Consider the following 72,089-nt stretch of genomic DNA (forward strand, 5'->3'; position numbering starts at 1 on the left):
TATGTATGCTTATACACAAACATGTATACACACAAATGGAGATAGACGTGTGTGTATACATACATATATATCTATGTGGGGGGACAGAGAGATTATTTATATATATATATATGTGTACTTTAAAAAGTTCATGGAGTCTACCCACTTAGCTCAATTGGGAGAGCGTGGTGCTGGTAACACCAAGATCAAAGGTTCAGATCCCTGTACTGGCCAGCTGCAAAAAAAAATCCCAAAAAACAAAAAACGAAGTTCATGGAAAGATCTGTATTATCTTTTAATTCTATTTTTCCATAAACTTTTTGAAGTACCTTCGGACACCCTTGCATATATATTATGTATGTAACATATAAAACTTTCTGCTAGTGATAAGTGCTATAAAGAAAAATAAAGCCTGTTAAAGAGGTAGTGACATCGAGATGGTGTTTCTCCAAATAAGAGGGTCAGGAAGGATCTCCCAGGTGACGTGAGCAACCCTACATGGAGCAATGCAGTAATAACGCAATCCAGGTAGAGGGAACAGCAAGTGCACAGGCTGAGATGGGAATGTCCTGTGTGCTAAGGACAGCAGTAAGGCCAGGATTGCTTGCGAGCAGGGCCTGAGGGGGTGCCTGGGTAGCAAGTGGGCCTGAGGAGCAAGCAGGAGGAAGATGGAGAAGGACTATGTGGGCCAAAGAGAGGGGTCTGGCTAATATCTCAGGTGGAGTGGAAGCCTAGAGTGTTCTGTGCCATGGCATGACCCATACTGATGATTTCAAAGGAAATCTCTGTTGTGTGGAGACTGGATTGAGGTGGTGGGTCTCCATGCCTTAGGTTCTCCTTTGGATCCTCAAGGAGGGATATGATGGTATAAAGTCCTTCCAGGAGGCAGGCAGATGCTGCAACTCCAAGTTGAAAGCTGGGAAAAGGTGAGTGCGCCATGCCCGCTATGCCTCAGAACACTAGGCTGTCAATGGTCCACTGATGCTGCAGGCTGAGGGGATCCAGCATGCCTGGAGGGCTCTGGGCTCAGGTCAGGCAGCAGTGAGGAGAGTGGGCCCTCAGGCTTCACCAACCTCCATCAGGCCCGGCACACTGTGATGTGCCTGTCTTCTCTGAGTCCCTCCACCTGTGAACAAGGAGCTCCTTGCTTGAAGAGCCTGCCCAATCCATGAGCCCTGAGTAGGTGGCCGGGAGTGGGTATTTACCACGGGACAGCTGGAGCAGGGTGGGAGGGGAAGATTAGTGAGGGCCTGGATGTCTAACTTCTTCCTGCACTGGCATAAGCACCAGCCCAGTTCAGTATGCCAGATCCTTCCCTCTAGGGTCTGGGTGACACACCTCTCTCAGCACAGAGCTTGGAGCTCAACAGACCCTTTGTTGTTGCAGTGCTATGTCCAAATGCTCCTCCATCCACACCCAAACACAACACGCTGTGAGCTCCCCAAAGCCGCTTTACTTTTGAACCCTATCCTAACTCCACAGGGAGGGGAGTGCTCATTGAAAGGGTGCCCACCATGTACTTTGCATGAAAAATCTTTAGTCCTGCTAAACATCCTATGAAGTGGATGTTTACTACTTTGCAGATGAAAGATGAAGTCAGAAAGGTGATCTGCCTCAAGGTCAACGAGCCAGTAAATAGCACAGTGTTCTTTTAACTCTGCTAGGCATAGGTTAAGCACTTGCTGATTGAGTCAAAAATCCAAAGCATCTATTGTCTACTCTCCCCTTATTACCATTAATAATGCAATGGTGCATTATTAATGTAATGCCATCTACAACAAATTTAAAGATATCTACAACAACTGTCACCACTTAACACGCACTAGGCCAACTGTAATAAAAAAGACAGACAACATGGCCAAAATGTGGAAAAGTTGGAACCTTCATGCACAGCTGGTGGTAATGGTGCTGACTCTTTGGAGAACAGTTTGGCAGTTCCTCAAAAAATGAAACAGTGACCATATGATCCAGCAATTCTGCTACTTGGTATATACAAAAGGAAATTAAAAACTTAGGTCCAGGGGCCGGCCTGTGGCTCACTCGGGAGAGTGTGGTGCTGATAACACCAAGGCCCCGGGTTCGGATCCCATATAGGGATGGCCGGTTCGCTCACTGGCTGAGCGTGGTGCTGACAACACCAAGTCAAGGGTTAAGATCCCCTTACCGGTCACAAAAAAAGACAAAAAGGAAAAAAAAAAAAAAACAAAAAAAACTTAGGTCCAGGGGCCGGCCCGTGGCTCCCTCGGGAGAGTGTGGGGCTGATAACACCAAGGCCCCGGGTTCGGATCCCATATAGGGATGGCCGGTTCGCTCACTGGCTGAGCGTGGTGCTGACAACACCAAGTCAAGGGTTAAGATCCCCTTACCGGTCATCTTTAAAAAAAAAAAAAAAACAAAAAAAACTTAGGTCCATAGAAAAATTTGTCATACAAACGTTCATAGCAGCATTACTCATAATAGCCAAAAAGTGGAAACAATCCAAATGTCCGTCAACTGATGGATAAACAAAACATGCCACATCCGTACAGTAGAATACTATTAAGCAATAAAAAGGAACGAAATACAGGCTCCAACATGGATGACCCTTGCAAACATTACACCAAGTGAAAGAATCTAGCCATGAAGTCCATATATTGTATGATTCCATTTATAAGAAATGTCCAGAATAGACAAATCCAGAAAGAAAGTAGATCAGTCAGGGGCTACGAGCATGTCGGGGTGGGGTGGGGTTGCTGGGAAATGACTGCTAATGGGTATGGATTTCTTTTTGAGATGATTAAAAATGTTGTAGAATTGGATAATGGTAATGGTGGTACAACTCTTTAAATAGACTTAAAACGACTAAACTGTAAACTTCAAAGGGATAAACCTGTTAATAAAAAGCCAAACTTGTGAGTTGTTCTTCTTCAAGCTCTAGGATATTATCCAGGCTAAGGATGAAGTACCCTTTGTAAGGAGCTTCATCCCCAGCAAACACTGGACACTAAACCCTGGGCCTGGAATGTAGCCTGTTCACTCTTAGATTAGGCAGGAAGCTTGTCTTATCTTTTCCTCTAACTCACACATTCCAAAGTCCTGACTCCATCCTTGCAGGGATTTTATTTTTCCTGGGTTCACCAGGTCTCCTGGGGAAAGTCCCTGTATGGTGAGCTCTATGTCAAACATCACCCTTACCTGAATGGTAAGCCTCTGCAGGATTGCACGGTGCCAGGAGGGTCAGTGCTCAGCGTTCTGCAGACTCCAGTAAAATCCTGAACCTGTCTCTTCAGGGAAAGGAAACCTGCAGAACCATTTATTGAGAGCCTACCATGTGCCGAGCTCAGTATTAGGTTCTTATGTAGCCTTCAACTGCTCTGAAGGCATCTGAACCATGTCCACCTCACAGGAGGAAGTGGATGCTAAGCCAGGCTGTCACCTGTTGCAGCTGGCGAGAGGCAGAAAGAAGTCCTGTTCTTCCCAGTCCAAGCACTCACCCAGCAGTCTTGATTTCTCTGAGCTTTATTTTTGTCATCAGTAGAGGAGCACACATCACAACTATCACACAGCATGGTGGGGGTGTCAGAAGTGCCTGACTTTTAATAAATTCTAATCTTCATGGGATGTGGTTTTTGCTGGCCCAGGCAGAAAGGAAGACAGGCTTTGTGCTCTATTGCCCATTCCCAACCCAACCACTATGGCCTGGCCCGATAGCCCCCATTTGCTCTCAGACATGGATGCCACCACCTCAGCCCACTCAGCTGCTCTGACCTTCTCTTGATAGAGCCTGCCTCCCCAGAACTTGACCCTTACCTTTGCTGCTGTGGTACGGGGACCCGTCTGTTCTCTACACTGAAAGTCCTTCAGGGGTAGACCTTGTAGAACTGCAGGGCTGCGGTGGAGAGGGGCTTCAAGGTGTGTGGAGGAGGGGCCACAATGTTTGCTTAGGCCTTGGGCCCCTTGCAAGAGATCAGGCTTAGTCTGGATCCAGGACTCCCCACGTACTAGCTGCACCATATCAGACAGGTTCCTTCATTTCTAAGTGCTGGTTTTGGGGTGAGGAATGGGAAGACCAGTGGAAGGCCAGAAGGAAGTTTCCCGAAACACAGAAACACCAAGGAAGCCGAGCACCCTCTTTTCCCCTGTCACCCACCAACCGGGACCGGGGAGCTGTGACCTCTCAAACAGGTGGCAACAAAACCACAAAACACTTGTTTTCAAATCACATATGGCTTTTTTGATCCCATCAAACAACTTTATTCACACAAACGTCCCTTAATTTACAAAGCCTCAGTCATTCATACACATTAGGGGGATCCACAGTGTTCAAGGAACTTAAATATAATGTATCATACCAACCCAAGTAAACCAAGTACAAAAAATATTCATATAAAGTTGTTCACACGTAGGTCCTAGATTACCAGCTTCTGTGCAAAAAAAGAAAATAAAGGAAAATAGATTTATTAACTAGTATTTGAAACTAACTTTGTGCCTGGCTTAAAACCTCCCTCACACCCGTCTGTCCCACATGAGTGTTAACAAGTTATTGAAATATACTCCCCTGCTCTGATGGAAAGAAGCCCCAGAAGCACAAAAGATTTCTTTCATATGTCCCTAAATAAACTCCCTTTCTCTGTGGTTTCTCTTGGAAAAGAACATGGGGACCTCCCTTTTAATAGTCCCTGCAATCTTAGGGGGCCCTTGGGCACCCAACGGCAGTGGATTCATCTCTTGGTGATGTTTGTGGATGCTAACGTGGCCAATCCTATGTCACACCTATTGGTTGCCCCTGGGGGCACCACTCCAGATAGGAGCCCCCTGTTCTTGAAGCCTAGGTAAGGCAGGTCAGAGACGGACTCACGCTATCCTAAGGGCTGTGCTACAACCTGGTATGGGAGGATGGCAGAGCAAAATTCTCTGGGCTTCAGCCTCCAAAACCCAGTGGCCTGAAGAGCTGAATGACGTAAGCTTGGCTGCTGTGAAGTTGCCAGGTACAGGAGACTCCCAGCAGTCATCTGTCTGGGGGCTGCCACATCTCTGGGCTTCAGCCTCCAAAACCCAGTGGCCTGAAGAGCTGAATGACGTAAGCTCGGCTGCTGTGAAGTTGCCAGGTACAGGAGACTCCCAGCAGTCATCTGTCTGGGGGCTGCCACACAGGTCTGGGAAGTAGAACGAATCAAAGGGAAGGATAATCCAAGAGGCCCACCTAGAGTAAGAGTCACAGTGCCCCCAGATGTGAGAGGAGGAGGGGCAGGTGAGCAGGGTCGACGGTGGGAGGCCACTGGTGGGCAGGGCTGGAAGGGGCAATGTGGAGCAAGGCAAGGGCAGAGGGTTAGGGTCCCTTCCTTAGGGGGTAGCAGCCTGGCTCCTGCTTTCCCAAGTTTCCGAAAGATACCCCAAGGCTAAAATCCAGACATCCATGGTACTAAGATCTGTCTTCTATAAAGGTAAACAGCCAACAGCATAAAAGGAAGATTCCCACAATGTCAGCTCTTTTCCTTTTCTTAGAAAAAGATTCAAGCAAAAATAATCTTATTGCTCCAAATACTGGTTTTCTAGGATACGAGACAGCTGATATGTCAAGGAGCTGAGGATCTTGGAGAAAGGGAATGATCGAGGTGGGGAACATCCAGGGCAGAAGGCTGTGGGGAAGGTGGCGAGCAGTCTCAGCACCACAGGGCCGGGGAGCAGGACAGCGAAGGGCGCTTGCCCCTGCCCTAGGCAGCTCTGTCTTCATTCGCTCTGGGGCTACCACTGGCAGTGCCATAAAGGGGAGCAGCCCCTGTCCAGAATCACATGTCTACCCAGTGTCATTTTTCTAGCTGTAAACAGGGTATTTCTTAAGTAAACATTGAATACTCTCCCTCAGAAGGGAAGCCATGGGGCGAACCCTGACTGGGTGGGTGGGAGGAAAGAGTTCCCGTTCTTCTGTCCCACAGCCTCTGGGATGAGATGAGGCTGAGGCCTGCAGCCTTAGTCCCCGGTGCCCAGGAGTAGGGCAGATAGAGCCAGTCTCGAGTAAACCGATGGTTGCATCCTCCTGGCTAGAGGTAAGAGGTGGAACCTGCAGGGAGCGAGAAGCAGAGTGTGTACCTGTCTAAAGCAGCTTTTCTGTCCTGGGCAAAGCTGGTAGTGATGTCTCGGTGGTGGGGGAGAGACGTGGCCCTCAGGTGGGGGACATGGGGACAAGAGGGAGGATCCTTTCCCCATGGCTATCTGCAGCAGGAGACAGAGTGCAGGTGACAGACACATAGGGAGAAAGAAGCCACACACTTGCAGCTGAGCCAGGAGGTCTGGTCGGGGAGGATCAGGAGTAAGGCACTACGATCTGTCCTGCTGATTCCTCTTGCCGATAGGGAGACGGAGCTTGGGCCCATAGGGCTGAGGCCAAGCTCCTCCCTGCAACATGCTATCCTTTTTGCAGATCTGAGGAGAGGACGACTCACTGCTGTTTCAAGGTTTGGAAACTCCTAGAACTTGGACAGGTCTAGGGGAGGATCAGGAGTAAGGCACTACGATCTGTCCTGCTGATTCCTCTTGCCGACAGGGAGACGGAGCTCGGGCCCATAGGGCTGAGGCCAAGCTCCTCCCTGCAACATGCTATCCTTTTTGCAGATCCGAGGAGAGGACGACTCACTGCTGTTTCAAGGTTTGGAAACTCCTAGAACTTGGACAGGTCTAACAAACTTGGTGGCGCTGAGATGACGCACCACAGAGTGGCTGGTAGGCCCAAGCCTAGGGTGGGAGGCAGGAGGAGGGAAGCAACAAGGGGAAGCTGATTCCCGAGGGGAAGCGGTAGAGAGGCCTGCGGAGACCTCAGGCACTAGCCCAACCGTGGCAGTGCTGGTGTTTACTTAGGGATGACTCCCCCAAGCAGGACGGATGCCTGAGGTGGACACAGCAGATGCAGTGGGGCAGCAGAGGGAGGAATAGGTACTCGGGGCTAAAGAGCCGGCCCTCTCTTGAACTAGGGAAAGAGGTCCTGCCACCAAGCAAGAATGGGCTGGGAGTCTGGGAGAAGGGGTGTGTGGAAGCTAGCTACCCCTAGCAGGCTGCCCACTGTGCCCTACAGCACACACTCAGATACCAAGAAAACAAAGGAAGCACTATGTCTCCGAGGCCTTATGTAGCCAGGGCTGAGACCTGCAGAAGGCAGGAAAGAGAGAGGCAAAAGGAAGTCACTTGCTAGGCTGAGCTCTCAGCAGGGATTGGAGCAGCGGCTGCGGTAGGTCAGGAAGAGCTGGGGGGTGTGAGCCTGGGGACTGTTTTCTCATGTCCTCACGTACAGAGACAGCTTCCCCCAAAGGCAGGCAGGGTGGTGGGGCAGAAAGAATGTCATTGCAGTTAGGGGATGCTGCTGTTCCCACCCTTTTGGTGGTAGCTCAGCATACTCGAGGTTGTCTGAGGAGCTGGAAACAAGGGACAGGCAATCACAGGAAACTTCAGCCCAGGACGGGAAGGGCCTGGTTACCACCTGCAGCCCTGCGGATCCTGCTAATAGCAGCCAGCTGTCTGCCCATGAGGGGGAAGCAATCTTGGTGTTGAGAGAAGGCTGAAGAATGTGAGGAAACACATTGCCAAGCTGGGCTTGATGTTTTGCTGGTCTCTCCCAAGCTCCCAGGGCCAAAGGATTGTTGCTTTTGGGGGAAAGACCCCATTGGTCACATACCAACTGAAATGTCCTCTAACTGTCTCCCCTATCAATCCTATGCTGGTTTAGGTAAAAACAAAAAAAAACAAACAAAATAATTCCTTTCCCTTTCCCCACAGACCCTATCCTATTTGGCCATAATGGGGTAAAAAGCCTTTGGAGTAGACAAAGTCATGTCCAGATAGAGGGACAAGACAGGAACGTTACTTCCCTTCTCCTTTTGGGGGGAGGGACAGTCCGGGGGGAGGGAGGCCTCTCTTAGGGAGGCTGCAAGAACGTTGTCAGCGAGCGAGCGTCAGAATGGCTACACAGACGTCACTGGTGGGGCTGGAGGGACACGGCTGGGGGAGCTTTAAGGCGGCAAGCGCAAGAATGGCACCTGATGGCACAGGGTCTACCCAGTCCCACTGGACACCACCCTGCTCCAGGCAGGTCCATTCTTTTCCCATCAGACACATTTACTCTGAGGGGGGGGGCACCTAACGGTAAGTTCCTAGGGATAAGGGAGACGGCGCTTAACAGCACGTGTCACTGTACATGACACCATGGACCCCGGCACACAGGGCACACCCTTCACTGCGAGAAGACGACACTGGCGGCCAGTTCAGGACACACTGTTGTTGTGGCAACGGTCACAACAGGATCTCAGGGCCTTAGGCAGCCTGTGACAACCTGGACACTTGCGATCACATCTGGGACGACGATGATCCAGGAGGCAGCAGGTAGGGGATGCTGACTTCATAGCAGTGACAGATGCCCGTGGAAGATCCAGCTGTGTCCCAGGCAGAGGTCTGGCACAAAAGTTTTTTCCTAACACAAAGGTAGGGTTGTAGAACTGGGGTGGGGTGGCCGCTCAACCACAGCAAATGGGAGATGGTCACCCTCTACCCCTCCCTCCGAGCTCCCAGTTATAAAGGGCAGAGAAAGAAACTGATTCCAACCACTGTCTAAGTCCTGGTGTGTCTGGGGGCTCCCAAAAGCTTAAAGAGAACAGAACCCACAGCTTAGACCTTTTTTGAGTCCTCCTGGCCAAACCCTGGTCTTCCTCTTTAACGTGGTTCTTCACCTCTGATCATTTCCGAGGCCCAAGGGCTAGCAGGGACCAGCCCAGCAAAGAGTCCGGCATTTCTTGCATCTGGAAGGGAGGTGGCCCAGAGGTCTCCTTATGTCTTCATACCTCATTCCAGAAGAAACCGCAAAAATCCCTATGGGGAGGCAAGCCTTCTCTGGGGGAAGTGAGGTGCTATATGCAGAACTGAGACAAGTAAAAGAAAGAAAACGGAGGGAAAGAAAAGGACAAAAACAAAACAGCTCCCTAGCCCCTTATAAAATTTAAAAGTGAAACTTATACATATGCTTTGTCCACACTGAATTTCTTTAAATTGGTGCCTGTCCATAGCATAGCTTCCTGCTCTTCTGAAGTGTCAATGGTTTAAATTAAAAAAGAAAAAGAGAAGAAGAAGAAAAAAAAAATTAAGCAAAACTAAAAGAGAGGGGAAACCCAAACAAAAGCTTCACATTGCCGGAGATCCAGCTGTCGGGAAATCGCCAACTGGCCAAGCCACCACCTGTACCCTCTGCCATCCTCTGCATGAGACACGATGAGACTGTAGGTCCCGAGGGATCGACCTGGAAGACAGAAGGCAGGCGAGGAGTGGACACAAGGTCAGTGCACTTGGAGTGCCAACACCAACCCAGATGAACTCTGAAGCTGTGTGTGTGCTGGGAGTTGGAGGCAGAGTTTTCTAAATACTTTATATGGAGTAAACCTAGCTCCACTACAACTGACCTGCTGTGGAAACACATTATTTTTCAAATAAGGAACTGAGATGCGGGCTAAGTAACTTACCCAAGGTCACAAGGACTAAAGGGCAGACCCTGGCTGGGAACCCAAGCACTGGCTCCAGCTATACCAATCTGATCATGAATCCCACACCTCATTCCCATTCCAGCTTCCCTGCACTACTCAGAGAAAGACACCACAGGTCCCAGCCTGGATGACCTTGCCAGCCTTGGTTCCACACATACTGTCCTCGCTACCCTCTGTGACTGACTGTGTTGTAATAAACTTCACAGCAGCCCTCTCAAGGTTTAGTTATCCCATTTTAGAGATGAAAAAGTAAGGCTCAGGCCTCTGAGAACCTGAACTAGGCTGGCTGCCAAGGTCTTCAGTGGGGCCAGAGTCCCACCCAAGGGGCAGTATTGGACTCAACCAATGCTTGGCCCCACTCTGCCTGCTGCAGAAGGAGAGTTCTGGAGCCAGACCTGTGCCTGCATAAACAGGCTCTGCCACTTGTCTGGGCTGAATTTAAGTCCTCTATTCCTCGGTCTTGTCACTTGTACCTATGAAGATTAAATGAACTAATACATATAACAAAACTGAGAAGAATGCCTGACCCTACTACCTACTAGGACAGTTATCCCTCAGTGTCTGTAGGGGACTGGTTCCAGGACCCCCTGTGGGTATCAAAATCCACAGATGCTCAAGTTCCTTATATAAAATGGAGTAGTATTTGCATATAACCTATGCGTATCCTCCTGCACACTTTAAATCGTTTCTAAATTAGTTATAATACCTAATACAATTTAATTGCTGTATAAAGCTGTTATACTGTATTTTTTTATTTGTATTATTTTTTATTGCCCTTTTAAAAAATATGTTCTATCCATGGTTAGTGGAACTCACAGATGCAGAGGGCTGACTGCATAAGCTATTACCTGGGAACTGCCTTGGGGTCAGGCCTCAGCAGCCTGCCCTTTAGGGGCTTATGCTAGTGGAGGCCTAGAGTACAAGAGCCTGCAGAGTGACTAGTCTTGGGCCAACCCCCACTCTGAGTCACCCAATCAGAGCTAAGTATAGCCCTGTCCTGGGGGGGCGGTAGGGAAAAAGGGTCTCCCGGGCAGCAGTGCTCCATCTCCACTGCACATGGGATCATCACGGAGTTTTTAAAGTTTCTGGTCTCACCACCACCAACTGAATCAGACAAGTCTTTCACTGTGTGCTAGAATCCTCTCCCCGCCTTCCTGCAGCTGTTCACTTGCTCTGGAAGGGCAGACCCAGACTGCTCTCTGCAGCCTGCAGGGTGCGTCCACCCCGCCCCCCAGCCCGGCACCTTCTCTACCACAACTTGCTGCCTGTGCATTCTGGCAACACAGCTGTTCACTTGCTCTGGAAGGGCAGACCCAGACTGCTCTCTGCAGCCTGCAGGGTGCGTCCCCCCCGCCCCCCAGCCCGGCACCTTCTCTACCACAACTTGCTGCCTGTGCATTCTGGCAACACTGGCCAGTCATCTCCTGGAGAGACACCTGGCTGGTCCTCACAAGGGGCAGTGGGGCAGGGCAATATTGGACAATTTGATTCCCGTCAGTCTCAGTTTCTTCCTTTGAGAGCTGGGGTCTCTTTTCTGAGGGCTGAGGGGAACAATGACTGCTGGCTCACAGCAGGCACTGACATACTCAATGACCCAATCCCTTCCCTCCAACTGTCCTCAACTAGAGGCTATGGATGGGTTAGATCTAGACAGGCCGTGTTCCTCAGCATTCCATCATCAAAACTGCTTCTACCTGGGGGAGGTGCCATGGACTGGCCACTTCTCCACACTGCTGGAAAAGGAGGGTAAAAAACCTTTCTGGAAAGCAGGCTAGAAATGTGTTTTCAGAGCTTTAGATGTGCTTAGACCTGTAGCCCCTATAATTCCACTCCTGGAAGTGTAGCTTAATAATCCTAAACATAATCCTAAACATGAAAAGGACTTCATAAATAAAGACATTCAAAGTATTATTTAAACTATGAGGCAATTACAAATCCAAAAATAAGGGATAATTAGGCAAATGATCCATCAACTCAATGAGATATTACAGAGGAAATGAGATAGCTGTATGGCATCGTGAGTGTTATGGCAGAAGCACTTTACTGGGGTAAGTGGGAAAGAGTAGACACAAAGTTGTATGCATGTGGTATGAGAACTGTGTAAAAAGAAAAACAAACAAAAAACCTGCCTCCCAAAGGAAAATCTGGCAAGAAATACAGCAAAACATTGTTGCACTCTCTGTGAATGGATTTTCCTCTTCCCCCATTTCTGATCTTTGATAGTGAACACACACCACATTGTCATACTTTACTTTTAATAGGTAAAATAGGGTACTTCAATGAACAAGAAAAGCTGGCAGCTCCAACAGAAAGATCCAGATGTGGGCTCCATCTGGGCCCTTCCACACACAGTGGACAATGGGGAATTTTCCACATCTGTCAAATGAGAGGTTAAGACTCTGTGATTCCCTGCTCCACTGTACAGTGAGGGGAGACCCAGTGTCTGTGTCTGGAGGAAAGTGGGGTGGCTGATAAAGGCCCTGGAAAAGAATGTGATCTGGAAGAAAATATGGGATCTCTCAGACTCAACCTTCCACACTGCTGCTTCTGTTCTCCTGCTTGTTAATTCCCCTCAACAAAAACCCATCTGTGGGTCTTATGATTTGGGAAAATAAAATCATAAACATATCCCCTGGTGATTCAGCAGCCCTCTCAAACTCTGGCTTTATTTAGCATGCTTATTGCTTTCTCCTTGTGCTTTCAGTAGATGAAGTAGATCAATCAGAAGACAGGGGGACCCTCACCATCCAAGACATTAAGACCTGGTGAAATATGACAAGAAAAGCCCAGGAAACTGTATGGTCACGTGTATCTCCTACGACAGTTATTGGGACCAGTTATGATCTTTCAACATTCCTTCTTTCCCTCCCTCCCCAGGCAGGACTGAAGCTGAGGATGACCATCCACAGGAAAGTAGCAAATGGCAGCTGAAAAGCAGTGCGGGCAAGGAGACAGACACAGAAGCCAAAGGTCCCTTTTTACATAATAAACTAGTGGAACAGGGTTTGACTGCAGAAGTTCAAATCAGCAGCACAGCACTTGCAAGAGCTCCTGAGACACCAGCTTGTAATGACCGCTGTAATCACCAGGTTCCCTGCCAGGAAATGAAGCTGACATTTCCCATAGGCTCCCCCACTCTCCCTCCAGCTTTGGCCCTCTTGGTAGGACACCACAGGACAGCCCACAGGTCTGAGCCTGGTCCTCCCTGTGGGCAGGGAGAAGGAAACCACTTTTACTATGGAGAGGACCATGGCTTTGGGTTCCTGTCCCAGCTCCCATCAGAGAAAGTGCACCTTCCCCATGGAGCCAAAGGCACAGCAAGCTCACTGGGAAATAGTGGAGGCCTTTTCCACAGCTGTGAACGGGAATGGCTTGGACCACACGGTTCCATATTAAAGCAGCAGATCCTCCCCGGCACTTGTCAGCACAACGAATGGTGTAAGCCCCCGCCGCTGTGGGCCCTTGGGGAGGCCTCAGACATGTCACATCTCAGCTCCCTGACTGCCCAGATACCACCTTTGCCCAAGGCTTGCCTCATGCCTCTCAGTGGAGCCCCTACCTCTGAGCACAGAGCCCTTAGAGGACAAAGCCATGCCCCTAAGCTTCGTGGAAAATGGTGACGTGATAAGCCTGGAATTGAAACCTGCAGTGTATTTCCACGATTATTGTGAGAATGAATTTGGCCAGTTTTAACAAGAGATCAGGCCCAGAGAGATGGAGCAACTTGTCCCATGTTGCAGAGCTGCTGAACAGTAGAACCAGCACTTAATCCAAACTGTTCCAGCTTCACTGCTCAAAGCCTTCCCACGATGACAGTCTTCATTTAGTGTTTTCAAAGCCGGCTTGGCCAGTGGTTCTAATAGCTCCCTTCTGACACAGTCTTGGGGGCGGAAGGTGTCAGTGATCTGGAAGGTTGTTTGGCAAACCTTAGTTCAAGAGCTGAAATAAGTAAGTTCCCTCCTCAGCATATTCCACCTTCTTATTTCTCTATAATTACCACAACAGCCATCACTTATCGAGCATTTAACATGTGCCAGGCATGTTCTAAGCATTTTAGAGGTAACAGCCTAGCAAGATAACTTTCAGTCCTCCTACACTGCTTTCCAATCACTGTGTCCCAAAAGGGACCACATGTTTTACACTTCCACGGCCTCGTTTCAACTCAGCAACCCTCTGAGGAGGAGTTATTGCCCCCCAGCCTTAGAGATGAGGAAGCTGAAGCTCAGAGGGAAGGGCTGTGCCACTAGCAAATAGTAGAGAATAGGGGTTTAAGCCCAGGTCAGTCTCACCTCAAACCCCCTGCTTTTTAACACATAACTCTGTAATATGAAATCCTTCCTAGAAAGACAAGAGCTTAAATGGAGTTTAAAATCCACTTAACCCCCTCATTTATAAATAGATTCTCTCTTATGGAGGGCTTGGTTTAGGTGCCTCTGCACAGGTCTGGTGTCCAGGACACAAAGAGGGACGTGGTGCCAACCAGATAGTGACCAGCCTTCCAGCAAGTTCCTCTGACGGCCAACCAGTTCTTTGGTTGACCCAAAGAGACTGGGGAAACAAATCCCTTCCATTACTGCATTAGCAGCTTAGGCAACAGGAGCTGAGGCAAGCAGACAACAGGAGGATGGGACTGGGGACAGAACAAGCTCCTGTATGCATCTCTGTCCCCTATTCCTCGGCCTGCACGCACTCGAACTCAATCTTACTTAAATTCTCCCACAGTCCTGTGTGGTGGTATTATCACTACCACGTAACTAATGAATCCTTTAATATGCTACATGCCATGCGAGACTTAATATGAAATACCTCCTTGTTCAGACAAAGATCCATGTAGGAATTGTCCCCATTTTATGAATAGGCAAGCTGAGGCTCAGGTTACTAATTTTTGGCATATTATGCTGTAGAGCAAGCAGGTATCTCAGGTGCACAGAGGCAAAGTAACATGGCAGGGTTGCAGAGGGCAGTCCTCTCCTTCTTCTAAGCAGGATTAGCTTCCAAATGAGTCATTCTTCACTTGTTTATACACCAAAGCATCTGGCTTCTCATACTCAGACATCAACATGCCAGCCCTGGGGGCTTCAGGGGCCCCAGCCCTACTGTCCATTCTGATCAGTCAGAAGGACGAGGCCAGGGAGCAAGCTTTCTGATGCATCATTCCTCTAAGCCCGAGCTCACACCCATGGTGTTTAAAATAGGGCAAAACCAGGAACGACTGTGCTGCGAGCAGCCCACCGCACAGTGCATGGTGCCCTGATGTCAGGGACGAGTGTGTGAGGTAGTGATGACAAATGGGATAACGCTGTTTCAGTCTTCAGGTCCACTGAAGGCTCAGGATATTAGGGAGAAGGGGAACAAGAGGCCAGGGCTGATACAAGCATACACACAGGAGCTTCATGGCAGCCCACAGAGATCTGCAAGACCACAGGTCCATGCTTTATTGTCTTTGAGCCCTGACCAGGAGACCAAACAAGGTAGCTCATCCACAGAATAGACAGATATCTAGGAGCAGGTCCCAAATGTGGGAGAAGTATTACTCAAAGAGTATATTTTACAGAATGGCAGATTTGGTGTTCTGTTAAGGGCATGGGCTTTTCTGGAGTAGGAAGACCCAAAATTTATCTCCCAGCTCTACCAGTTATAGTTCTGACCTTTACCAAGCCAAGGCCTCCAGAGCTTCAGTTTTCTCAGCAGAAAAATGAGGAAATGTCTACTTTGCTGGGTATGAAGACCAGTGATAGTATATGTAACGGGTACAATGAAGCACACAGCAGGTACTTAATAAGTTATGATGGCAGCTTTAAATCACATCCAAAAAACACAAAACAAAGCCCACAAAAACCTCACAGTAGTCATTTGCTCAAGCTAAAATTCCAGACAGACAACCTGGCCTCAAGTCAATCTTCTCTTGAGGTGATAGCCTCCTTTCTGCTTTGGGCCTCAGCTCCTGCTGATCTGGTTACCACCCCTCTGCCCCACCCCCTAGCTGTCAATCAGATGGCACCCATCCTTTGAAGCCCCTTCCTCATACCTCCTCCCAGGAAGCATTCCCAGAGGACCCATTGGAGGAACACTTCATGGCTCTCTGTGAACAGATATCGTATGACCTCAGATGCCCACTGACCATGCTGTGTGCTCCCATCTTACAACCCCCTTAGACTACAGGCTTCCTCAAGCACAGGGACAGTCTCGCACTTCTCTTAAGCCTCTCAGATTACCAAGGAGTGCTGCGTTTTTAGAAGGAGCTCAAATACCAAGCGATAGATAGAAACAGAGTTAATACATGGCAATAGAAAAATTTATGAACTTCACAGAATCATTCATTCAACATGACGGGGTTTTAACATAAAAATAGGGTTATAAAACCCTCTGCCTTTGGTTGAGTTCCCGCTTCACTAGAAACAGAGTTAATACATGGCAATAGAAAAATTTATGAACTTCACAGAATCATTCATTCAACATGATGGGGTTTTAACATAAAAATAGGGTTATAAAACCCTCTGCCTTTGGTTGAGTTCCCGCTTCACTGCCAACCACTCTGCACATGTTCCCACTGAACACTCGGGCAAGCCAGGTGCAGAGAGGGATGCTCAACCTCACCTCAGAAAGCTGGGCCACGTCTCCAAGCTCCAACAGCTGGTAAGGGACAGAGCTGGGATTGTGTCCAACTGTGAAGCCTGTGCTATTTTTCTACCAAGCAACACTGTGCTGCTCCCCTCTCACACCTTCAAAGCCGGGTGGGAGAAACGAGGCACACGGGGACTACAGATTTTCCTGGCACTACACAGCTTATCAGCTGGTTATAGAACCAGGAGGCTCCTGTCCCCATTCTGGCTCTCTCCACTGCTCCTTCCCTCATAGGCTTTTCAACAGAAAGCCCTCCCTTCAAATGGGAAGGAAGAAGACAGCTGACTCAAACATGTTCTGTTTAAGGGGAACGGGCCCTTGAATTCCAGGTGTGGCTAGTTGGACCTGGCTTGGCTTCAGAGTATGACCATAGAGTCTTAAATTAGTCACAGTAAGAGGTTAATGAGAAGAGCAGAGTTAGGACTAGAAGCCTTGGGTTTGGCCTAAAACACGGTGGACTTCTCCAGACCTTAACGACGTTCTATGGTTTCCCCTCCCAGGCCCAACCAACTGTAAAATGGCAAAAATACCCTACAACTCTTGTTAGCTAACAAGTAGCTCAAGAAGTGGTCGTGCGGTTCTGGTTGGGGGGCTACGAGGTATGGTGGGGGACTCCCATACTCCACATTTGGGATACACGGATTGCTGACAGAGGTGGCTGGGGACAAGGCAGTCCTATGAGACACTCAGCACCAGCCTCTGCATGGCCAGGGGTCTACCCTTTGTCCAAGAGTCCCTCCATACCCCACCATCTTCTGCATCCCGTTCATCTACTTATGTGTGTCCACAGGAAGCCAGCCCCGTGGATTCTCTGAAAGGCAGATTGTCACCCGGGCTATAATGCACAAACGCAATCTCAGGCACGTACCCCCAGGTGGCAATCTATTAAGAGACATTAAACACACAGGACAATGATAAAGGATCTCGCCTGGTGGTGAGAGTACAGGGAGGAAACCAGGCTTCTGGTTCCATCTAGCTCTCTCCCTACTCCTCTCTGGAGACTTGATTTCTTCACAGGCCAAATAAAGAATGAGTCCAGCACAAGGGTTCTTAACCTGAAATCCTCTAACCCCAAGGACACACAGGCTCTGCAAACACCCAAAGTCCAGAAGTATCAGAATGTAAGTAGTGTTCATATTTCTGGTAGAACATCCCACCATCTAGATTCTGAGAAGGGCCCATGACACAAAGAATACTGAGAGCTAGAAAGACCTGTGTCGGCTCCCTCTCTGTTAAGGCAAAAACTCTAACTAGAAAGCAGCACAGGATGCTAAGCAAGGTAAGAGCCCATGTGGCAGAGGCTGAGGGGTATCAGATCAGTGAGTGGTTGGGGGGGCAGTCAACAGCTCAATGTACCAGAGTCCTTCCCAGCAGTGGGATAGTGGTCCCTCTCCCTGAAGGTTTCAAGCATAACTTGAGATCCTCTTAAACTGGATGAATGCCACTGACAGAAGCAATCTTGATCCACAGCTCACTAACTACAAGGATGACACACACACTCCTGCAGCAACAACTAGCCGGCCCAGTGTACAGCAGGGCGTGACTTACTGAGAGAGAGGACATGGGCAGAGCTTACAGCCAAAGTGATGTGTTGCTGCAAAGAGCTCAGCTTCACCTCAAGTATGCCAGAAAGTTTGGTCAGGGCAGTGAACTGTTCTCTACAAACTGTAGCAAGTGGTTACTGTGGAAGCTGCTAGACATGGGGTTTGGTCATATAACAGCAGTGATCATGGCGTCACCACTGCTGACTTGCTTAATGTTGTTTTAAGTCTTTTCATTCCTTGGAGTGTGCTGCCAAAAATGCTAGCATTAAAGTTTGCCAATGTGCAAAAAGAATCACTGAGCAAGACCAAAGATTGCTGAGATCTGGAGGTCTCCACAGTGACCAGCAGAAGACAGGGCTACACACTGAGTCATGCAGTTTGGGTCTAAGAACCCAGAGCCATTTAAAACCAGACTTTCTGGCCTTGGGAGATCAAGAGGCCGCTAGGGCACCGGGGTTGCTGGTTTTCCCTAAACATCTTAGCTGGTAAACAGATACTGCGTAGAACTCAGGACCAACTGAGGGTAACTTTTTGTTTCTAGAAACAGCCCTGATAATTGGAAGTTAGCTATGTGGTTGCCCTAATTCCCTTCCCCACCTTATTAAATGTGGGGTTGAAATTAAAGCTGCCAACTGCCTCAGTTGGTCCCCAAAGAGAGAGGTTCAGCTGTGGCTGCTGTGATTAGCAGAGAAAGGGCTCAAGGGAAAGGCTGGGATTCTCTAAGTTATCCTTAAGGGCCCTTTGCCAGGAGGAAGACATCTAAGACACTGTTACTAGCTAAAGGGGAGAGGTCACTCTTCCATATGGAGGCAGAACAATTTGTGGTTATAAAAGGAAAGACCCAAACCAGATTATACCCACAGAATGGTCCATATGGACTTTTGGTTACACCAATCAGTCCAAAGCTCAGTATGACAAGGGGAACTCATTGGGGGCACCTGCTGAGGGGTTTGGAGATGTCTCAGGGGGAAGAAGGGTGCCACAAATTGTTAGTGAGCAAAGAGTGAAAATGCATGATCAGCCTACGAGGATTTGGCAAAAACAAAACAGGATGAAGGCGATACAAGAGCCACCATTTACCGAACTCTTACCGTATGCTAGAAGTTGCACTGAATACAGTCCACGGTGAGCATCACCTTTGGCATTTAACAGATGAGGAAATGGGGGCCCAGAGAAGGTAGATGACTTGCCCGAAGCCACCCAGCTGGTAAGTGGCAGAGCTGTGGTTTAAACCTAAGTTTACCAGTCTATCAGCTTCAAGAGCAAGTCCTGTCATGTCCTGATACCAGTGCAGAAGCACAGGTGCCTAATTGTCCAATTCGGTTGTTGCTGTTTCTTCCTTGACATGCTCAGGAAGGCGCCTGCACCATTCTCACGCTTTCTGGAGATGTGTACTGTCTCCCTGGGGGGCTGAGAGTTCTTGCCTCCTTGTTGCTGACTCGCCTTCCGAAAATAGCTTTGTACACCACCACCCATTCTCCCACCCAGCCCCACCTTCTTGCAGGATGAAGTTCATCCTACTTAGGCTGACATTCAAGGCTCTTGGCAACTTAGTGCTATCTGGCTCTCCAGCTCTAGCCTCTGCATGAACCAACCCAGTGATATGCTCTTCCCACTAATTCCCAGGGTTCTTTCTGCCTTTGCTCATGCCATGTCCCCTGGTTAGGATACCCTCTCTTGTTCTCCTCTCTTCAAGGTCCATCTTAAGTCACAGTCCTTCATGTTGCCCTCACTTCTTCAACAAAAGCCAGCACTCCTCCTCTGAGCCCCTGGTGGCACTGAGACAGTGCTGTGTCACTATGGACTTGCTCAGATGACCTCTCTTCTGTAACTCAGTGGTGAAGAGCAAGGGCATTGGAGCTCTGGGCCTTGCGCAGGCACTTGTTAGCCATGTGGCCAATGGCAAATCACTGCCTCTCTCTGGAGTGGGAGTTGGGAGGAGATGGAAGCAATACCCAGGACACAGGTGAGGATTTAATAAGATAAAGACTGGGGAGTATTAAGTCTGGCAAACATAACATGCTCAGCAAGTTCAGGTGAGACAGAAAGAGAGACCACCTCCCCCACCTCCTCCTATTATGCCTTGCGATAAGACTCCAGATTGCACCAATTTGTTCCTATCCAGAAACATATAGTGAATGCAGGATTACCAGCAAGCTTTAAAGCTCTCAGTAAGCATTTGCTGAATGAATGCAAAAAAAGACCTAGTGACTCCTGGGTCCCAGGGGACGGGATCTGGTGAATAGGCAGAGGGATCCAGCCTCTACCTTATATATCATTCACACCAAGGTGTGAAAGGACAGCTGAAGGAGCCATTCTGAAACCCTCTCCCCATTAGCTGGACATGAAGTAGAAGCTGCAGGCCTCCTGGTGTTTGTACTTAGAAACTTAAAGGCTATTGTGACCAGAGACCTCCCCTGCTCAACCCCTCATCCCCTGTACTCCTTTCTTTAACCCCAAATAGATAGTATTTCCAATTTACAAAATCAATTTTATAGCCAGCAAACATGGTGCTGATGTTATATAACTACTCAAAAAGAGAGTGAGAGACCAGTGCTAGAAAGCTGCTCTGTGGCAGAATCACCAGGCTGCCCATGTGACAGGACTCTGCACAGGCTTTCAGCTCTAAAAAGCATGACAATACAAAACAAAACGTTACGTTTGAGGCACAATTATAGCAGAGTTCATATGCAGATGAAGACACGGAAGAGCCAGACACATCAGTCACCTAATGAGAAGTTGATTTCAAAGGGAAGAACAAGACACGGCTCGACTCAGCCATCAAATAAAGGTGTCAACACAGCCCTGGGTCTAAGAGGAGGCCATTCTGTGCCTGGGAAGGTGTCCTTTGTTCAGCACTGAATTTGAGATTCTACAGCCCTCCAAAAAGACCCTGATAATCACACACAACTTACCACAAATACCCACATAGATGAGAGAGGGTGGTTTTACATCTGTACATCCAAGATCACTTAGGTATCTTCCCACCCCCCCAGAACCTCTCCTCCTGCAACGTTCACTATCTCCTACATGGCTCTGCCTCTACCACCCAGTTACTCAAGTCACAGATAATGGAGTCATCTTTGAGTCACCCCTACCTCACCCTCCCTAATTCAGTCCATCTGAGAGCCCTTTAGGTATCTCTGAATGCACCTTGAATTCCCTCACCTTTTACCATCTCCAGTGGAGAAGACACTATCTCCCCTAACCTGGATAACTACAGCTTCTCAACTGGGCTCCCTCCAATTCTACTGGCCTCTCCAATCCTGCTGCCACACAGTGATCCTCAAGATGCACATCAATTGTTAAAACCGCGCTTCCATGACTTACCATGATCTACAAAGCTTGGACGGATTGGGCTCCTCCATCTCCTCCTGGCCTTTTCCACCTTGCTCCAGCCTGCTCTTCCCCCTCTGCTTGGGAGATATCTCATTCTTTAGGTCTCAGTTTCAATGTCCCCTTCTCAAAGAGGCTTTCTCTGACCACCTTGGGCAGGTCTCCTATTTTCTGCTATTTCCCTCATCCACACACAATGAAATTGTATCTACACTTTTTTTTTTTTTTAAAGATGACCGGTAAGGGGGATCTTAACCCTTGACTTGGTGTTGTCAGCACCATGCTCTCCCATGTGAGCAAACCAGCCATCACTATATAGGGATCCAAACCCGTGGCCTTGGTTTTATCAGCACCACACTCTCCCAAGCAAGCCACGGGCCGGTCCCTGTCTACGCTATTTCTTTATGATGTGCCTCTCCAATGGAGGTGTAAGAGCCTCAAGGGTGGGGACCATGTCTGTTTTCTCACCAATGTATTAGAAGCACCTGCCACGGAGCCTGGTACGCAGGCACACTCCTCTGGTGTGCGAGTGTTTTACTTTTTATTGGTGGGGGAGGGTAGGAAGCACATTAAAGCTGCATATTCCACGGTGCTAATTCTAGCTCTGCTACCAACCTGGCCAAGAACTGAACAGCAGGACTGAACATCTGTGGTGTGCCTACTGCATGACTTACATCCTATGCTAGCTTTACAGTAATCTTCCATTTAACCCTCATGACAATCCTATGGGGCATTATCTCACTTCACACATGAAGACTTCAAGGCTCAGAGAGATGCCTAGGGTTTAAACAGACTGAAGTCAGGAACTATCTCCATCTCCACAGCCCAAACCTGGCCCACAACAAGTACTCAATATGTGCCTGTGGAATAAATAGACATTTTCTAGTCAAGATTCAAAGCCACGTCTAAGATCTCCATTTAGAGACCTCAGTCCTGCCTGTGCATGGCATGCCCACATTCCCCAGGCCCTGCTGCTTCTCTGCTTCCCTTTTCTCCAGGGGTGATCTCCCTTCCTACCATCCAGACTTACCAAGGCCCAGAGAGGAGGAGTGACTTGCCCAGAGTCACAGGGCTAGGTAATCACAGAATTACTGATAGAATTATAGAAGCCAGGAGTAGAACCCTGCAGGCCCTGCTGACTCTTATGCCTAAATCCAAGCTTTTTCAGAGTAACAGATGAGGGCAATGGTCTGTATGTTTAAAGATGGCAAGGTGGCTGCCTGTGCATTTACCCTACTTTGCTAGGGTGGGTCTCAAGCCTGTGTGCGCATCAGCATCACCTGGAGGGCTTGACAAAACACCCCTCTCCAGTGTCCAACTCAGTAAGTCTGAGATGGAGCCAGAAATATGCATTTCTGGCAAGTTCCCAGGTGACACTGCTGGCCTGGGGACCACACTTTAAGAACCATCAGTGCTGAGATTTTTCATTGGCATTGTGCGTGTTGGGGGAGGGGGCATATATTGAGGATCAGGGAGAAACGTGGTGTGAGGCTGTGAGTGTAACTCACTCCATCTTGAAAGCCCTCACCACTTGCTGTGTGTCCTTTGTGTGAACCCTGCCCATGGAAGTTATGTAGTAACTAGGGGGAAGATAGAACAATAGGTAGAAATGGTTTGCTGACTATAAAGAAGGGACCTAGTGATTAACTACTGGTATGGTAACAGCCAGTCCAGCTACCTGTATCACAAGACCACCCAAAATAATAATCACTGTCATAAGTAGTGATGTTAGTGTGTGTCTTAGTAATTTTTCCTTGGCCTTTTCCATTGCTTTGTGTGAACAGCCTATATCAACTTGGCCTCAACCAGGGGGTGGTGCAGAGGAACTTTGTGCATGCTCCCAGGTAGCTGCCCACCTGATCCAGTACCCTATAAGTAAATTACCCTCTTAATTATAATTTTTTGCCTTACTGCATGGAAGTGCCTGCTTCATTTCTCAGTCTCAAGACACTATCTCAGTTTGGTGAGCATTTTGTCTTTGCTCCACTTTGGAGAGCATGGTGATAGCCTGAAGTTATCTTCAAGATCAAAGGACTGAGTCTTGATGTATTAAGTAGAAAACTCCTTACTCAGTTCTTACCACTGAAAACAGAAGCAATCCTTCTAACCATGGTTAAATTTTACTCAGGGTCATGTAATCAGGCTGCAGAAGACTCACATTTTGAGTCTATCTATGGCATCAATCCCAACTTAATTCTAAGAGTATACAGAAAAGTTGGAATTCCGGCAATAGCTGTCGCGCTGCTATAAGACTCCCAAACAGTGGGATGGAGCTACATGTTCTCTTCAAAAGCTCTTCGTATACCTGCTTGGTGCCCAGGCCCAATAATGCTCTGAGAAGGGGAGGGAGGGGGATCTCTCTGGACTGTATCAGCAGTGACATCTGGATTTCAGTTTAGGTAGTTGGCCTAAACCCCCAAATAATTTTTTTTAAAAGGTAAAAGTCATCCTATTGTTTGTCTGGGGTGTGGTATATCCATACTCATTTTTGCTGCCCCATGCAAACTCAGGGTTTCTTCCAAACATTCATCAAATCCAAGTATGTAATCTGGTTACTAACAACAAAAGAGTCTTCACTTGTGACTTCCAGTTCTCTTTATGTCTGGTACAAGGCTGGCCATCCTTGTAATGTCCATGTAATCTGCCCAGGTCTCAAAGCCCTGGACTCCCAACTCCACGCCTTAAATTTGCCCTAGACTTCAGTTTTCTGGGAGGGCATGTCTTAGGCATGTCTGAAAAAAGCAGGAAAAAAAACCAAAAAAAAAAAACAAAGGGGTGCTGCACATGGTTGTTAATTAAAGGCTTCCTTTTTCCAAAGGGACGGACGTAAATGCAGAATGAGTCAACCGGCTCACATTATCTCTGATTTTCCCATTGGAACAGATGATCAATACCCAAATCCAACATGACGTACAAAAGCCGACCTGCTTCCCAGGGACTGCTACAGTACCATGCCCCTGAATTCAGAAAACCCAAAGTTACCATTCATAAGACTACTTCCCCAGACCCCATGTCAAGACTGTTTTTGCAGCCTGGCAGAAGAGAGGCATTTTATCTTCCTCATTATGCCCTATGGTGTGCCTGGGTGGCTCTAATCATTCCTCCCAAGTCCCTAGACAACACTTTCTTTAACAAAGAAACAAAATACAGAATCCTGACCTATGTACGACGCAGACTGAGTTACAGCTTTCCCCTGGCACCTCTAACTGAAAGTGAAATTCCTTTAAAGTTGGGAAATTCATTGCAGTGTTTTATGGTATTGATTTATCTTAAACTTGGTTGGCAGTTTTAAGGCCTGTCATGCCTCTGAATCCTAGAAATGCTGGAGGAGGTTTCCATTTCCACTGATTTTGTAATACCATGGAGGACTCACTAGTGGAAATGAAAAGAGGGGCTGGGAGCTTGGATGCTGCTGCCCTAGTTATCAAGACAGAACCTTGGGCACTCTCCCCAGGTCCTGGGCCCACAATGTAACTCCAGCTAGGAATTTCACTACTAGAATATGCCCTTTCCCCCTGCAGCTGTCTGTATCCAACAAAGCCTCAGTATGCATCCTGAGATGTGACCTCTTCACATCTCACTTGGCTTACCAGGTACCCCTAAATCTATCTTCAATAACAGCCCCATAATACTACCTCCTCCATGGAGCCTTCCCTCCACTCTCTCCAGTCCTCCTGTATTTCACTGAGCCATAACCTACCACAACTAAGCGTCCTTGTCTTGTCCCCACTACTAAACTGTAAGATGCTAGGGGACATTAGGGTCTAAATGATCAATGTCACCACTGGGCAAGTGCCTGCCATATGGCAGGAGGGCTCTTGCTCACCAAATCTGACTTGGCCCCAGGATCTTTCAACACGGGCTTACAGGCAGCCATGTCAATCAGAGTAGACATGGATGATGAAATCCCTTGCTTTAGCTAGGATTCAATGAGTGAGCTGGAAGATTTGTCAGAGAGAAACACAGCAACCCCTGCCAGTTTGCTTTGTGTCCTCATCAACCTTAAATCTGAACTCACTTGGAATGGGCTTCTGCCAGGGTACCAGGGACCAGAGACAACTAGGATGCCTTAGGCTCATATCAGAGCTCTTTCCTTGGCTGGTGCCAGAGACGGTTCTGCTGTCGGCACTCCCTTGGTGCCTGGTGCTTTCCTGGCTGGGGGCATGCTTTGGGTCTCCTACTTTCCAACCTTCTGGTAATTCTGACCTGTCTGCTTGTGTGGCTTCTGCTTCCTGTTGCCTGACACTTGTTATGTGGGTGCCTCACTACACCAGCCTTGCCTCTCATGACAACGTTTGGGGCTGTATTGGTTTGACACATGGGAATCAGCATGCTGGCTGCCCTCACCTGCAGGGGCAGCTGGTGGCCCTGCTACAGTGTGCCTGAGCTAAGATCAGTTGTCAGACCGTATACTTAAACCTAAGGGGCTATGTACATAATGCTATTTGGAGGGGGAACCTACCATCTTCCTCAAAATATAAAATACAAGTATAAAAATCAAAAGTTGCTTTTTAAGAGACTATAGGAGGCAGAACAGAACGGTGGGATTTCCAGTCAAGTATACCTTGTTTCAAATCCTGACTCTCAAAACCTTAGGAAAGTGATTCTCAGCTTCCTCATCAGCACAATGAGAGCAAATAAAAGAAGAGTTATGCAGATGAGGTGGGATAACAATGTACATAAAGTGCTTAATTCAGGACTGGAGATAAAAAGGCAGGGCCTCTGCCCCACCCAAGTCAGGGGGGCCCTCAAAGCAGGTTTTGATAACCAGTAGCTGTTATTGTTGATGGGAGTGTCTGTGTGTCCCTGGGGTAAGAGGAAATGGGAGTTAGAAGGACCCTAAGTCATCAGCAGCTTTGCTCACAGCTGGCTGATTAAAAGAGCCATTTGATTTGCCTGAAGGGATGCTACACAGGCCAGAGGGAGCCAAGGATGCCAGGAGGAAGAGGATGTGAGCAGCAACTGGGCCTTGACGTCAACAACCCCAGGGCAGGCATGTCTCCTCATGGATGCTTTCACGTCCCATCCCACAGAACTTCAAGGGACACATTATCCCTGGGGGCCACCAGCCCCATTACATAACTGACAGCTCAGCTTACTGCTGTTGATGTAGCAGGAACAATCAAGAGATGGTAACGGCAGGCCACTAGGGAGCTGCCTGGGCCTTACAAAAATACCAGCCTTCCCCAGCTGGGGAGGAAAACTCAAAATACACAAGTAGAGAAACGAGGCCCCAAGGGACACACCTCTAGGTACATTGGAACGTAGAGCGACCAGGGAGTTCACAGTTGAAGCCTGAGCTTAAATCTCCTGGGGGAAAAGAGACCCAACCACTTTGAATCTTCATGCACATCCCCTCTCCCCTCTTGAGCAGCTCTGTGAAGTGCCAGTGAGACAAGACAAAGGCAAGGCTCGGACCCCACTGGAGAGACAGGGATACTAAGATGCTCAGGCTCTTGGTTCATGGCTGTCCTGACAGCTTGGCCTGAAAGTCACACTCAACAAAGAAGAGACCGGGAAACCTATCTAGTCCTGGGTTCCCAACTCTCACCTAAACCATTTTTTAATTTACCCTCCAGGGACTCTTTTTTGAAGTCCTTGCTATTTAAAACAAACTATATTAAGTATTTCTTTCCTGTTTTTTAATATCACTGCTGATTAACTTGGCACCCATAGTGTGACATAATTTGGGTATAATTCCAGGTAAAAGGAAGCAAATTGATAATTATATTGGTATCTACGGTTTAAGTGTAAGCAAATGTGCTGCTGCCTGTCAGGTAAGCTGGAAAAGCGTTTGAATCCCTGTAATATCATTAGGGATGCACTGGAGGTCTGGGGAGCCCCCCCAAGGTAAAAATTTCAAATCTCGTAAAACAAGTAAAATCTGAAGCCCAGGTCAAGTAGCCAACCCAAGTCATCCAGCACCTTAGCCTAGAGCCACATCTTTGGACTCCAGGCCGGGGATGAATATATCATCTATTGTTTCAACAAGGAATGAGGCTTGATTCTTTCTCTGATTTAGGCAGCTACCAAGATCTCAGATAGAGCAAAGAATATTTCCTGTGACCCCTCAGTTCACACGAATATCTGATTTCCTTTAGCAGGCCTTAGCTGCCCACTCCAAATACATGAAGCCAAGGCCCTGGGCTTCCAAAGGCCCTAGTTACAGAGGTTTGTATATCAGACAGCAGACTTGGCCATGAATGCAGATGCCCTCATCCCACAACCACCTCCCTGCTAGCACGAGGGCGATGGCACCTGGAACATCAGCTTGGCTGGCTTCCTGCTTGGCGTAAGGCTTGTGGCTGGCAAAAACCATTAGGAATTATTAAATATCTCCCAAAAGTGGCAAATAAAAGAGATACAGGACCCATCATTGAGTAATCTTTAAAAATAGATTAATTTTTCTGAAACAAGTGATTGAACAGAGTGGCCTTGACTACAGCTTTGTTTGAAAAGAAAAGCTATTAGATAATCCTCAGAAGCAAGGCTACTGACTGTGTTCAGAGGAGGGGGGAAGACAATACTTCCAAGTCAGGCCAAAGTAAGTACCTAAAAGTCTACTGTATGACATTTAATTTAGGCAGTTTATATAGGGCACTCACAACCTCTGCTTGTGATTCCCCCCACAACCTCAATAAGATAAATATAATGGGCTCCATTTTACAGATATTAACACCGAAGCCCAGAAAGGTGAAAATAGTTGCCTGAGGCCACACAGCCAGTAAGCCACAGAAATGGGACTCACTCCCTGCTCTGTCTCTAGGCAACACTCTTTTCCAGGGAATCCCGAGTTTCCAAACCGAAGTGCATTTCCTTTCATTTTTGCCAAAAACCATAAACCATTCAGCCCTCACTGAAATGTTACTCTGAGATCTACAATCCTAATCTACTGAGGTGTTTCTTAATCTGTTGGTACTGGGGTCAAGCTTGTTTTCTCTATGCAGCCAGAGTTTGAGCCATGACAGTCTACTAGGAAAGGTGGCTAGGAATCAGGATGCACAAGTTGTGTCCCTTCATTTGGGACCTTGAATTTGACCCTTCTCTCTAGGTCTCCAGCTACCATCCAAGTCTCAGTTCCTCCTCACAGCAAAATTCCCAAGAGTAGTCTATATCACTGGCTCTAAGTGGGGTGTGGTTTGGGAGTCTGTGAAGCCGAACCCTTCCATAATGACAATACGGAAGTATCTGCCTTTTTCACTTTCATTCTCTCATAAGTGTAGAAAGGAGTTTTCCAGAAATTCCATGAGTGACATGGCACCAGATTTATACTGCAGAAACAAATGAGAGTTCAGCTGACCATTAAAGAGATTTACAAACCTAAAACAACGCCACTACAACACACTAAATTTTCGTTTCTGAAAATAGTTATTTTTCATAAAATATGACACTTCTGATAACATGTAACTGGTTTACTGTTACTTATTCATTCATTTGAAAGGAACATTTAAAATATTTGTTGTAATTTTTAATACTGCAAACATCCATAAATATAACACAAAACGAAAGCTCTTTGGAATTCTCAATTCCTAGAGCGTAAAGGGCTTTCAGATCAAAAACTGTGAGAATCATTGGTCTATTCTCTCAGTTTCCAATTCCTCTCCTCTCATTCTGTTTCAAATCCACTCTAGTCAGGGGTTCCCCCATTACACCATTAGAATTGCTCAGGGGCCCTAATGACATCTCATGTGCTAAATCCGGTGGTTAATTGTCTTCACCTCACTCGACCTACCAACAGCACATGCCACAGCTGATCACTCCCTTCTCTGGAGGTCTTTACCTATGTCTCTGGCACCGTTCTTTCTCCCCAGCCTCAATGCTGGGTGGCCCAGAGCTCGGGCCTCTGACCTCTGGTCTCTCTCCACTCTAAGATCTCAGCAAGCTCTAAGTCTGTGTCTCTAAGCTGGACCCCTTCCCTGAACTCCAGACTCATCTGCTGCCCATTCCACACCTGCACTTGGATTCTAAATAGGTGTGCCAAACTTTTACATGACTAAAACCTAACTTTCTCCAGCCAAATCCACTTCTCCCAGTGTCTTCCCCATCTCATCTGATGGCAATTCTATCCTTACAATTGCTCAAGCCAAAACTTTGGAGTCATCCTTGATTCCTTCCTCTCCTACCTCACACCCAATCCAGCAGGAAATCCTGTTGGCTCTGACAAAAAAAAACAACAACAACCCAATCCAATCATCACCTCCCCTGCTCCACTGTATCAAGCCACCCACCATCATCTCTCACCTGGATTATTACTGCAGCCTCCCATCTTATCCCTTCACTTGCCCCCTGCAGCTTATTCTCAGCACAGCAGCCAAAGTGATCCTTTCAAAACTCTTCACACTGGCTTGCAAGGCCTTGTCTGCTTGACTTCCGTCATCTCTCTGTCCTCCTTGCCTGTACTCCCCTCCTTGCTCACTCTGTACAGCTTTCAGGCCCTTACACTGACTGTTACTTCTGTCTGGGATGCTCTTTCCCCAGAAATCCTCCAGACTTGCTTCCTCAACTACTTCTAACCTTTGTTCGAAGGTCACCATCTCAAGGAGACCCATCTGATCTCTCCCATTTAAAAGTACAACCCAACTCCCACCACTGTCATCTCCCTTACCCTGCTCTGCTCCCTCCACCCCAGTACTTAGCACTGTCTAACATATTACACATGATTATTGTCTGTTTTCCCAGGAGACGGAAGCTCCACAACTGCACAAGTTTTTATCTGTTTTGTTCATTAATGTATCATCTGTGACTTAAATGGTGCCTGGCAAATATTTTTCCAATAACTATGTTGAATGAGTAATTGGAATTAGCTTTTCCACCCATAAAGCTTGGCAGGGGAAGAGAAGGTTAAACTCAGTGTTCTTCCTAACTCAAGCTTCTGATTCTCTAACCAGCCAGATACAGCTCATCTACACCACAACCAAGTCAAAGCTTTTGGCACAAGGTTTAGCTTTGGTCACACAGACATGGGCCCAGGCCCACAGTTCTAAGTGCCTACCTAGGACAGGGCAGGACAGGCTACGGTCAAATTGGCACCACCAGTACTGTACTGACTAGCCACAAAATGAGTTAAACGAACAGCCTGGGACATTTACCAGTGACCACGTTCCTAATCTTTTCTCCTCTTCTCAAGGTCACCTGTTTCTCCTAGATGAGGGAATCACTCTCATTTAGCTAAAACTCTGACCTATAAAACAGCACAAATCTCAAGTGTGGATGTCCAAATGGGAGCCCCGATTACAGTAAGTTGTGACAACCTCATACTCCTAGTTTAATTCGGGTCCTTCTTCTAATGACAACCTCTCCTACGCCAGGGCAAATTTGAATTCCCAGGGCAATGGGAAGTGATGGCATGAAATACAATGAAAACACTGTCTAGCCAATGCTTTTGATTTCCAACACAGCACTACCCTAAACCTAGCTTTGGGGATGCTATTCTCTCAGTGGGTGGTAGGACAAATTGGCCTGGCACCTAGAAGGTACTTGATGTTTGTGGAATGGAAGCATTAAACCCAGTAACTCATTCCAAAAATACATACATTCACTGTAACACTACAGATGTAACCCGGCTCAACTCAGTGCGAACCAACTCCATCTAGAAGTCTGAGGGAGAGGAATGGAAAGGAAGGGACTAAGAACCCACCCCAGTGACCGAAGGCCCTGTGTCTGATGGTTTCTTTTTTTTTTTTCCTCCTTTTTTTTTGTCTTTTTTACTGACCGGCAATGGGATCGCAACCCTCGGTGTCGCGTCCGTACCAGGGACCGGCAACGGGATCGCAACCCTCGGTGTTGCGCCTGCACCGCGCTCAGCCAGTGAGTGGGAACCGGTCTCCACATGGGATCCGAACCCTCAGCAGGAGCACCGCCACGCTCCCAAGCGGCGCACTCTCCAGTGCGCCACTCCGACTTGCACATGCTGAAAGTTATCTTAGTACTGCGAAAGTTATCTGATCACTATTCTGCTCTGGTCCTTAGATGGCTCCCTAACATGTACCAAATCAGAGGCAGATTCCAGGGTCCCACATTTTACCTAATTTCTGATCTTATTTCCCTTGCTCACACTTCAGACTCTAGTCCAATTGAACTACTTTGCTGTTCCTGGTACATGCTTTTGGATTTTCCACCTCGACTTCTGTCCACACTGTTCCCTCTCCTGGCAGGTCCCTGTCCTCCTTGATCTTTACAGGCCTACATTCCTCACTAACCCAAATTAGTCTAGTCTAGAAAACGTGTCAGGGGCTTTCCGGGCTTCTGGAGGCTAGTCCTTCTACCTGGGAGGCTTCCTCTACCCCCCATTCCCTTCTCTTGATTCTGGGCACCATCACCTGAAAGGAAAATTTCCCTTAATACCTCTTTCTCCTTCACTGTAAAACTATGATAAATATTGATGAAAATGTCTCTCCTTAAGCTGCTGCTGAATTCATGAGGATGGGGAAAGTTTGATTTTGCTTATCATTGTTAACCCAGGGAGCTTAGCATAGTACTTGACAAAGAAAAGCCTACACAAGTCAAATAAACAAAGATTTCCATATAAGAATATTCACTAATACACTCTTTATAGTATCTAAAATGGAGAAACGATCTGATACCTAAAGTAGAATGGTTAAATTATGGTTCATATAATGGATTGTCATATAATCACTGAAAGCCATATGACAAGGGGTAATGCTGAGATTACTGTTGAGTGAAAAAAAACAAGAAATAAAACTCTACCTAACTATAGCAAGATCTAAACTATGTAGAATTGGATGTGTGTGTAGGAGGATACAATTAGAGTGTATTTATTCTCTGAAAAATTGTATCTCTTTTGCATATTTTTCTACAGTGAGCATCTATTACTTGATAAGAAAAAGTATTTCTGAAAGACAGCTCAAATGCGACTTCCTTTCAGAAGGTTTCTCTAGACTTTTCAACTCATACTCAAATAATCCCACATATCCCTCTATCATGATGTGGGGGGATTTTTGATAACAAGCACTTAGTTCTCTTCCACCCTGCATTCCCCCAACTGCACAGGGCCCACCGCAGGGTCCAGGATGAAAAACCAGGTCCAGTAAGCATGCATGCAGAGCAGGTCCAGTAAGCATGCATGCAGAGCAGGAGCACTCACCTCATTTAAAAATACCCAAGATGCTTTGCCCTGAATTTTAAGCAGCACATGTGACCTGGTCCATTCTGGTTTCAAGTTCAAAGGCATCAGGCCGGTCCTGTGGGTTAGCAGCTAACATATCTTTCAAGAGCTGCTTGATCCCCTCAGACATGGAAGTCCTGCGTTTCTGGGGGATGTGCAACTCCATCTTTGGGTTTTCTAGCAGCGCCTCACCAACAGGGACGATCTCAGTCCCCTGTTTAATATAGGTCCCCAGGAGCTCCTTCTTGGTCTCAGAGTCAATAAAAGTGATTCTTTCTATCATTGCCCAGATGATAATGCCCAGGGCAAAGATGTCTGCCTTGGCCGTGTAGTGTCCCTCCCAGACTTCGGGAGCCATGTAGAAGTCTGAGCCACAGGCTGAGGACAGCCAGTATTTATTCACATTCACATTTTTGTTGTCTTGATTGCCCTCTTTGCCTCGGGGTGTCAGCCCGGCACAGACCTTGCTTAGTCCAAAGTCTGCCACCTTGAGGATCGGTGTGCCAGACCGCTCTGTGATGAGGATGTTGTCTGGCTTTAGGTCCCTGTGCACGATATGGTTTTTGTGCAGGAAAGCAATGGCACTCGTAAGCTGTAGCATGAAGCTTTTGTTGGTGGCTGGGTCTGGCCTCCGGGACAGGACGTACTGATTCAGGTCTCCACCTTCACAGAACTCCATGACAAACCAGAGATAGCAGGGCTCCTCGGCATAACCCAGGATCCTTTCTCCTAAATCAAAGGACGGAAGAGCTTGAGTGAGATTCACGCCACTTTTAGACTAAAGGAATGCAGCATATTAAAGTAAGAGTGACAGTGGTGACAAGCAGTTGTGCCAAGAGGACCTGCACAACTGGTATCGAGCCAGCTCTACACAGGTAGGCCCGTTTCTCCTCATAAAGACGAGTCAAGGCATGACACAGGTGTAAGGGACTGGTGTCAAGCACCGGGGTTTGGAATGAAGAAGCCTGGGTAGGAACTCAGGTTTACTGCTGTCTGTTGAGCATGAAGCCATTCAGTTTCATTATACTGACTCCAAATGGGCAGCCACCACACCACCCGTACCTCCCAGGGCTGCTGGGAAGATGGGACAAAGCATGTGAGAGGCTATCAAATGTCCACTGCTTCTATCACCACCGCTATCCCACCTCACGCAAATGGCCTTCCCACTCTCCTTTCCTGCCCTGTGTAATGACTCTTGCTGATGGATCTAGAACGGCACTACAATTTTGATTATTTCAAAGAGGCATGCTCCAACCCATCAGTATTTTCTGCTAGCCGCAAATGGCCTTCCCACTCTCCTTTCCTGCCCTGTGTAATGACTCTTGCTGATGGATCTAGAATGGCACTACAATTTTGATTATTTCAAAGAGGCATGCTCCAACCCATCAGTATTTTCTGCTAGCCCCCCATATGCCTGGCACTAGTTAAGTACATGGCATGCCCCCAGCTCTGTGAAGCTTAGTTTCAAGGAGATGACATGTATCACAACAGCAACCATTATAAGCCATACACCCACATCAAAGTCAACTTCTATGAAGGGTGTGCAGGAGTGGCCAGATCTGAAGAAGTCAGAAAGGGCAGGAATTGAATTACCCTTAAAAGTACAGGAAGGAGACCAGCAGAGGGAAGAAGGGAATTCCAGGGCTGAGAGAGGGAACGAATAATGAAAACAGGGACAAATAGACCAGAAAGGTGTCTAGTGGCAACAGTGGGGTCTGAAGCAGCTATATAAGGTGGCGTTCAGTTGTGTGGGCTTGAAATGCCAGGAAAGCTGGGGACTGGCATCTCCAAGCAAATCCCAATAGTCTTTATAAAGCAACTGATGGCACACTGAGCCCTCACCTGGCTGTTATGTGATGACTACAACTGCCCCAAAAGCTAAATCCAAGTAGGCAGATGTCTTATTTTCTTATGAGGAGGCTAGGCCTGCAAGTGAAACGACTTGCCCCGAGTGGTCATGTGTGTCATTTTTAACTAAGCAGGACCTGAAGACAAGTCCTTTGGTCCCCAGTATGGTGTATCCATTCTACCAAAAACGACAGCGGCACTGCCTCAGACAGGCTCTGGCAGAGAGGTCCTTTTTCTAGCTATTTACTTTTTATTACAGAACTGGTGATTCGCATGATATCCCTCTAACCAAAATGGCCCAGAAATTACCAAGGCACACAGTCTACCAAAGCCAGTGGTTTGGGAGTTCTACATTGAGCCAAGAAGATGAACTGATGTACAATACAAAAGCTTTAGGTTTTAGTCCACAATCTGACAGGCCTACTTCCCCTGAGATTATATAATTTGTTTATATTACTAACTATCAAAGTAATACAGGTAGAACCAGTTTAGAGCAGATTTTTTTTTGTTTGTTTTTTAGTCGGTTATTTCCCTTCTCATAATCCTCTTTCTAGGTCATTGGCTGAGTGTGCTGAGGCTCTCTTTCTAAAAACACTGCAAAATGAAACAGCATGCGGAAGCCCAAATCAATCTAGACTCTAGAGTAAAGACCCATAAAAAGGAGAGTAAGAAATGTTTAGTGGTGGTAGAGCCAGAAAGGAAAAGACAAAAAAAGCCATCAAATTTCTTCTGCAAATGGCATATCAGAAAATAGTGAAACTTCTGGTCAGGGAACAGAGGGTGGGGAATGACGATTATTTTGTGTTCCATACCGGTAACTATGGAAACAAATAAAAAGAAAACGAGTCTGCAAAACAGACTATAATGTAAGTCTAGGTTATAAGAATCCAGGGAAAGAAAAAAGGGTAAAAAAAAAACAAACCCCAAAACCAAGTGCCCTAAGTTAGTGAGCGGGTTGGGGAGATGGGACCTTAGACAGAGGAGAAGTGAACTAAGCTCAGGAGACGCTACGGGGGGGTTGTTTGTTGAGAGAAAAAACACTGGACAGGAAGAAGGATTCTCAGAATCAGATACAGCATCAGAGAGCATGACAGAATGGAAAACTGGGGAATGCAGCTACTCGTCCCAGAGACAAAGTGCTTCTTTGCGAGGCAAAGGCCTTGGGCTTATTTCATGAGAAGCTGGAGCATGTGTCTTACATGGGAACACCCAGCTGCCCACTAGAAACAGAAGGGGCACATTAGGATTTCAGTTCTTCACTCCAGGCACTGTCTACCTGGGCCTCTCAGCTACCTCATGACCTGATTTACGGAGGGGACATGGAGGGGACATGGATGGGGCCTGACACTTGGCAGGTACTTAGTGCATTTCTGTGAAGAAGCAAGAAAGGGTGAAGCAACAGGAAAAGCACAGACCAGGAAGCAAGGAGCCTGGGTTTAGACTCCAACTCTGCCCAGTGGTTTGCCAGGTGGATTCTTAGTTCAAAGGGAAACACAGGGAGACTGAGGTATGATGGAATGGTGTCTAGTACCTCGAGCAAGTCTGTCAACCTCTCTGAGCCTCAGTCCTTTCATTTATCAAATGAGAGAACAACACCTATACCACATGATTGCTGTGAATTAGGCCACAGATATAAAATACATTTTGCAGAGTATAAGATACTTTGGAGAAATCATCCACTGACCATCCCTAACATCATCATTCCCATCTCACCCCAATCAAGTCCTTGGAAGTCATGATTTCAATAATTCCAGTGCTGTAGGCCACAGAATAAAGTTCTCACATGTTAGGCAAAAGATGAAATTTAGATCAGAAAATAAAAAGTGGATGATTCCATACAAGGCATCAAATTTCTTAGGCTGTAACAGCTAAAAGCCATGTTCTAGCTGGACCAGACCACTCTTTTATCTGGGATGATCTCTCTACCTAAAAAGCAACCCCCCCAAATCTCTACAGGTATAATTGAGTGTGACCTTAAGGCCAGCTCCAATGCCAATCTACTTTGCACTGGTTCTGAAATGACACTAATTCCTGAAGACCAAAAGTGTCACTGCGGTCCACCAGTCAGAGTAGGGGCTGATGGAGTTTGAGCTCAGGTCCATCTGACAGTGGGCCCAGTGGGTCCCCAACTCCACCCTGTTGTTATTCCCCCAGTTTCAGGATGTTTAACTGGGACAGCCATATGCAGCAACTACTAGAATCCTCACATGAATTTATAGTTCTTTGAGATGACAAAATTTATTTAAGTTTTATAATTCCCTTGTCTGGTATAACCTGACAGTTCTGTAAGATTAAAGCGTTAAAAATTTAGCTTCCTTCCCAGAGATGGAGGGAACAGTGAGTGTTACTAGGAGGTGGGGTAAGTACCTGTGGTAAATTAACTGGGTTCCAGGCACTATTTAAAAGCTCATTATGTGAGCTGTCTCTTCTTACTGGATAACATTTTATTGGTGGAGAAACTAAGGCTGAGAAAGGCTGAGTAACCTGCCTAAGAGCACTGTCTTGAATAGTTGGGCAGGATATGAGCCTTGAGAGCCAAGTCCTTCCACCAGACAATGCTGTCTCCCAGTTCTCAGAGGGCTTAAAAAAAAAAAAAAAAAGTACTTTAAAGAAAGGAGGCAGGCCCACTTTCAGGATAGTTTTACTACTTTTCCCTCAAGTCTGATAGCCAGGTGACCACAAATACACAGGGAAACAGAGAAAAAAAAAAAAATTCCAGCTGGTATCTCACATCTCATTATTCATGGATATAATAAGTAGTGTTGAAGTCTCCCAATAAAATAAAATGTGACCTGGTTCACTAAGAAACTTGAGGCCAGCAGGCTCAGCATAAGGACAAATTAGTATGAGCTCTGGAAAGGTAGGTACCTCCTGGAAAGATACAAAATATCCTGGATTTATAAGCCTATTCCCAAACCTCCTCCAGAAGCTAGATTTCCAGGTTCTGACAATTCCATTTAACCATTTCCTGAGCACACACTGCTGGTCAGACACCAGAGATAAGGGGTGACTTAATGAGCAGTCTCTGCCCTTACGAAGGCTTCTTCTGGTTGTTAGAAGCGGAATGACTTCCACTGTGAGCGCAAGGAAGAGAGTCCAGGTCTGCTTGTGGAGTGGGGAAAGAAGTTGGGTGAGAGAAAGGCAGGCTGCGGACAACTGCCAACAAGGCCCTTCAGCTGCGTCTCCCAGGATGTGGAGGGAGAGTGAGCACACGTGCACGGGGGTGTAAGCGTGCAGCCAGGGACCCAAGCAGTCTGGGAAATCTCAGAAGAGATGTAGTAGAGGTAGAAATGAGGATGATGTTCTATGGCAGACTGATACCCTAAGAAATGGGAAGTGACTAAAAGTTCTCTATCGAGGGCCGACCCCGTGGCTCACTCGGGAGGAGAGTGTGGCGCTAGGAGCGCAGCAGCGCTCCCGCTGCGGGTTCGGATCCTATATAGGGATGGCCGGTGCGCTCACTTCACTCGGGAGAGTGTGGCGCTAGGAGCACAGCAGCGCTCCCGCTGCGGGTTCGGATCCTATATAGGGATGGCCGGTGCGCTCACTGGCTGAGCGCGGCAGGTGACACCACGCCAAGGGTTGCGATCCCCTTACCGGTCACAAAAAAAAGTTCTCTATCAAGAAAGACACTATTTTATTTTTAAAGATGACCAGTAAGGGGATCTTAACCCTTAACTTGGTGTTGTCAGCGCCACACTCTCCCAAGTGAGCTAACCGGCCATCCCTATATACAGATCCGAACCTGTGGCCTTGGTGTTATCAGCACCACACTCTCCCAAGTGAGCTAACCGTCCATCCCTATATACGGATCCGAACCTGTGGCCTTGGTGTTATCAGCAACACACTCTCCCGAGTGAGCCACGAGCTGGCTCTAAGACACTGTATTTTAGAAAGATACCATATTGCTTACTGAATCTAAGAAGTCATCAATTTTAAGACACAATTTCAGTAAGACATAGAGGCTGTCGACAACACTATGACATACCACTCACCAAATCTGATTTCAGAGACATTAACATGTGAAAGAGCATGTCTTGGACAATTAATGAAATCAGTTCCTCCTGGAGGCATGAGGGGATGGAGATAGGAAGACAGACTAGCGGCCAAGGCCCGGAGAGTTAAAACCCAGAGGAGTAAGGACTGGCAATGGAGGAGGCAAGAATGGGATCAGAGAAAGGTCTTGGAGGTTTAGGATCAGAACTTGGTAACTGGTCACGTGTGGTGAAAGGAAGAATTTAGAGGGTACTCTACCCATTCCTCTCTTCTCACTCCAAACTCGTACCTATTCAAATGATAACTATGTCCCCTTTTACAGGTGATGAGACTGAGGCTCAGAAGATTAACTTGCCTATGGTCTCACAGCTAATTAGGGGCAGGACCCAGAGTCTCCATAGCCCGGATCCTCATAGCCAGCAGCAGCACTTCACACTTGGATGTTCTATTTCCCACAGTTCCTTGTAACAGACACTTGTATGCCCCAAGGAATTTAGTTTTCATTAAGTCCCTAGTGTTGATGGTCCAACTACACAGCATGCAGATTCCTTTTTCAGTAGAGGACTAATTATGATTTTGACTTAAATGTGCTGGGATGATAGCAATTCAGCAATATGTATCACAAGTCTTCAAAATGCCCAATCCATCTGACATAAAAAGTGCTACTCTAAAAAATTTATTCTAAAAGTACTGAAAGGACAAAAAAAAACCCCAAAACCCTACCACCAACAACTAAAGACACACCAAACACCAAAAACACCCAGAACTGGTATTCCACATAGCACAGCAAAAGTGAAGGACTGGAAAGAACTTAGTTGTCCAAGAATGGGTAACAGTTATGGTACTGCCACTGCGTTAAACACTTTAAAGGGCCATGTTGTACTCCAACAAAAATTTACTTAAAAAGCCAAAAGACAAGGTCACATAGCATGTCATAAACAAGTTTTAATGTGAAGGGGGGAAAAAAGTAGAATATAAAAATTATAAAGTTATGGTTAAGAAAAAGGTTTAGAAAGAACCCAGAAAAATGAAGTTTGAATAAGGTACGGTTATAGCCATCCCTATTTTTGGTTAAGAGTTGTATATTAAAATGTTTTACTTATTAGGGCCGGCCTGTGGCTCACTCAGGAGAGTGTGGTGCTGATAACACCAAGGCAACGGGTTCGGCTCCTATACAGGAATGGCTGGTTCGCTCACTGGCTGAGCGTGGTACTGACGACACCAAGCCAAGGGTTAAGATCCCCTTACTGTTCATCTTTTTTTAAAAAAATAAATAAAAATTAAAATGTTTTACTTAAACTGGCTGAGCCTGAGAGACTGAAGAAAAGGACCCATCCTGGCATGTCTTCCCAAAGAAAGATGAGCATGTAAACTAAGCTCTGGTCCCTGTATCAATGATTCGGGCTGTCATGTCACTATAGAGAGGCTAGGTAACATCAACACCAGAGGGTATGTCCAAAGTAGCGCCTGAGGCCTAAGATTAGTCAAATAGATCCATGAAGGTGGCAGAGATGAACTCACAGGCCTAGCAGAAAGGACAAGGGCTTGTGGAGCCAACCAGCCTGGGGGTCAACACTCCTCCCAACCCCCCACTTATGACCCTGGCAAAGACCCCAAGAATCTGTTTCATTTTCCATGTGAAGGTGGCAGAGATGAACTCACAGGCCTAGTAGAAAGGACAAGGGCTTGTGGAGCCAACCAGCCTGGGGGTCAACCCTCCTCCCAACCCCCCACTTATGACCCTGGCAAAGACCCCAAGAATCTGTTTCATTTTCCATAAATTGAGAAGAAACACCTACATCACTGGGCTGTTGTAAGGTTTAATTGTGACATACAAAGCACCCTGTATAGTGCGTGGATACCAGAGCAAACAACTACTGGGTGTTAAATATGTTAATGTCTCTGGACACCACTGGCAGCCATCCAATAAGGGCATATGACAGTGTGTCAAGAACATGGAAACTAAAGAGCATCCGGATGTTCATCTAGGCTCTAACCTTTCACTACTGTTATACTGTGCAAATTACTTGACCTTGATAGATCTTAGTTTTCTCATCTATAAAACCAGATTATATAAAAACATCAACTTCAACATCAAATTCACAATGAGAGAATGAACATGAAAATACTATGAAAGGCTAGCTATTATTACTTGGGAACATTATGGGGATCTTGTTAAAATGCAGACTCTACCAGCAACGTGTAACCCATGGCAGTCCAGGTCAGTATTTCTCTCCATATGCTGTGGGGCCTACGCACATACCTAAGCCTCAGCTCTTGCCAAGGTCATTTCTGATTTACTGTTCTATGACTTATCCATCCTTCCCCCAAACTTAGTTCACATTCAACTGGTTCCCCTAGAGCACCTCTCACAGGCAGCAGTGAAGTAACATCTGTTGTACTGTAACATCTCCATTAGACTGGCACTCACAGTAGAATGAAATCATTCCGAGTACCCCACAGTACATCAAACACACACATAGGATATGTCCAATAATGGGGTGAAACAAATCAATAATCATGGGCTGGAGAGGCTTAAAAAAGAGAAAAAAAGGAAAAGTAGTACTTGGGCATGTAGAATATGTAAATTAAAGACAACTAGGTCAGGATCCACAATTTGAGGGTCACTAAGGAGGTTCCTAGCTCTACGGATATCAACGGAGGCCGAATTAGGGGTGAAAATGAACTGATGTTCTACTAGGAAGCTAAGCTCTCCTTGAGAGTTTACACTATAAAAAGCCTTAGTCAATGCAATCCCAATTAATCATAGCTCTCAATTAAGTTACGGGTTGTTTCTATCTCCTGGGGCTGGTACCTAAAATCCTCAATGCACAGAGGAGGAAGACAGTAGGTCAGCAGCAAGACAAGTCTGCAGTGGTTGCCCCAAAGACATTCAAGAGTTGACTAGAAAGCAGTACAGAGTCCCTGGCAGCTGAGACACGTGGAAGGTACCAGCAGAAATGAGTAGTGCCACAGGCAGTGATTAATACAGAATAAAAAATAAGTAGTAGCCATTAGTTTGAGTAAAATGACTATGCCCATTTTACAACCAAGAAAAACAGAAGAACTGAATTTAAGCCACCTGTCCCAACAGTGCCCCACAGTGTTAGTTAAGAAAGCAGACTCAAGTTAGAATGCCTGGGCTTGAATTCTCGCTTAGTTATTTGCTTAGCTGTTTTGCACAGGGCAATTTCATTAACCTCGGTGCCTCAGTTGCCTCACCTGTAACAAAGATAATCAGAGTATTGACTTCAAAAGGTGGTTGTGAGAACTGAATGAGTTAATAGGTATAAAGCCCTTAGAACCGCACCTGGCACACAGCAATCAGCAAGTTATAGCTCTCATGGACAGGGTGACAGTGGTACTAAAACCTTCTGACTCTCTGTTCTATTGTATCCTGCTAATTTACAGGGCCCCCACTGCCACTTTTATCTACATCAGGGTAGCCAAAGATCATCATCCAGTTCTCTGCCTCTTTACCTGGGGGCTCTCTAAACTCTGAGGCCCAAGCTACAGTAGAGAATTCAGAATTGTGGGGCCTATGCAGGGGTGGCCCAGAGCCCTAAGGTTTCCCTAGGCACTCAAGAGGCTGGGGGAGTTTGCAGGCCAAAAATTAACCCATTGCTAAGACCCTGGTCTTCCCCACACCTCCACCTAAACTTCCAGAGAGAACCCCTACTGTTTTATAGTATGCAACCACTCATGACCTTGCATTGTGTTCATCTGGTCATGTGTTATCTGCTTGCCTTGTGACGGAAACTGCAGTAGCCTCTAATATAGCAGCCTGGCCCAGGGTGGCCACTTGGCATGCAGGCAAAACTACTTCCCAAGGGCCTCGATTCCCAGCCATCTCAAGCCACCTAAATGCATCTTGAGTACAGTAAACAAACAATTGGTAAAGCAAAACTAGGGACTTACCAAGTTTGGGGAAACCAAATTTCTAATTATTTGGTTTTATGAGCCTTGAGAGTTTGTTCTGGATTTTTTGTTTTGTCCTCACTTTGTCAGAAGGGTAAGTGTGTACGTTAGAGAGAGCAACAGAAATTCTAAATTGGACAATGAGTCAGGATTGCCACTGTCTTGTAAGTGGCAGTAATCTCGAACTTTGTTTTAGGTGTATTCAGAACAAGGTCCTTTAGCAATGGAAAACAAGGGGATAAAAGTGAACTGGTGATGCCTTAACTCCTCTTATGTGAAAGTACTTCAAAGTTAAAGATATAGGCACCAACCCATCAACCAAATAACTTACAGCATTGTTAATATGGTTTTAAAAAGCCTGGGAGGTTGGTTTGAGTGCTGCCACTAATTCATTTCAGACAAGTCCTGTCCCTTTTCTGGGCTTCAGTTTCCCTCCTTGTTAAACAGAAGTTCCAGATAAGAAGTCTAAGACCACTTCTGACCTGCTATAGCTTCTTCTCTCTGCACAGTGCTTCTGGGTAGGACCTGTTTGGTCTGTGCTCAGAAAACGTCATTATGGACAGAAGTTTATCAAAGTGGGATAAAGCATTTCAAGAACTTTCTTTTTTATACTGGATTACCCATACATCAAATAATTTCTTGAAACTATAGAAATGCCTTCTGAGTATTCACTAGGGAGTTGAGATTGAAGGAAGGAAAAACAACTATCATATTGGCCCAATAGTGAAAGACATTCCACTTTGCCTCTTCTCTGCCTATTCTCAGTCCTAGGCAGCCTTCTTTCAAGCCCATCTTCTCTGCTAACTCCTGATTCTCTTTTCTCAATTCTGTACAAAGCCCTTGTTAATGAGCCAACTTGCCATTTCCTCCAGTGACCTTGATTAGCATATAGGTCTTCTACTAGTCTTCAAACTACTAGTCTTTCAAATGTAAGTTCCTTTAGGGCAAGGAGTGTTTTGTTGTTTTTCTTCCTTTCCTTTCAAATACCACAGTAGGGACACAGTAAAATTATGTGCATTTGGTTCGGTTGAGACTTCAAGGCATTTTGGTCTATTTCAAAGTGGTTCTAAGTTGCAGGAGACTGGGCAAAGGGTGACTGCAATGGACTTTTCTGTTTAAGAGAATCTCGAGGATTCCTTCCAGCTCTGACATTACTGGATATATCAGCATGCTGTAAAGTCAGGTCCCCAAGACAGATCAAGACCACTAAATTTTGGAAGATAGAGTCAGGAAAACTTAACCTGGAGTAATCTGAATCTTTGTTCTCCACTTTAATATTAACAAGCAAAAACAATTGCCTATTTACTACTTGCTAAGTTAACACATGGCATGAAAGATAGAATGTCATTTTCACAAACAAGGACAAAGCACATTTTCTTCATTTCCCTGTCTCTGAATCCAGAACATTGTAAAGGCTCAAATACTTTGAAGACCCCAAACAAATGTGAGGAACATATTTAGTATGTAGCCTCAGGCAAAATATTTCATTTCTCTATGTCTCAAGTTGTAGTTCACAAATGGAGTATGAAAAAAACCAGTGTTTCTGTTGATTTGGTGTTGTTGACGACACAGTAAATAGGATGTGTTCCATGGTTAAACAAGTTTCGGAAACTTGAATAATGTGAATCTCGAAGGGGTAATGGTCGAAGAGGATTCACTAGTGTAGCCTGAACTTATTGAGACAGTGACATTTCCAGTCTGCACAGCAACTCAATGACATAGGTACCCTTATCTTATGGATAAAGGAATGCTTCTGAAAGGTTTTAAACAACTTGTCCCATGTCTCATGCAGTCAATTTAGGACAAGCCAGGAATGAACGTGAGTCTAACCCCAAAGTCCGTGGTATTAACTGCTTTGCTATGCTGCCATTGTTTACTATGGAGTTTCAACAAAATCTAAGTGTAAACAAAATCTAAACAGTATTTATATGAGTAAGCAAGGGCTTCATACTGAGGCTGAAGTTTCAATGAACTGAGGACAGAAGCGAATATTTGGCAAAGCAAATTCCCATATCCCAAGGCAGTCCTGTAATATGGAAGTCCAGACCCATCATTAACCATAGAGAAGAAGTCTGAGAATGGAAGGACTTAGAAATAAATGATGAGCTCCTAGAATACAGGTAAGATAAAAGAATCTCCTGGGGAGTGTTTTCAAAACAAACATTCACCCTGGAGAGAGTGGATTTTTCAGAATGGATGGGGTAGGGATGGGCAAAAAGCAGAAGTCTCTTGAAAAAGGAAGGTGATACAGATCATGTCCTCCAATCCACTGTCAAACTGGTTGAAACATGACAAGGAGCTCTCTTGGTGGGATCTTGGCTGGTGGGATCTTGAGTAAAGTTGGGCAAAAGCTCAAGCAGGATTTTAGGAAACCACCCTATCCAACCCCACCTAAAATCCTACTCATTCTTAAAGGTTCATCCTCAAGGTAGGTAGGGCAGCACTGCCCATTTGAAAGGATCCAAGCCTTGAATCAAGACAGATCTGGGTTCACAGTACTTAACCACGAGAAGTATAAGGAAACCAGGAGCACAGTCCAACTTCCCTTTCAAGCTGATTAACACTGATCAAGTTGTATTTGTTCACCTCTGAGTCTGTTTCTATAACTTACAGAAAGGGGACAAAACTTAATTTTAAAGTTATCTTAAATCACTTTAGTGCTCAGACCATAGCTGGAACTCAGATTAGTAAACTCTCTCCTGGGTTCTCCTGCCTTAGGAAGTCTCCCTGAAATTTCTAGTCCACTGCCCCTCTCCTCTCTATTTGTAGTCTGAAAAAGACATGTGAGTACTGAGCACTCAGGAACACATTTCCTAACTGCAGTTAAAACTTGGAAACTAGGATTATTAGTTCTCCCAGGACTGCAAGCCCCCTTGCCTCAATGAGCACCATTCTCCTGATAAGTAAAACCACTTCCCAGACAGCCTCAGAGGTTAAAAGAAGATTAAGAATGTAAAGCAGAGGGAAAAGACGTTAGATGTTTTGTTATGTGTCAGCTCTAGGCCCACCTGTGGGGGTTATTAGCCTGCATGTCCCAGAGGACTAAGCCAGAAAACCGTCAGTTTACTTGACTGCCCTGGGATGAAGTACTGAGGTCCCACAGGAAAAGGCAGACTAGGAAGCTAGAGTTTTAGGGGGTGGAGCTGGAAGGTGTCAGGAAACTTGCAGCCAGACAGGGAGAAGGTGTGGGTGGGTCTAGTTTTTTTCTTTTTGTTTGTTTTGGGAGGGAAAGAGAAGAGGCCCTAGAGAGAGTGAGGGGGCTCCGCAGTTCTGCCACCAACTCTAAACTCAAACCCCTCCACTCCCCGACGGATCATAGAAGTGCTATAATAATGGCGCACACTTATGGAGCACTTACTAAGATAATAGTCAGCACTTAAATGAGCTCTTGTTATGAAAATACCAGCTAAGGTTTGTGCCGGGACTGATCTAGGGTCCGGAGAAAAGAGAGGCCCCAGGGCCTGGGCCCGGTAAAGAGTGTGTACCTGGGCCCAGGGTGACAGGACCAGGACCCGGGCCTAGGGACTCCTGGGACAGTTTGGGCAGAGCCGTACAGACAGCAGGGGGGTCTAGGCCCCGCGCGGGCGGAATGGCCCGCGGTGCTCCTACCTTTGAGCGAGGTCTCCACCAGGCGCAGGTAAAGCTGCGAGCTCTTGTTGCCGTGACTCATGCGCTGGGCTAGCCCGTTGCGCTGCAGGACGCACTCCTCAAACTGCACGACATTCTGATGGCGCCGCTTGAGGCTGGTCAGGGCCCAGAATTCAGCCAGCGCCAGCTCCACGTTCTCGGGGGCGTCGCAGCGGATCTTCTTGACCGCCACCCGGGCCCCGCTGGGCCCGGCCACTGCCTCGTAAACCACTCCGTAGCTGCCGCGCCCGATCTCCGCCAACAGGCTGTAGCGCGGTCGCACCGACCCGCCGCCGCCCTCCGGCCGCCGCCGCGCCAGGTAGGCCTCGCCTGCGGCCTCGGCCGCCACCGGATCCATGGCCTGGGCCGCCGCCGCCGGCCTCAGCTTCGCGCTGGGCGCCCGCGGCACTGGGCTTCGCCTTTTCCGCTCCAGGCTTTGTGTACCTCTGCGGGCGCCGTCCTCCTCCCCCGTTTCCATGGCTGCAGGCGGCGGGGGGAGCAGCAACGGCGCTGCCCGGGCCCCCCCTGCCTCATCCCTCCGTACGGCCCCGGGACGCGGAGGAGCGGGACCTTGGCTTGTGACCTGTGGGCGAAAGAATCGATTAAACGAGCAGGCCGAGGCGGGGAGGCAAGGAGCTCAAGCCGCAGAGTGTCCCAACTTCTCCGGCCGCCGGGGCCCCTTTAAGACGGAAGCCACCGCCGCCGATTGAAGGGGGAGGGGCGGGGAAAGCGGGAAAGAGGGAACCACAAGGCAGTGGTTCAGAGGGGGAGCCGGAAAGAAAAGCAAAAACTCGCCGTTTACTCAGTTAATTTGTCGTGTAGGAATAAGACAAACAAGAACCGGCAGGCTTTATGATTTAAGAAAGTCGTCTTGAGAAGCGATTCGGACTGTTGAAATCTTTTTCCCTGCCCGGTCCGCTCTGATAAACCCCTCCCCGCGTCCTGCCTTGTGTTCTCCCGGGTGTAAACAGTCCATTGAATTAAGCCCTAGTGGAGCCCCGAGGACCAACCCAAGTCCCCAAAGGCGGCGGGTGGAGGGAATGGGCTTAAAAGTTCGGCTTCTCTGAGTACGGCAAGCTGAGCACCCGATTGCCCTCCCCTAGCGCCGAGGCATCGGGAGTAGCTCCAGCTTCGGCGCTTGTCTTTGTCCAGTAGACTGTGCCCTTACCTGGCCGGCGCTCTTCCACTTCCGGGAGGCCCGTTTCCCCCCTGGAGCCCCCGCCTGGGGATGGTCCGCTCCCGGCCGGGGCTGTCTCGGAGACCTACCCGCGCGGGAGGCGATGGCCCGGGTTTGGTGTGCGACGGGTCCTGCCGCTGCACCCGAGGTGGTAGCGACGCTTGGGGGGGAGGCCCAGGCTTCCAGGCTCCCGTGGCTCTCCACGTGCTCGCGCCAGCTGAGCCCTTTACATAACCTCTTTATATAAGCCGCACCTCCCGCCGGCGCTCGGGCCAGCGGAGACTCCTGGTGGCCCATCCCCCGGGAGGTCAGCCGAGTACTGCGCCGCCCAGGTCCTGCCAAGGTCGACAGAGCAGCCGCAGCCGGGAGCACCCGGCACGCTGCGCGGGGGCCCAATCACCGGCAAGAACACCCAACCAAAAAAAATAGGCGCCAAATTCCCGCAATCCGCTGCAACCTCTGGGTCTCCGCTGCAGTCTGAGCACCGCGACCTCTCCTCGCCCGACCTGCGTGAAGATGAACCGCTCGCAGTAGGAGCCTAATAAATACTGATTTGGTGATTGGATTGGTCGGTTTGATTGATTCAATAGCTCAGGCCTGGGAACCTCAGGGACTGTTGGGATCCCGACCCTCCCTTCTACTAGCCCAGTGATCTTGGGCAAATCATTGCCCCACCCTGATCCTGTTTCCCCTCTGCAAGATGGATAGAATGGGCTTACTTCCCGGGGGTGACAGACCGATTAGTTCAGTTGGTTAGAGTGCAGCCTTATAACACCAAGGTCACGGTTTCGCATCTCTATACCTGCCAGCCGCTAATTGGGTGTAGGGCTGAGAGTTAGTGCTCAATGTAAAGCTCTATTTAGGCGTGGGGTTTTGTTCACTGCTTTGTAACCCAGTGTCTAGTAGATGCCCAATATTTGTCAACTGAATCTACAGATATTTATTGAACGTCTATAATATGCTAGGCACCATTCTAAGTCGCTGGGGAAAGGGCAGTGGACAAGACAGTCTCTGCCTTAGCTGGGGTCCTGTGCTACTGGAGGAGACAAACCACATCGGTGACCCTGGGCAAGTTAATCAACCTGTGTCTTTATTCCTCATCTGTAAGATTGGAACAGTTGTTGGAGGATTCACAGAAGTTATACAAGTAAAGCACCGAAAACAGGATAGGGTCCTGCACACAATAGATGTTAGGTATTATTTTAAAATAAATGTACAGGATAATTTCTACCAGTGATAGGTGTGATGGAGAAAAAGAATGAGCTAAAGTGTGCGGGGGGGTTGGAGACAGGCCAGTTCTGATAGTGTGATCACTGAAAGCCTCGGTAACTTTATTTTTGGATAAAATTTCAAATTTACATATAAATTGCAAGAATAATAAAGAACTCATTTACCTTTCAACCAGAATAACAAGTTTTTATATTTTGCTACATTTGTATATTCTCTCTTGCGTGTATGTATATATTGTATATATTATATATATATAATATATATCCTTTTTTCTAAGTCATTTTAGCGTTTCTGACATTATGCACCTTTATCCCTAAATATTTCTGTATGTATTTCCTAAGAACAAAGTCTTTCTCTTTCATAATCTCAGTACAAAGATAAAAATCAGAATTTTTTTTTCTTCTCATGCATATTTTCTTTTAATTCAATTTTATTTATATTTATTTTCGTTGGGTACAGTGTGTTGTTTCAATACATGCATATCCTGCACAATGATCCACTTTGGATAGATAGCAAAGTTTTGTCCCCATTAGTTCACCCCTTATCTTCCCCCCCAACCCCACCCCTCCCCACCTCTGATAACCATTCTTCTATTCTCTACCTTTTTTTTTAAAACACAGAAAGATGAATATCCTTATTGCAAGAACTCTTAAAAATGCATTAGAAAAGTCTAAGCTGAAATTTGGTGAAGGACATGAGCAGATAAGTCAACACCCAAAGAAATACGTGTAGGTAATAAGTATCTTCTAGGATCTTGTAGACCAGGCTGGGGCTGTCCTGGCCCCCATCTCTCAGGGTCCCAGGCATTGGTCTGGCTCTTGCTGACCTGGATATACAGAGGCGGCAGCCAAAATCAGGAATTTTAACAATGATACAGTAATTTTATTTAATATACCATCCATATTTAAATTTTTCTAATTGTCTCAATAATGCCCTTTATGGCTATTTCCCAGGATCCAGTTCAGGATCACATGTTGCATGCATTTAGTTGTTATGTCTCTCTAGTTTCCTTTAATCCATAAAGGCAGTTGGTTACTCAACCTTTATTTGTCTTTTCATGATTTTGAAATTTTTGAAGAGTACTGGCTAGTTATTTTGTAGAATGTCCCTAAATATGGATTTGATATTTTCTCATGACTAGATTCAGAGTATGCCTTTTTAGACTGGAATACTACTGAAGAAAGTTGTGCTCTCAGTGCCTCACATCAGGGGGCAGCGGACTCTCATTACGGGTGATGTTAACTCCATCGTTTGGTTGAGGTGGTGTCTGCCAAGGTACTCCTCCATAAAGTTACATTTTTCCCTTTGTAACTATTAAGTATCCTGTACAAAGACATTTTGAGACTACTTAAATGTCCTGTTCTTCATCAGACTGGTTTTAGATGACTGATGACTCTTGCTTAAAACTATTACTATTATAATGGTGTGAAATGATGATTGGAAGGCCTTTATATTAGTTTGCTAGGGCTGACATAAAATACAAACTGGGTGGCTTAAACAACAGAAATGTATTTTCTCACCACTCTGGAGCCTAGAAGTCCAAGATCAAGGTGTGAGCAGGTGTGGTTTCTCCTGATGCCTCTCTCCTTGCCTTGCAGACGGCCGCCTTTTCACTGTATCCTCACATGGCCTTTCTTCTGTGCAGTCACTTCCCTGGTGTCTCTTCCTCTTCAGGTGCAATATGAGCCAGTCATATTGGATTGGGCATTATATTGGATTAGGGCCTCACCCTAATGGCCTTACATTAACCTAATCACCCCTTTAAAGACCTTTTCTCTAAATATGGTCACATTTTAAGGCACTGGGGGTTGTGACTTCAACATATGCATTTCAGGGGGACACAATTCAGTCTTTAACAGCCTCTTTGTTTTTTTTGTTTTTTGTTTTTTTTAAAGATGACCAGTAAGGGGATCTCAACCCTTGGCTTGGTGGTGTCAGCACCACGCTCAGCCAGTGAGCCAACCGGCCATCCCTATATAGGATCTGAACCTGTGGCTTGGTGTTATCAGCACCGCACTCTACCGAGTGAGCCACAGGCTGGCCCTTTAACAGCCTCTTTGGAATATGGCATTTGAACTAAGATCCGAATGTTGAGAAGCCAATCATGATAAAACTAATGGAAAATCATTCCAGGACCAAGTACAGAAACCATGAGATAGGAACAAGCTTGATATTCAACTTCAGCCATCAGGGGAGAATGTAAAATGGTACGATCACATTGGAAGAAAAGTTTGGGAGTTTCTTATAAAGTTAGATATATATCTGCTATGGGCCAGCAGACATATTCCATGTCTAGGTATTTACCCATGATAAATGAAAACTTACATTCACAATAGACTTGTATAGGAATTTCATAGTGGCTTTTTCCCATAAGAGTCCCAAACTGGAAAACACTTCACTGTTCATCAATAAACGAATGGATAAACAAATTGTGGTATTTTCATATAATGTGATGCTGCTCAGGAAAAAAAAAAAGGAATAGAGTATTGATACAACATCGTGGATGAATAAAAAATAATTATGATTCCTCTGCTGAGTGCCAATTTGCTGTGTACAGAGGGCTTTGTGGAATGTCAGACCATTGATTGTGCTCTCTGTACACAGGAATTCACTCAGTTACTGGTTGAATAAAGCAATGAGTACATTAAACATAAGGAAAGTCATTCATTTAACATCTTTTGAGCCCTGCTATATGCTAAGCAATTTTAGAGGTGATGTATGGATGTGAATAAGACAAAACTCAGTGACTACCTTTGAGGGGCTGACACAGAAAATAAGATATAATGGCATTATGTGATTCCACATAACATTAGTCCTATGTAAGGTGATAAGTAGGGAACGGGATTGCAAGGGATAGGGTAGGTGCTGCTTTAGAATGGATGGAGATGACCATGGAGCATAAACTGGATAAAAGTAAAAGATAAGCCAAATGCATATCTACTGGAAGAGCATTTCATGTCAGACAGAAGAACAGGTACAAAGGCCCTGGGGTGGCAGGGGGCATGCAAGGAAACTAATGTGGCTGGAGTTCAGTGAACGGGGGAAGAGTAGTGGGAAGTGGGGACAGAGAAAGATGTAGTGGAGCCCCATAATGAGGCAGAGACTTGGGGGCCATGATAAGGACTTTGGACTTATTGAGCACTTACTATATACCAAGCACTATGCTAAGTGATATAGTGGGACACTATTGTCACTCCTTTCACAGATGAGAGAGCTGAGGCTCAGATAGGTTGTTATATCAAGAACTGCCCTACTGTGAGAAGGCAGAACGGTGAGGCTGGGGCTGGTAATCCAGCATCCTTACCCATCCCTGTACTTCAGGTGGCTGAGAACACCCAAGGGGCAGCCAGCCATTGGGGTGGTCCCATGGGAAAGCAGGGGGCTGTGGCCTGATTGGTGGAGTGACTGAGACTGCTGTAGGGGGCTCGGTGAGAGGTTTGGGGAGTAAGGAGGGAGAGTTGGGGACTGAAGTTTGGGGCTGGAGGTGACATTGGGGTAGAGGCTGAGAATGGTGTGAAATGAGGGTTGTAGTTGAGGGTGGGAGAGGGTGAAGGGAAGAAAGGCTGGTACAGGGTAGAGGAAGAGGTCTTCAGAGGGGCGTGGAAGTGGTAAAGACAAGCTTGAGGTGGGTGCCCCAATGGAAGAGACCCTCTGAGCAGGACTACTGAGATGCCTGGGTGGAGACTATGTGGCTGACTTGAAGAGTTCCCCTCCCATAATGGAGCTGGATTTTGGGATGCTCCAAGAGGGATGTCTCCAAGAAAAACTGGAGCTTGTCAAGATGCCTAATACCATGCTGCTCACAATAATTCCATGTGGAAGAGACTGTTATTGTCCCCATTTTACAAATGTTAAGACTGAGTCTTGGAAGATGTTCCATCACAAATGAGTGGAGTACCTGGGATTTGAACCCTGGCGGACTTCTGTTTGAGTACCCATGCTCTTAATCGTTATACAAATGGTTCCCAAGCTTGAGTGCCCATTAGCATCATCTGGAGAGCTGGTTAAAAGCGGGGTTGCTGGGCCCCAGCCCCAGAGTGGCTAGTGCAGTAAGTCTGGGGGAGGGATTGATAATTTTCATTTCTAGCAAGGTCCCAAGTGATGATGATGTTGCTAGTTTGGAAACTACACCTTGAGAACCACTATATTATACTAGATTGCTCCTAGACCAACCATAAAGCTGAAGTGATTGTAGAGGACTTGAGTTCTGGCAAAAAAAACCCTGGAAATAGGAAAGTAAGCAAATAAGACATGAGGTGATAATTAAAGCCAAGAAACAAAAACAATTCATAAGAAAAACATTGTAATCCTCGTAGACTGTAATGCTCAGCTGGAAATAATATTACATTGTCATTATAATGTAAAACTGCACATTGATTTGACCAAAAATTATGATATAATTATTTTGGGAAAATTGGAGAGGGAAGTGTTTGTGTGTGTGTGTGTGTGTGTGTGNAGGGTAAAGTCCTTAATTTTGTAACTACTATGACATTTGAAATAAATTATTGGGGAGTCTGGCTGAAGCGTATACAACCGTAAGACAAAGTACACTCGTTGATCAAAGTGTAAAGCAATATGGCCTTTTAGGAAGGCAATTTGATAACTCATTTATTAATATATTTAAAAATTAATACACTTTGACCTGGCAACTCCATTTCTAGGACTTTATCCTATAGAAATACTTACCCAAGTACTTCAGAAAATATATATGTACAACAAGGATTTTTATTGTGGCTATTTGTAACAATAAAATATTAGAAACACTCAAGTGTCAGAGAGAGAGAGAGAGAGAGAGAGAGAGAGAAAACTACATCTTTATCTTCCATAACTGTGACTTAATAGAAAACGTCTGAAATTAAGAATGTCAAGAAGCGACACCAAAATTAGGTCTGGGAAGGTAATTACAGAATTAGAGTTAATGGTGGGACGGGATTTTTGTTATAAACGTTGTAGTCATATCTAACTTGTAGCAGTATCTAACTCTTAAACATTACATATGTTTGTTACTTGGATTAAAATTGAAATTAAAAATAAAAGTAGGCATGGGCTTTCGCTGCCACTGATGCAGCCTGTCAGCTTGGGGGCACTGTTCAGCTTCTGGCCAGGAGGTTTACCTGTTGTCCCTGTACAGCTTCAACCAAGCTAAAAGGCTACCAGTGGTTCTTTCATCACACTCAGGGGAACACGGAGTTAGAGACATCGCACCCAGTAAGACGACAGAGAAGGCTTTTTGTCTATTAAATGAGGGTCCTAGTCACAGAAAACAAAAGTGAAAGCAGATAGAGCCGCCTTGTCTCCAAAACTTAATGGATGGTTCTAATTTCAAATGTTCTTCCCATCGGCCACTGAAATGGCTAAGAAATTCCAACATTTCTTCCTCTCCCAGCTGGGAATGGTATAAAAGTTCTCTGTCAAGCTATGTATCCATACATTTGCAGCAGAAAATTGGTTACTAAGTTCTTAGGAGTTGTTTATGATTTTTGGAAAGACTACAATGCAGAACTTGCAGGGTAAAGTCCTTAATTTTGTAACTACTATGACATTTGAAATAAATTATTGGGGAGTCTGACTGAAGCGTATACAACCGTAAGACAAAGTACACTCGTTGATCAAAGTGTAAAGCAATATGGCCTTTTAGGAAGACAATTTGATAACTCATTTATTAATATATTTAAAAATTAATACACTTTGACCTGGCAATTCCATTTCTAGGACTTTATCCTATAGAAATACTTACCCAAGTACTTCAGAAAATATATATGTACAACAAGGATTTTTATTGTGGCTATTTGTAACAATAAAATATTAGAAACACTCAAGTGTCAACAGCAGGGGATTGGTTACATACAGCCATACATTTAATACAATATAACTATCGAAAGGAAGGAATTAGTTCTGCATGTAGTACAACAGAGCAAATGTTCACAATATGGAGTTATGTTAGAAAGAAATGTAAAGGAGGATCTATAGTATGACTTCGTATTTTGTTTAAATATGTATTATAATTTCTAACCTTCATTAAGTTATTTCTTTGTATTTGGGGCCATCCTAAGTGCTCATATGTAATAACTAATTTAATATCCCAATAAGTCTTGGGGTAGATTTTATTATCATCTCAATTTTCCACAGAAACTGAGGCACAGAAAGGTTGTATGACTTTCTCAAGGCCATACCACTAACAAGTGGTGGAGCTCAGATTCAAACCCAGGCATATCTGATTCCAAAGCTTGTGATCTTGAACTATTATATGATACAGGCTTTGTACTTATATGTTAATTCACGCATACAGAAAGGAAGCATTTGGGTATAAGATACTCTAGATGCTGAGAAGAATTCTCTCTAGGCTATTCTTTTACTTTCACCATAATTTTAAATGATTCCAACTTTTTACGTGTATATTTTGGGTATTAACTTTTAAGTACTTTTTTTGTAGGTATGAAAAAAAATAAAATTCATTTTTTAAAAAGTACAATAATGTAGAATGCATCTCATCACTCATTTGCTCAATGAGAATTTATTAAGCTCCTACTGTTTGCCAAATTGGGGATTGAGATGAATAGAACCCAGTTCCTGTCGTGGAACAACTCGTGGTCTAGTGAGGGCACAAAGAAAGAAATATCCAGTCCAGAGTCTTTTCTAGCTCCATTGCACTGTGATTTTGCTTTAGATTTTGGTTGGCCAGTAAGAAAGTAGGCTGAGACATAGGTACCAACACTTGGAGTGTGCCTCTTTCAACTAATGGGAACCAGGGCCTGTGCTGGGCCCCGAACATTATATACTACCTTTTTTTCTCTATAAAAATTATTATTGGGTCCATAAGCATTTACTGGGTGTTAGGTCCTATGTGTGACTTGGGGATCCAGGGATGAGTAAGACAGGGTCCTGGCTGTTAAAAACTCACCGTATGCTGAGGAAAACTGAGGTGTTTACAAATAATTACAGTTCTCCCTTGGTGAAAATAATAATAACTAACGTTTAAGAAGCACTTACCAGGAACTGTTTCAAACACTTCTTATATATACTAATTTACTGAATCCTTAACCCTGCAAGGTACTATTGTTATCTCTATTTTAAAAGATAGAGATGCACAGAGAAGTTTGGCAATTTGCGTAAGATCACACAGCTAGAAAGCAGAAGATCAGGGGATTCCAATTCAGAGAAGTGCTTAGAAGAGCACAACCAGAGAGCCCAGCTGTGGTAGAACAATCATAATAAAAATAGTGCTAATGACAGTAACAGTACCTATCACAAATTACACAGAGCTTTGTGAGATTTAAAGTGCTTTCACATGTCTCAGTACTGGGTGGTCTCCAATACAGGGTGATCCTCCCATTTTTCACAATGAGAAGATTGCAGTAAAAAAAAAACCCCCACATTTTGGGGATCAACATGAATATATATTCTTAAGGCTGTAGATGAAATAATAAAATGTCTATGTTTGATATTTAATTTAATTTATGTACACACACTTTCAAGATTATTAAAAACATAGTTTTTTCCACTCTCCCATTTCACAAAACAATTTTATTCCATCTCTTCCTGGAGCATCTTTGATCTCAGTATCTTTATTATCACTGGGGATGGTTTCTGCATCACTTAGTTCACTTTCTAGGTCACATAATTTTCACTCCTATCTAAATTGCGATCCAGCATTTTTTGAGCCTTTATATAATGCTGTCACTGAAATATTTTATCCTAGAAGTCCCAATGCACTTAGAAGAGATTGTTTTTCCATTTCTCATATAGTTTATATTCATGATCACAACATCTTAACATTTAATGTATTGCTTTTATTTATTTTTTTGGCAGCGGGCCAGTATAGGGATTGAACCCTGGACCTTGGTGTTAGCACTATACTCTAACCAACTGAGCTAACCAGCCAGCCTTAATGTATTGCTTTTAAAAGTCTTCTTTCATAAGGCTTGCATCTTTACAAGGGGTGTGAGGTCAATGTCCAGTGTAGTGACTTACATCTGTGTCAAAAATTTTTTGCTTTTATGTTTTTAGCTGCTTCCTTCAGTTGACTTCCATAAATTGATCTTCCTCCCAAAATACTTTGTTGTTTAAAATAAAGTGATTGAGAGAATATAGGGAATGTGAATGATTCTGTGAGTCTCTGTAAGAACATAAGTATAAGGCAAATTTCTTTTTTTCCGAGGGATAATTTTTTTGGGAAAAACATGTATATGGTATATATAATAGGGAATGTGAATGATTCTGTGAGTCTCTGTAAGAACATAAGTATAAGGCAAATTTCTTTCTTCCGAGGGATAATTTTTTGGGAAAAACATGTATATGGTATATATATTCAGGTATATACCATATGTTCATCTCATTTACTAAATGTGGCAAACCTGTGGGCACAGATCTGTATGGTAGGCGCTATCCCCATCTAACACATGAGTAAGTTGAGACTCAGAAGGTGGGGCCACTTACCCAAGGTACCTAGCAAGTAGCAGAGCTGGAGCATAACTCAAATTCAAGTCTATCTGATTTTCTCACCCCCACCTCTCCCATTAAAGCACTGATTAAGCTTCTAAGCCACTTTCCTAATTTAGATTGCTGGCGCTCCATAAGTATGCTGGGCTGCGTTGACAGAATGCTAACACTGATTAATTTATTATTCTTTTATTGCCTTATGCTTGTATAGCTGTGTGCAGTATTTCATAAAGAAAATGGCAAGCAATTTGCAAATATAAAACCCAGATGCTTAATTTTCATTTCTGGGTTTCTGTTTCCAATTCATTGCAAAACAAAGCGGGTTGTTTACACTGTAAGTAAACTCCCCAGTATCTGTCTATAAAGATCTCTGGAAGCTGCTCTTAGGTCCTGAAGTGGTATATTTGCTTATATTTGTTTTGTTCTTGAAAAGCAACTCTTTTAGGTATGAAGCGGGAAGAATCAAGTATAAGGTCTTTTACAGTGATGTGCTGCAGCTGGTTCCTCCGGGCCCTGAGAGCTGATTGTGTACATCTCTTTACAATTCTGTTCAGTAACATCCTGCTGGTAGCTTGAAGCCAGCCATGGTGAGAGCATTTACACCATGGAAATTGGCAACCTTACAAATCAAGCCTCTTTCTATCCTCCCTCTTCCTCCCCCTGCCTCCCCAGACACCAGCCCCAAATGATTTAACCTCTCTATGCCTTGGGAATATTAAGAGTACTTCTCTTCTAGGTTATTCTGAAGCTTTAGTGAGATAAAGCACCTAAAGCACCTGGCACTTTTTGTATGTTTATATGTTTAAATAAGTAATGCATACTCAAAGTTGAAACAAACAAGAGGTTACAGTAAAAAGTAAGTTTCCTTCTCAAGCTGGACCTCCATTCTGATCCCTATTCTGAAAGGCAAGCTATTTCTCTAAATCCTTCCAGATATGTGCTCTGCATATTAAGTAAAAATATTACGTTAGATACTTACATGTGCATGCATGTATATATAAGCATGGATATATAATAGTCCTTAATATTTTTAAGGACTACCCGTCATTCTATTTTTTTCTGATGCACTGTGATTTATTTAACCTGCCCTCTGTGGATGACATTTAGGTTGTTTCCTTCTTCAAGAACCGAGGTTCTCTCTTCAACTTCTGTCATCCTGCTAGTTAAACTCTCCAATGATGCACTGTGATTTATTTAACCTGCCCTCTGTGGATGACATTTAGGTTGTTTCCCAAGCATGGATATATAATAGTCCTTAATATTTTTAAGGACTACCCGTCATTCTATTTTTTTCTTTTTTTTTGTGATTTATTTAACCTGCCCTCTGTGGATGACATTTAGGTTGTTTCCTATCTCCTGCCAGAACAAACTATGGGCATTGAATAACCTTAATTTTTGCACATAAACATGAGTATATCTGTAGGCTCAATTTCTGGAAATGGAACAATTAGGTCAAAGGATATGGGCATTTAAAATCCTGGTTTGATTGTCAAATTGCCTTCCAGGGATTGTGCCAATTCACTGCCCACACCATGGTGTAGGTAATTGCCTGAGTTCCCACAGCCTTGGGACACTGTCCAACTTTTTGATCTGTGCCATCTGATAGTCTTTGGCACCTTGGATAGGTAAATGATCCCCATCATTATTGTTAGTGGAGAAACCCAGGCACAGGGAGGAAAGGGACTTGCCCAACACTACTCATATCTAGGCTTTTGTACACAGCAAAGAAATGATGGGTCCAGGCTGAGGCTAGAGACAGCAGCCCTGCCAGGAAATGGGGAGTGACCCTTGGGCACTGAAATTCTATGAACTTACTTTACAAGCTCTTTATCACCCCTGTTTTTCTTGAGAGCAATTTCTCAGGAACATGAGGATCAAGAGAGTGTGAAGCTGTAGTGCTCTGGGAAGTTTCAGTACAGCTAGTTCTCTGTCACTGTAACACAGCTTTCCTTCATATGGACGTCATTTCTCTCTTCAAAACATTTTACGGGTTTACATTTCTCCAAATTCCTGGACCAGCAGCACCAGCAGCACCGGCAGCATCAGCAGCACCTGAGAACTGGCTAGATATGTACATTTTTAGGCCCCCAGTGAAGACCTATGTAATCAGACACTCTGAAGGTGGGGTCCAGCACTCTGGGTTTTAATAGGCCCTCCAGGTGATGCTGATACATACTTGTTTGTGAACCCCCGCTGTATGGCTTACAGAATAAAGTCTGTAGCTTTGGTGATCATGGCCCTCTTCACTATGTGGCCCAAGCCCACCATTCTTACTCTATTTCCTTCCCCCTTTCTGCAACTTCTAAACACACCTAGCTACTGGCTTCTTCTAAAACCTCCCTCTGCTTTCACACCTCTGTGCTTGGAGCAGAAACCTCTAGTTGTACTGCAATTTCTTCTAGAGCAACAGAAGCCCACATTTTAAAATTGTGCGTGAGGTTTCCCAGCCTCCCTTGCAGCTGTGCTCTGGCCAATGGGATGTGAGCAGAAGTGAAATGTGCGACTTCTGAATTGTGCCCTTAAGAGGAAAGAGCATGTCCACTCTCCCCTTTCCCCATCCCCACTCCACTGGCTGGGATACAGATGTGATGGTTCTGGACCTTGCAAACAGACAAGGGCCAGGCCTCAGACATGGTGGAGCATGGGGAAGCAAAGAGTCTGGGTACCTGATGCTGTGGGGTCTCTGTGGCAGGCATAGAATACATAAGCCTAGACCACAATAAAAGAAAAATAATTGTGGGGTTTTTTTTTTTGGTTTTTTTTTTTACCACTGTTACTTTAGATCTGTGTTAAAACAACTGACTCTGTATCTTCCCTAATACCTTCAGGTACGCTGTCCTCCATCAGCCTAGCAACATCCCTCTCTTCCATTCAAGGACGAAATCAAATGCACCTCCTTTCTCCAAGCCTGGAAGAGATGATTTCTCTTCCCTGGGTGCTTATTCCTCTTTAGAGTCCTTGCTGCTGGCCAATGGGGAGTCAAGTCATTTCCCATGAGCTCTTTGAGTAGGAGCTGAGTGTGGTCATCTTGGAATATTCCTACAGATTGGCTCAGCATCTGATGCATAGTGGATACAAACAAAAATTTTTCAGTGGCAATTTTGAGTCTGCATCTGTGTTTTTCTATGCTCCCTGTTAAATTGCGCTTTGATGAATACTTTGGACGAGAACTGAGAACCAATTCATAATCTGAAATGGTGGTCCCAAATTATTTTTCTCTTCCCAGAACAGCTGTGGACCAAGTGGACCGAGACTGGCCACTAACAGTGCTTTGGGGATAGCCTAGGGAGTTAGGAGTACAAGGAAGGTAATAGATCAGGAGAAAATAATTTAGTAGTTCTCTGCATAACCTGCTAAGCTCCTTTCTCTCCATGCTTGGTCTGGACAGTGTGTAGAGGCCTCCAGGTCAAGACTTGTGAGAGACTGTGACACAGCAAGACCTTTCTCAAAAGGCCATTCAGTCATTGCATACTTATGTTTCATGCCCCAGGAGACTCCTGGCTTCTCAGAACAATGTTTGTTCTGTGGGACCAAGCTCTATCAGAACACTCTGACCTTTATTTTGCCTCAGAACTAGAAGTCTAAAGCAATATACTGTCAGCCAGATTGGTGATCTTTCTCTCTCTCAGAAAATATGTCATTAATATTCCATCGATTCATCAAATATCTATTGAGTATCAGCTTTGTGCTAGGCACCGTACAAGGCACTTGGAATACAAAGTTGAAAAAGATACTCTCCTCGCCCTCACCTGCTGTGAGGGCAGGGGCACATGTGTGGGTCAAGGATCATAATAATGCAGGGGTTTCTAAAGTGTGGTCTGGGGGTCTCAGACCCTTTGAGGGGATCTGTGAGGTCAAAATTATTTTTATAATAATACTATGACATGATTTTCCCTTTTCATTCTTGTTCTTTTATGGGTATACAGAAAGTTCTACCCCAGAATTGAGCCCATTGCACACAGACCTCCAGAAAACCCTCTAGAGGCTACAAGATGATGTATGATATCACAGTATATTATAACGCAGAAAGAGATAGGAGAATCCAGTTGTCTATGTGGCCAGAACTTAAAGAGATTTGCAAAAATGTAAAACAATGTTAATCTTTTTTACTACATATTTTTTGTTTTGGAAAATATACTTATTTGTCATGAAGACATTTTGTTTATATTCACATGTAATGGGTTTATTATTGTTTTTAAAATAAATTAGTAAAAAATAAAAATAAACATATCAGTACATTTTTATGATTCCATTTTAGTTTCTAACATAGTACACAACAATTGATATAGCCCACATCAACAAAACCTCTTTGCTGTCTTCAATATATATATATATATTTTAAAAGATGACTGGTAAGAGGATCTTAACCCTTGTCTTGGTGTTGTCAGCACCACGCTCACCCAGTGAGATAACCGGCCATCCCTATATGGGATCCGAACCCGTGGCCTTGGTGTTATTAGCACCGCACTCTACTAACCGGCCATCCCTATATGGGATCCGAACCCGTGGCCTTGGTGTTATTAGCACCGCACTCTACCGAGTGAGCCACGGGCCGGCCCATGTCTTCAATATTTAAAAAAAACTTTTAATTTTGAAGTTCTGGTAGGCTCAGATGCAGTTGTAAGAAATAATACAGAGAGATCTGGTATACCCTTCACCCAGTTTCCCCCAGGAGTAACATCTTGCATAACTTTACTACAATATCACAACCAGGAAATTGGTACTGATACAATCAACCCACCTTATCCAAATTTCACATTTTACATGCACTCACATGTGTGTGTGTGTATATGTATGTGTATTTAATTCTATGCAACTTTATTACATGTAGATTCATGTAACCATCACCACAATCAAGATACAGAACAGAAGGGGGGAAGGGGAGAGGGAAGGAGGAGGGGGAAAGATTGGATATGGGGCAAAAGGAATAAGTATGATTTGTAACAATGAATATGCTAATAAATAAAAAATAAATTTAAAAAAAAGATACAGAACTGTTCTGTCACAAAGATCCCATCCTACACTTTTGTAGCCACAGCTGTCTCCATCCCTCCTTCCTCCCTCTCTAACCCCTATTCTCCCTTTCTGTAATTGTTATTTCAAGAATCTTTTTTTGCTTCATTTTCTTTTTCTTTTTTTTGGCAGCTGGCCAGTATAGGGATCCGAACCCTTGACGTTGGTGTTGCAACACTGAGCTCTAACCAACTGAGCTAACCAGCCAGCTCTGCAAGAATTTTGTATAAACGGAATAATACAGTATGTAACCTTTTGAGATTGGCTTTTTTGCACCCAGCATAATTCCTTTGAGGTTCAGCCAAGCTGTCGCATGTTCATTCCTTCCTATGGCTGAGTACTATTCCTTGGTATGGATGTACCACAGTCAGTTTAATCTTTCACTTGTGGAAGGACACTTGGATTATTTCTGATTTCTGTCTATTATAACTAAAATTGGTATGAACATTCATGTACAGGTTTTTTGTAAACACAAGTTTCCACTTCTCTGGGATAAATAGCCAAAAGCATAATTGCTGGTTTGTATGGTAAGCATGTTTAATTTTGTAAGAAACAGCCCTACCGTTTTCTTAAGTGGCTGTACCATTTTACATTCCTACCAACCAAAAGCATAATTGCTGGTTTGTATGGTAAGCATGTTTAATTTTGTAAGAAACAGCCCTACCATTTTCTTAAGTGGCTGTACCATTTTACATTCCTACCAACAATTTATAAATGATACAGTTTATCTGCATTCTCACCAGCATTTGGCACTGTCATTATTTTTTATTTTAGCTATTCTGATATTTATGTAGTGAATAATTTTAATTTACATCAACTTAATGGCTAATGATGTGGAAACTATTTCCATGTGCTTATTTGCCAAATGTTGATCCTTTTCAGTGTGATGCCTGTTTATGGCTTTTGCCCATTTTCAAATTGTATTATTATTTTTTCACTCTTGAATTTTGAGAGTTCTTTATATATTCTTGATACAAGTGTTTTTTCAGGTATGTGGTTTGCAAATGTTTTCTCTCAGTGTTTTCATCCTCTTCATAGGGTCTTTCTCAGAGCAAAAGCTTTTCATTTTGAGTGATTCATTTTACGTAGTATTTTTTTTCTTTTATGGATCATGCTTTTGGTGTCAAGTCTAAGAACTTTTGACCCAGCCCTACATCCTACATAAGATTTTCTCTTATGTTTCTTTTCCTTAAAGCTTTATAGTGTTACATTTTGATCCAGTTTGAGTTAATTTTTTGCATAAGGCATGAGATTTAGGTTGAGGCTCACATTTGCATATGAATGTCAATTATTTTTAAGGGACCCTGGGACCAAAGGTGTGAGGACATCTACAATAAGGTGTGTGAGGTACTCCAGGACAGGTAAGTGTGAAGTGCTATGGGAAGGCTAATTTTGAGCAAGGTAGTCCTGGAAGACTTCCCCAAGGAGTTGGCATTTGAGTTTTGCTTTAAAAGAAGAGTAGGATTTTACCAAGCAGAGGAGAAATCTTGTTCTCTTTTCTCTGGTCTTCCATAGCCAGTGATATTCTCAATGATTAGGTTAATTTTAAAAGAAGGAGATGTGGAAAATAAAACAAAAGGGCCTAAGGAGTCAGGCAGACCTTGGTTGAAATCCTTCTTCACTAGCTAAGTTACTTTCCTTCTGAAATCCTCTGTTTTCTTATCTGTAAAATGAGGGAAATAGTTCCTTCTTTTCGAGGAAACTGTAAGGATAAATGAGAGAAGTATGTATGTAACCTGGCAGCCTTGGTACATGACACATGGCAGGCACTCGGTGAATGGTACTGACTTTTTTTTTCCCTTTCACGATCTCCTTTACCTTTTCCCCAGGTTATGGAGTTAGACTCTTCCTTTGATGTTCAGACTATACTTGATTTCATTCCTTTTCCCCCATATTGTTCTACATGAGTGGTTCTCAAACTTTAACCGTTGGGGGCCGGCCCGGTGGTGCACTGCTGCAGTGCGCCGCTTGGGAGTGCGGCGGCACGCTCCCGCCGAGGGTTCGGATCCCACATACAGACCGGTTCCCGCTCACTGGCTGAGCGAGGTGCGGGTGCAACACCGAGGGTTGTGATCCCGTTGCTGGTCCCGGTCCGGTACGGGTGCGACACTGAGGGTTGCGATCTGTTGCTGGACACGAAAAAAGAGACAAAAAAAAAAAACTTTAACCGTTGCATCACTGTACAAAGCTGATACGAAATCTTCAGTCATGGAGGGTTTATAAAACACAGTCTCCTGGACCCCACTCTCAGAATTTCTGATTTAGTAGGTTTGAGGTAGGACCCGAGAATTTGCTTTTCTAACAAGTTTCCAAGTGAAGCTGGCGCTGCTGGTCCCAGAACCACACTTTGAGAAGCGCCTCACTAGACAGTCCTCATGATAGTTTCAATCAGTTGTGTAGGAGAAATGGAAACGTCCAAGTTCTACATGTAAACAGATTTCAAGGAAATGGCTTGTGTTTGTTTATCACAATTTACGGGAAACTCAGTAGGGAGATGAGTTTGAAGATAGCTGAGTTTTGTTTATTTGTCTTGTTTTTAATTGTGGTAAAAACACATCACAAAATTTACCATCTTAACCATTTTTGAGTGTAGAGATCAGTTGTGCTAAGTACAGTCAAGGATGGCTGAATTTTGTTTCTATCTTCTTATTAAATCCACTCCACACAATAAGGAGAACATGCAGCAGAAACACCCTCCTCACCTTTGATGAAATCGGTAGACACCTGTAACCCTGAAACACTATAAATGTAGACAGGAATGGGTTGGGGAACTGCGAATGATTTGGTAGTGTGAAAGGTCAGCCTCAAGAGGGGCATCTGTTGATGAACAGCCAGTTCATCCCAGAATGCTGGAAGGGCTCAGGGGTTGTCAGAACTAATATTGAGGTGGAGGGAAAACAAGGTGCCAAAAACATGAAGATTGACTGACAGTCTTTGTAACGGGCTTTTTGATACCATGCAGTCAGACACTTCTCCCCACGGAGGATACCAGGAGTTTAATCTCTCAGACAGGGGTTGTCAGAACTAATATTGAGGTGGAGGGAAAACAAGGTGCCAAAAACATGAAGATTTACTGACGGTCTTTGTAACGGGCTTTTTGATACCATGCAGTCAGACACTTCTCCCCGCGGAGGATACCAGGAGTTTAATCTCTCAGGAATTTGGACCAGAGAGGTTGCAGGTTTAGTGACCATAGTCATAGCACAGAGGAAAGGTAGGAGGAGGCTGAACTCAGCAGAGGGATTAACTAAGAAGCTGTGTCCTAAGTGCTGACAGCCCCAGCCCCTTCCCAGCCCAACTCCAGAACATTTACATCTAGGCTCTTAAAGCAACATCTCCAGTCTTTAGCAGTGGATTGGAGCTTCCTTCTATGGAGCTTGCTTCTACGAAGAAACCAAACTGCCCCAGAGAAAGGACCTATAATCATGACATTTGGGGGTTCTCTGTGAAAAATCTGGCTGGATGCTCAGTTGTCCTGCAGTGAAACACATCAGTTGTCAAACCCTGTTCATGCTTGCAAAGCTTTCAATCAGCTTTTGCTTGTCTGCCTTTGAAATAAAGATCATCAGTCACTTGAGGTAAGTTTCCAACCTGAATGAGAGAGACCAAGCAAAATACTGATGCAGAGGCAATGCTTTGTTATGACTGCCACCTTGGCTTTCTCTGGGCCTATGTGCACATCTGCAAATGATGGGCTGATTTACATAACAGGCTCTTAACCTGGGATCCCGGCACCCCTTGGCAGCTGGTGCCAGTTTCTGTGTATGTGTGTATATGGGCTCAATTCTGGAGTAGAATCCTTTGGACTCTCTGAGGGTGTCTGAGATCCCCTAAGAAGTGACGGGTCACTTACTGACTGGTTCTCGGAGCTCTCTCCCTGGGTTGGTTCCTTGAATATATTTCGCCTTCACACACCTCTGGGTCTGTGCATATGCAGGTAATTTGACTGGAGCACCCTTTTCCTTTTAGGTGGAGTTAATTCCTACTCATCCTTCCAGATTCATCTGAAATGTTGGGTTTTCCAGGAAGTCTCCCCTGACCCCTAACCTGCCATCTAAGTTAGGTGACCCCTTGGTGTTTCCTCAGTCTTCTGTATACTTTCCCATCTCCTTTACAGCTATGTATTGCTGCCTCTCAATAAAAAAGCCCATCTTCTACCAACTGCCTGGCTGGAGAGCTGAGCAATAACATTCCAGCAGCACCTGTGCTCCCAGTCTCAGGATGAAGTACTTGTTAATTGGGCTGAGAGCTGGACTGGATAGGAGTAAATCAGCTCAGTCCTTTGAATTAAAATTCAAAGCTCAGCAGAAGGCAGAGTGAGCTGACTGGAAAAAGAAAAAGGGGGAAGACAGGGAAATTATTAAAATTCTTTTTGCTTCTGTCCTTAGGTTACCTAGTACGACTGGGCTTACTAAGGCTCTTCCGAATGCTATGAAAGTGAATTTGAGCTTGGTAAAGGGAAGTCAAGTTTGAGGCAACACCTCAACCTTTTGATTCAGCAACTGATGCTTGCATCTGTCAGGACAGGGCTGTGAAGTATCCTCATGGATCCAGCCCAAACCCACAAGATATGTGGAATATACATGATATGTTTGGTTGCCACCCTGCCTCTGAATCCCTTTGCTATATTAGGAGAATTTCCCATATTATGTCTTAATAGGAGGCAGACACCTCTTAAAATTCTGGAAGCCTCAAAGGAGACATTAAATTTCCCAGACTCCCTTGCTGCTATAGGGTGGACATGTGACCAGGTAATCAGGTACACTCACCCATACTTTGGAGAGAAAGCAAGTTACACAAGGAAATTAGTATGATGAGGAAGATGAAGAAGGCTTGCTCAAAGGAGTGGCAGTCACAGGAAATCCGTGTTTCTGCAGCAGGGGTGGCCATGGTGCAATCCACCATGTTCAGTGCTTCCTCAGATCAGAGCTGTTCTCTTGGACCAGTTCTGTACTTGGATGTTCAGCATGGTTCCCTGCTGCAAAAGCCCCTGTCTTCCTTTGGGTTTTTCCAAAAGTAGAGCCTGAAACAAAAACCTCAGATGGAGGTGATTTATTTGGGAGGTGATCCCAGGAAGTAGGAGTGAGGAAGTAAGAAGAATGATAGAGGGAAGGAGGAAAAGTCTACAAGGGTGTATTCTCAAGGTGGCTTCTAGAGGAAATGGGGCTCAACTCCTTCTGGGACCACTGGGAAGCAAAAAGAACACTAAGCATTTATCCACCAGGATCCTCCCCCACTGTGTTGGCCCCAGGGATGGTAACTTTCTTGTACTTCTGAACTGCACCTGTGCAGGGGCTTAGCAGGCTCCTGAGATTTTGAGGAAGCCACAAGGCATGAAAGCAGAGAGGGAGCAGGCCCCTGTGGTAGGACATGATTGGCGTGAACAGAACTGCCCACCAAGCTGTTGTAACGTGGGGCTCCCGAAGCATTGGTTTCTGCCCCTAACCTGGTTCTTCAGTTCTCCTGGCAATTCTCTGTTCCACCCTATATCTTTCCAGCTTATTTCATTTCTGCTTACATTGGTCAAAGACAGCTGATAAATCACCCTGGACTCCCTTCCTCTTGCCCTGGCAATACATTTTGTCCTGGGCTGGTAGACTCTTCTTCTAAATCCTCACTACCCCCAGCCACTGCCCAGGTTCTGGTCATCACTATCTCTCACTTGAATACCTGCTGATTTTCTGGCTTGCTTCTCTAAGCCATTTTCCTCTCCTATTTGTTGCAGCCAGAGTCAACTTTCAAAGATTCAAATCTGGTTTTGGTGAGAGGCATGAAAATTATTTTAATGGCTCCTGACTTACACCTCTATTCTCTAGGCAGGCTGAACCATGATCAATTCTCAGACTCCTGAGGTCCTATGCAGGTCAGTTTCTGTGCAGAGTGTCATTCAAAGAAGTATAATCCAACGTAGTAAAGGAACCACCTTACAGTGTTCTTTTAAAGATTAAATTATATGTGTAAATTGCCTGGCAGGATGTAGGTGCTAGCTTTTTATTTTCCTTAGATTTTTAAATAGACTTTGTTTTTAGACCACTTTTAGGTTCACAGCAATGTTGAGTGGGAGGTACAGAGATTTCCTACATACGCTGTGCTCCCACATACACATGATCTCCCCAACTATCAACATCCCAAATCAGAGTGGTACATTTCTTACAATCAATGAACCTACACTGACATATCAAAATCACTCAGAGTCCATAGTTTACTGTAGGGTTCACACTTGGTGTTGTACATTCTATGGGTTTGGGTAAATGTATAATGGCATATATCCACTATTATAGTATCATATAGAGTCATTTCACTTCTCTAAAAGTCCTCTGTGTTCTGCCTATTCATCCCTCCCTCCCTCCTAACCCTTGGCAACCACTGATCATTTTATTGTCTCCATAGTTTTGCCTTTTCCAGAATATAGTTTGTCATATAGTTGGAATCATACAGTATGTGGCCTTTTCAGATTGGCTTCTTTCACTTAGTAATATCTAGTTAAGTTTCCTCCATGTATTTTTTATGGCTCGATAGCTCATTTATTCTAAGTATTGAATAATATTCCATTGTCTGGATGTACCACAGTTTATCCACTTACCTGCTGATGGACATCTTGGTTGCTTCCAAGTTTTGGCAATTATGAATAAAGCTGCTATAAACACCCATGTGCAGATTTTTGTGTGTACATGAGTTTTCAGTTCTTTTGGGTAAATACCAAGAAGTGCAACTTCTGGATCATATGGTAAGACTATGTCTAGATTTATAAGATATTGCCAAACTGTCTTCCAATGTGGCTATGCCATTTTCTATTCCAACCAACAACAAATGAGAGCTCCAGTTGTTCCAAATCCTTGCCAGCATTTGGTGTTGTCAGTGTTTTGAATTTTTACCATTCTAATAGGAATGTAGTGGTATCTCACTGTTGTTGTTTTAATTTGCAGTTCCCCAGTTGTGGAGTATACTAACATTTATAAAGCAAATGTATTTCACAGGACCTAGTTTCCAAAGCCCTGTAGTTTTAGGTATAACCTAACTTCTTAAAATTACATATAGAAATGTTAAGCTTGCAAAAGACAGGAAACTTTCCCCAGGCTAACATCTCTGATGTAGATAAAGAATTGTAACACAGCAAAATTGTTGGCTCAAGGACAGATGCCCTTGGAGCAGGTTAACCTAAAGTTGCTTTATTGTTATGTAAAAATACTGAGGAAACTGCTGTAGGAAAAGACAGTAGTTGCTAAGAACCAGCTTTTGTTGGTGGATCAACTTAACTTTTTGCAAATTGCATTATGGAATGTCACTTTGTTATACTTAGCTATAACTCCACCTATGTTCCTTTTCTGTAACTTTCTGTCCTGCAGAATAAATACTGAGAAAGAACCACATACTGAGACAGAACCCCAGTCTGGGGTTAATTTCCCGAGGAGGAATGCCTCTCTCTTGAGGGTTCCAGGAAATTAACCCCTTTGGGGTTTCTCACTGCTCAGAAGAAATGGGCTTCGAGTAATCCTTTGTATCTCCATCACCCAGGGGAAGAGAGGTGACAAAGAGAGTGCAACACCAGTGACATGACATGGAGCACATTTTCACATGATAATTTGCTATTCATATGTCTTCTTTGGTGTGATGCATGATCAGGTCTTTCACTCATTTTATAATCATGTTGTTTGTTTTCTTATTGTTGAGTTTTAATAGTTTTGTTTTTGTTTTTGTTTTACATATTTTGTATATGTCCTTTATCAGATGTGTCTTTTACAAATATTTCTTTTCCAAAGCTCTGGCTTGCCTTTTCATTTTCTTGACATCATCTTTTGCAGAGCATTTTTTAATTTTAAAGTCCAGCTTATCAATTCTTTCTTTTGTGGATTTTGGCTTTGGTGTCATATCTAAAAAGTCATTACCATGTCCAAGGTCATTTATATTTTCTCTTATGTTATCTTGGAGTTTTATAGTTTTGTGTTTTACATTTAGGTCTATGATCCATTCTGAGGTAATGTTTGTGGATGGTGCCTAGATTCATCTTTTTGCATGTGGATGTTCAGGTTGTTCCAGCATCATTTTTTGAAAAGCCTATCTTTTCTCCATTGTATTGCCTTTCAAAAGATCAGTCAGCTATATTGATGTAAGTCTATTTCTAGGCTCTATATTCTGCTCCATTGATTTATATGTATATTCTTTCACCAACACCATACTGTCTTGATTAGTGCAGTTTTATAGTAAATCTTCAAGTCAAGTTGTGTCAGTCCTCCAACTTTGTTCTCCTTCAATATCGTGTTGGCTATTCTGGGTCTTTTGCCTTTTCATGTAAACCGTTTGTTGATATCCACAAATAACTTTTGGGGATTTTGATTGAGATTGCATTGAATCCATAGACTAAGTTGGGAAAAACTGACATCTTGACAATATTGAGTCTTCCTATACATGGAATATGGAATATCTCTTCATTGATTTAATTCTTACTGATTTCTTTTATCAGAATTTTGTAGTTTTCCTCACATATATTTTGTACATATTTTGTTAGATTTATACCTATATATTTCATTTTTTGGATGCTAATGTAAATGGTATTGTGTTTTTAATCTCAAATTCCACTTGTTCATTGTTGGTATATAGGAAAGAGACTAACTTTTGTATCCTGCACCTTAATTAGTTCTAAGTTTTTTGTTTGTTTGTTTGTTTTTTTAGGATTTTCTATATGGACAATTATATCATCTTTGAACAAAGACAGTTTTATTTCTTCCTTCTCAATCTGTATACCTTTTATTTCCTTTTCATGTCTTATTGCATTAGTTAGTTTTCCAAAGTGGCAAAGGAGTAGTGAGAGGGGATATTCTTGCCTTGTTCCTGATCTTGGCAAGAAAATGTCTAGTTTGTCACCATTAAGCATGATGTTAGCTCTAGGTTTTCTTTGTAGATGATTTTTGTCAGGTTGAGGAAGTTCCCCTCTATTCCTAGTTTGCTGAGAGTTTTTTATCATAAGTGGATGTTGAATTTTGTCAAATGCTTTTTCTGCATCTATTGATTTGATTTTTCTTCTTTAGCTTTTTACTATTTTTTTAAAAAGATAATTGGTGAGGGAATCTTAACTCTTGATTTGGTGTGGTCAGCACCATGCTCTCCCAAGTGAGCCACAGGCTGGCCCTTCTTTAGCTTATTGATGTGATGGATTACATAAACTGATTTTCAAATGTTGAACCTGCTTTACATATCTGAGATAAATCCCACTTGGTTGTGTATAAGTCTTTTTATACATGGTAGGATTTGATTTGCTAATATTTTGTTGATGATTTTTGCATCTGTGTTCATGAGAGATATTGGTCTTTAGTTTTTTGTTTGTTTGGTTGGTTTTTTTTGGTAAGGTCTTTGGTTTTTGTATTAGGGTAATACTGGAATCATAGAACAAGTTAGGAGGTATTCTTGCTCCTTCTATCTTCTGGAAGAGATTGTAGAGCATTCATATAAGTATAATTTATTACTTAAATGTTTGGTAGAATTTACAAGTGAACCCATGTGGGCTTGGTGCTTTCTATTTTGGAAGATTAATAATTATCAATCCAATCTCTTTAATAGGTATAGGCCAATTCAAATAGTCTATTTTCTTTTTGTGTGAGTTTTGGCAGATTGTGTCTTTCAAGAATTGGTCCACTTCACCTAGGTTATCAAATTTGTGGGTATAGAATTGTTTGTAATATTCCTTTATTGTTATTTTAATGTTCATGAGATCCATAGTGATGTTCCAGTGCGCCACCGGGCCGACCCTCTCTTTCACTTTTGATACTAGTAATTTCTCTCTTTCCCCTTTTTTCCTTAGTTAGCCTGGCTAGAGGTTTATCAATTTTATTCATCTTTTCAAAGAAACAACTTTTGGTTTTGTTGATTTTTTCTTTTGACTTCCTGTTTTTAATTTTATTAATTTCTGCTCTATTTATTATTATTATTATTATTTATTTATTTATTTTCTTCTGCTTACTTTGGATTTCACTTGATCTTTTTCTAATTTCCTAAGATAGGGGCTTAGGTTATTGATTTTAGTTCTTTCTTTCTTTCTTTCTTTTTTTAAATAAATGCATTCAGTGCTATAAATTTTCCTCTAATCACTGATTTTGCTGCATTCCACAAATTTTGTTAAGTTGAATTTTCATTTTCACTTAGGACAAAATAATTTTAAATTTCTCTTGAGATTTCTTCTTTGACCCATGTGTTATTTAGAAATGTGTTGTTTACTCTCTAAGTATTTTAGGATATTCCAGCTATTTGTTATTGATTTCTTGGTTAATTCAATTGTAATCTGAGAGTACACATTTTATGATTTCTATTCTTTTAAATTTGTTTAAATGTGTTTTATGGACCAGAATGTGGTCTATCTTGGTGAATGTTCCATCCAATATTGAGAAGAATGTGTATTCTGCTGTTGTTGGATAAAGTAGTCTATAGATGCTAATTATATTTGGTTGATAAGTGGTGCTGTTTTGTTCAACTATGTCCTTACTGAATTTCTGCCTGATGGATTTGTACACTTTTGATAGAAGAGTGGTGAAGTCTCCAACTACAATAGTGTATTCACCTATTTCTCCTTACAGCTCTGTTAGTTTTTGCCTTGTATTTTGATGCTCTGCTGTTAAGTGCATGCACATTAAGGTTTGTTATGTTTTCTTGGAGAATTGACCTTTTATCATTATGTAATGTCTCTATTTTAAAAAAATTTTTATTGAAGCATATTGGTTGTACATATTTACGGGGTACAGAAGTGT

General features: G+C 44.6%; 1 protein-coding gene across 1 annotated transcript; it reads right to left on the minus strand.

Moving 5' to 3' along the window:
• Positions 1 to 8,918: 8,918 nt before the first annotated feature.
• On the minus strand, positions 8,919 to 47,230 carry STK35 (serine/threonine kinase 35). The gene is made up of 4 exons (XM_008576197.1): positions 46,663 to 47,230; positions 45,477 to 46,077; positions 32,085 to 32,834; positions 8,919 to 9,235 (listed from the first exon to the last, which is right to left on the minus strand). The coding sequence occupies exons 1-3, from the start codon at positions 46,966 to 46,968 to the stop codon at positions 32,122 to 32,124; spliced, it is 1,620 nt and encodes a 539-aa protein (XP_008574419.1). The 5' UTR covers positions 46,969 to 47,230; the 3' UTR covers positions 8,919 to 9,235; positions 32,085 to 32,121.
• Between the last annotated feature and the right edge of the window lie 24,859 nt (positions 47,231 to 72,089).

This window comes from Galeopterus variegatus, unplaced genomic scaffold (assembly GCF_000696425.1).
Source record: "Galeopterus variegatus unplaced genomic scaffold, G_variegatus-3.0.2 Scaffold1309, whole genome shotgun sequence".
Classification (NCBI taxonomy): Eukaryota; Metazoa; Chordata; class Mammalia; order Dermoptera; family Cynocephalidae; genus Galeopterus; species Galeopterus variegatus.

Coding starts and splice junctions, on each gene's coding strand:
- STK35 (XM_008576197.1), bottom strand. CDS start 46,968: ATGGGCCACCAGGAGTCTCCGCTGGCCCGAGCGCCGGCGGGAGGTGCG. Junction 46,078..46,662: donor AGTGGAAGAGCGCCGGCCAG/GTAAGGGCACAG, acceptor TTTCGCCCACAG/GTCACAAGCCAAGGTCCCGC. Junction 32,835..45,476: donor GGTGGAGACCTCGCTCAAAG/GTAGGAGCACCG, acceptor CCTTTGATTTAG/GAGAAAGGATCCTGGGTTAT.